We start from the raw sequence: 72,089 nt of genomic DNA, 5'->3' as shown, positions 1-72,089 counted from the left end.
ATGGCAGCCCCACTCAAGGTCTATCTACAGAAGGTTGTCTGGTAACGTTCAGCCAATAGGAGAGCAGGCGGGAAAACGTCACCGAGTATGCTGCGTGGGTTTCCGTCTTCTGCTATCACCGCATGCAATAGGATCGAACTTAAAACATTTTCGCTGTTTATTCTTGATACATTACGCCTTGGTTAATAGAGTAATTAAGAATCTAACGCAGTAAGTGTATTTTTCAAGCACTTAACTATGCAGCCTCCGTAAAGCAAGTACAATTATTAGTATTATTATTATTAGAAAGGAAAGTACATTCGTCATTGCATTCGTGCGTGCATTTAAGGAAAAAAAAACATAATCAGCAAACAACTCTGGGGCCTAAATTAAAAATCTTGCTGGGATTTTTGCTGGACGAGCAAGAAATTTTAACCAGGTGACACTGACAAAATATTATTAAACATGTGTTTAGTAACACTTACCTATATGTTGCTTCCCTTTCCGAAGTATTCTATCTAGAACAATTCCAGATGAGTCGATCGATGACGATGTAAGAAGCACTAACCACAAAATCTAGCTTGTATTACAGTCAGTTTCTTTTGCAACAGTTACTATTTCACAAAACCACCAACACTACACACTAAATGAACGTAAAATATCGTGCAACCAGTTTACCGCAAAAGTGTTTTAATCACAAAATATTTATTAAATTTTAATTCGCAACAGTTACGTTTGGATCTTTCCCGAAAAATATAACTATTTCGTAAAGAAAGAAAAAAAAAACGCTATACACTGAATATATACAACATAAAATATTGTGCAGTCTGCTCACCACAATTTTCCAGTTTATACAACAAGCATCTTGATCTTTTTAACATTTTTTCTGTCACAGTCACTGCCAAACTTTCTCTTCAATGACGGACCTACTATTTCTTTTCTGTGCAATTGATTAAGAAATCTTACGCGAATGAAAGTGCGTTGCCTACAAAAGCTTCTAATCAGCACACGTGGAATTTCTCGCAGCCCGTTGGAAATAAAGTTTGATGTTGAAAATGCAACTTGCTTTCTCAATTTGAACGTATTTCCATGATATTGCTGGAAGAGTTTGTCCATTTTTTTTACATTTTCCATCCAAACAGAAGAAGGTTCAACCAAACCACCAAAAGACAAACTTCTCACCCACGATGGTATACTGTAGGAATGAAAGCTATTGTCTTGAGTTTTGTATGTGTAATCGCCCAGCTCTGGGAATTCTTTCAAGTGTTTTTTGGCTAGATATCATACAAGATATTCTAACCCATCTTCTTCCAACATTGTTGCTACAGTTGGAGACGAATTGTTTGAAGATAGAGAGGAGCTGCTTTGGACACTTTCTTCATCCTCTTTGCCTTGCATCTGAGGGTTACAAATTATTTTCCGTCGTTTAATCTTCGCTTGCCTGAGAACACTGACAAACAGGTATTCGCTTTGGTCTCCACTCCCTTGTGTGTTGGTATGCTTCTGGACAGATCCAGGATTTTTTTCCAATAAAATCATTCTTATTCTGTAAAGGGCATTAAGTGGTGACGGGTGATCATGAAGCCCACCTCTTGTCCTTATTTGAGAGAAAAGATTCTCCAAGCAATCTTGATTTAATCTGTGTGTGAGGAGATATGATATGCCGTACTTCTGTTTCATATCTTCATAGAGGTTACAGAGAGATTTTGATGACACTAGAACTCCTTTCTGAAATATTTGGAGAGATGCTTTCCCTGTACATCTCATTCCTCTAATCATATAAGTCATATTTTGTATTAATTCATTTTGAGTTTCGAAATTTTTTCCATATGGCTGACCTGCAGGCAGTTGACAGACTGGATTGTTTGAATTCATCAAATCAAACCAGTGGCTTACTAATTCAATAAACGCTGCGACATTTCGTGCTAACTCAGGATTGTTTCCAGATTGATATCGCTTTAACGCAGTTGCAACTGTGTGAGATAGAAGTTGAGCCACTAGCAAAACATTCTGTCTTTGATTTCTTTCACAGTTCAAATGTAATGGCGTAAGTTTGTGGCAAGAACTTATTTCACTAGTAGCATTGTTGATTAGGTGTTCTATAGGTTCTTTCGTGATCACGGTGCCATCTTGAAGAACGAAGCCAGTATCCAAGAACCAGTTGCGAATTAATTTCAGAAGATGAGGAGCATCTGCAAAGAAGTATATTTTTTCGCCTGTTACCGGATGGAAACAGTGTATGTTTTGTGGAGTGATTCCAAGTTCTTTCCACAGCCCCATATTTCCCCCCGCGCAGTCCGACACACAGGCAACTACGTTATATTTTATGTTGTGTAAAGCAGTAGCAACTTCGTTGAGTATTTTTGAGGTCATTTTTTCGTCAAAGCTTATGTACACTGGTTGTTTCCAATTACTGAAAAGTCCTCTTGCCATTATAACTTGCATATAATTGTGTGGACCAATAACTTCATCATCTTTACTGTCGTACTCGTAAATAGATGAAACTTTGACTTCATCGAAGCTCAGAACTACAATTCTATCTAAGTCACTTTTGGTTTGACCACTAATATTCATTATATCAATTACATCCTTCAACAAACCATTTTTTAAGCTAACATTCGTAGCCCATCCTTGCAGAGTAGAAATACCCGGAAGAGGATATTTTAATATGTCTTTAACATACAAGTACGTTCTAATACTAAAATATCTAAGAGTAAATGCCTTAGCTATCTCCTCATTTGACCATCGCGCTTTCGTTTTTTTCTTTCTGAGAATTTCTATTTGATTTTTTGTTAAATACTCTCCTAAAATTTCATCTGTTCTCTGGTCGATTTGTTTTTCGTACTGTAAAATTTTAGATTCCAATTCCAAATTCTTAGCTGCCAAAATCTTCACTTGCATCTCCTAATCTTTTAAACTTTCTTTCAGCAATTTGGCCTCTTCAAGTAATTGGTTGCGTTCAACGATTCGACATTATTTGAAGAACAGCTACTTTCGTCTGGCACGGGTGAAACAAGAAGTTCCTCTACAATTTCCTTATTTTGCTTCTTCTGAAATCGTTCCCTTCTTTCGCTTAAGAATTCTAACCCCGCATTATTCTGGCTGGGCAATAAATTTAACGATGGAACCGCGTCCTTCTTTAAACGTTTGGGTAACGTGTTCGTCAATTTAGCCATCAGTGCGTCCTCTCAAAATCATCATGTGTAAAGTGTTTACTACAAACTTGCTTGTTAGTGGGATCGAAGAAGTCTTTTCGATGGCATTTTTGAACCCATATTTTTCTTATGCTCTTATCACTAGGAAAACAATAAAAAGATATCTTTTCGCCAGTCTTTTTTGCCTGTACCGCATTGCTTTTACAAATTGCGACACTACAGATTGTTCCGGTCATTATTTATGGCATATACTACATGCATAAATACAAATAAATTGAGTCTCTCACCTAAAATAATATCACTCACTCAGCCACTCAAATAAAACAGTCACTCACTCACCACTCACGTAAATCTATTGAAATTCGACCTACTTTCTAAACACAAAGTTCAGTCACAGGGTGTTTCTTCCTCTTAAAATAAATTTTGGTTCACTGATAAGTAAAGCAAAAAATAAAATTAAAACAAACTACGAAACGACACTTCAGATGTTTCTCACTAAAGGAAAGTTTGCCCGTGATCGTCTGCTAGGAAAAGGCGGGAAAGTTTGGCATACTTGATGACGCGAGAGTACTTGCCTGCCATCTGGTGGACAAAAGTTACCAGATAACCTTCTGTAGATAGACCTTGAGCCCCACTAGCCACATGCACCAGCGAGGAGCAGCGTTCTGTGATTCGTTTTTTGCGAAGTGAAGGTGTGAAACCGATTGACATTTTTAGGCGAATGAAGGTTCAGTATGGAGATGCGTATTTGTCACAGCCACAAATCTATGAATGGTGCCGGAAATTTGCAAATGGTGTTACGTCTGTGGCCGATGCTCCACGCCCCGGCCAGGCTCAGCGCGTAGTGACTCCAGAGATCATTGCAGCCGTTGAAGTAATCGTTTTGGAAAACCGCCGTGTGACAATAGGCGAAATTGCAGCATGTGTACACATGAGTCATGGATCGGCACATCATAACGCGGTGCACGAGTAGTTGCGCCGTCGCCCAAAAGACTTTTTTTTCTGCAGGTATTCGGGCTCTTCCGAAGCGCTTGCGGACTTGCATTGAACGAGGAGGGGACTATGTTGAAATGTGATTTACTTCTGTACCCTGTGTGACCAATAAATAATATTTAAAAAAAATAATTATCCTTTTCATTTGACTCCCCCTTGTAATATAGATGATGGTATTTAAAAAATATATATAAAAAGCCTTAACATACGTAATAACTTGGTCTATAAAAGCGGTCTGGCCATTAACTAAAAAAAAAAAATAAAATAAATCCGTAATTAATTAAAGGAAAAAAATATTCCTGAGATACTTCTTCAAGATGGCAATGGAAAAAATATTTAATGAGAAACATATAAGATATTTTAGCTTAAATATGGATAGTAAATTACATTTGAAATCTCATTTAAATTGTTTAAATAGTTAAGTCATGAAATATAATAATTTACCTTATAGTTTAGCTAGAAAAAAAGGATTGAATCCTATAAAACTGATGCAATTATATTATCAATGTTATATCGAAAATTATGTATGGAAAAATATTCTGTACATCTAACAAAATACCTTTATTAAAAGGCGGGGAAAATCCAAACCAAATCAAAAGTCCTTTTTTCTCAGCCGAATTTTTGTTCTAAGATGTTATTTTGGCAGAAACGTATTTTTTCTGTTGTAATCATAATGAAGAAAATTACAATTAATAACTATCAAAAAGGAGTAGAAGTCTTCTATAACTATTCCAAAATTAAAATACTTAGTTATGCTCCTTAACAAAAAAACAACTTCTTAAAACTCTAGTATGGCTTGGATATTAAACGTATTATTTAACATTCAAAATTTAAAACCTTTTATACACAAACTTCTAGTGCCACCGTGTTTTGTTCGGTGTTATGAAACAACTTTAACAGCTGATATAACTAATTATGTAAAGATGGAGAACAAATTATTAAGAATTCAAATATATAATGGGATATAGTATACGTAAAGCCGCGTCAGTTCCCGAAGGAGCTGGACGCTCATACTTTCAGGGATTATTCATTGAGTATCTACGAACTTACCAAGGGGGTAACAAAGCGACTTTGATTTACTTATCGACTGATACGAAAATAAAACAGAACGTACCTGTACTTCATATCTGCATGTGTAGTGCCCTTGTACTTTATCTATGACTATGTGTGTGTAAGGGGGAGGGGGAATTTAACGCATATCGCATGTCTTGTGCACATGGATACTTCTTACTATTGTACTACGTAGAAAATTTATGGTATTTCATGTAGAAGTGGTAATAGAACACAGAAGAAACGCAGATCACGACGTTCTCATCTATACTATTACCATATAATGTTCTATGGAAATCGTATATTAAAAAATTAGAGGTCAATATAAAATTAATATATAGGAATGCATTTAAATATGAAAACAGGAATGTAGGAGTAAGTATTTACATTCGGAAAAACAAAACAATATTGAAATTCAAATTATCAACATGCGACTCTATCTATGAAGCAGGGGCGGATCCAGGGGGGGGGCGATCGGGGCAATCGCCTCCCCCAGAACAGGAAACTTTCTTATTTTATATATATATAACCCATCCCAAAGTTTGGAGCCCTTAAAAGTAGCAGTATGACAACCCACCGGCCCCCCAGAAGTCGGTCCTGGATCCGCCCCTGCTATGAAGCCTTTGTTATTTGTCAAGTATTAACTTATAGAGTACAAAAAAGAACATCATCATTACAGTTTGTATGTGTTTTGATTCGTTAACTGTATTGACTTCACTAAGGCAATCCAATGGACTTCTAAACCTACTCCTAATCTTTTAAATATTAAAGACTTATACAATGAATTATATAATAGTACTAGCTGAAATACCGGTTCTTGGCAATGGTAGACTATTTTATCGGAAATATCTGAATCTCCTTCGCTTTAGAATACTTATTTCAATGAAAGTTGAGTAATAAAAATACAGAAGATACTTTACTTTTAGCGTAAATATTGAAAACTCTATTCCTACAGAATATGCCTTTAATCAAATTGGTATGATTAAATGATCCAGGTTGAAATGGGTAGCTACTATCTTCCAAAAGTCTATTAAGGTCGTCTGAAAGTATTGAGTCTTTTGCGCATGAGATGGCGTTAGTTTAACAAACTTCAGATAAAATAAGTCGCAGTTGATCAGTACATCAGTTGACAGCTGACCGTTGAATCTAGTAGATATGTTAAAAGCGTTGGAATTTTTATAATATATATGATGTAGTCGCAACTGTATTTAATACTTTATGTAAGGAGAAATATTCATATCTATCAAATCATAATAATGTAATATAGTAAATGCACTTTATTTATTGGAAAATAACGTACAAATTCTGTGAAAAAGAAAATAAAGAAAGAAAGAAAAGAAAAGTACAAAAATACTAGAAACATTTTTTTAAAAGCTTTTGTTCCAAAATTCCATTTTATTGGTAACTTCTTCTTCTTTTTTCCTGCATCACATCTCCATGCGTCGCTAATGCTTCTTTACTCCTAGAAATGAATAATATCACAAATGAGAGTATGAACAGTAATCAAAGAGGGAGTTGATCTGAACAGGACTTACATAGATAAAGGAGAAGTATACATAGTAAATATTAGAACACGAAACAAAACAAACTTTCAGGAATCACAAACAGAAAAATAGTGTACACTGACAAAAAGAAAACGTGTCTGGCGTACGTAAAAACGTAGATTACATGTGTAAATCCTGCAGTTTTTGGACTTAACGTACAACCCTATGTAGCATCCTGCTCCAAACGTATAATTGAAATCGTAGACCTATATATTGTAGTATATTTTCCGTATAAGTGTTCCTAACAAACGTACTTTCCGTACGAAACAAAGAACAGGATGTAGGCGGTCAGGATCTCACATACAGATGAACGTATATAACATATAGCTGACGTATGTAATATACGAAAAACTGTTAGATGCAGAAATCCTGCAGGGGCATGATGTAACATCTAAGCGGGAAAAGGGCATACGGATTTCCGTAGTAAACATAAGGATTCTGTATATTTGTACAATATACCGCTGTCCGCATAATGGATTTTTCTCAGTGTAGCCCAAAACATAAAAAAACAGTGATTGTAATAGTAATAGTAATATTGGATATCAGTGACCCACAACTCATGAAAAAAAATATTTAGTCAATTGTAATTGAAGAGAAATCTAGGAGGGAAAATAGTACTAGTACTAAACACAAGCACAGAATAGGAACAAACGTGAAACCCCCAGAATAAAGAAACAAACACGGAGAAACAATAATGCATCTGGATTAGTCGTATCACTTTTTCAGATAAGAAGTGAAGAAAAAAATAATATTGCTATGTATCGCTGCAGTGCATACAGGATTGTTATAAAATAAGTTGTACACTAAATCTTTCCAACGTTTCTCACTCCTTCTTACTCTTATTATTGTTTTAATTTAAAGTTATAAATAATCATAAATTTAATCAATTAATTATAATTATAATACATTTCAAATTAAAATGTTGTAATGCGTATTGTAGAAGGAGTGAAACTCTGTTATAGATGATTGATAAATACATAAATAGAGAGTGCTACGGAAATATTCTTTCTTTGTACAGGAAGAACGGGTTTAATGAAAATGTTTGAAATGTGTGGTATATTTAAACCATCTCGCCCCTTAGGATGTTTATTTGATTCGAAAATAAAATTATAAAATTCCATGTCTCTGAAGAGATCTCAGCTCCAGAACCATTTTTAAAACGTTTCAGCCATTTCCTTACTTTCGTCACTTTTAGCTTCTGACGTAAGATACGAAAGTTTATAGGTTAACTTCAAGGTTTGTGTGCGTGGGTGTGGTAGTTTATTTCTCGGTAGCTACTAGCCAGGCCAAGCGAAATTTAGTGTGCAAGTAGCCCATCGTTTAAAGAATAAAAATATATTTAAAAAAATCGAAAATCAAGTGAGTATCCCATAGAAACGTACCCTTACGGGTTAGAGCCGAATAAAGAAATACTGAAGAATTCCATAATTTCAAGTATCTGGGAAGTATTTTGACGACAGACGCTTATTGCACCAAAGAGATCAGGTCAAGAATTGCCATAGTCAAAGAAGCATTCAACAAGAAAAAATCGCTCTTAACTAGCAGGCTCAATATTGGACTTAGGAAGAAGTTGGTCAAGTGCTATAGATGGAGCATTGGAGTGTATGGTTCAGAGACTTGGACATTATGGAAGTTACAGAAGAAATATTTAAAAAGTTTCGAAATGTGGTGTTGGAGGAAGTTGAAAAATATAAAATGGAGGAGACAAAGAGATACTAACAAACCAAAAATTCTTTTAGAAACGAATAGGAGAGGAGGACACTTTTAGCCAGCATCTTTCGTAAGAAGGCCACTTGGGTTGGACATATCTTACGAAGAAATTGTCTTGAACACATCTTGCGAAGAAATTGTCTTCTTCATACCACCATAGAAGGAAAGATGAAAGGAAAGCGAGAAATAGGAAGAACAGTACTGATTGATGATTTGACAAATAGAAGAAAATATTGGGAGTTAAAGGAGGAAGGGGAAGATCAAGAAACGTGGAAGAAACATTTCCACACCAAAACCTAAAATCATAATAATAAAGGAAACATCATTAGTCCCAGGACCTGCCAAAAGGCAGAATACTTAATAATTTTAATATTTAATGGCCGAGCTCGGCGAGGGATAGGTTCAGTTTGTATGTGGTACTTTATTTCTTGGTAATTACTAACCGATTCTGAACAAAATTTGGCGGGCAAATAGCCCATCTTCTCAATAAGTCTTCCGTGACAGTGTGTCTGCGGACCCCTAGGGGTCCATGAAACATATTTAGAGGATTCATGTGACTATTTACATCTCATAGTGTATAAAAATATATAAATAAGGAAATGAACAACTGCATGTATATGTTAAATGTATATTGTATGTTATAATAACACAATATACAGTACATAACATACATAAAGGTTTGTAATTTAATTTTTGTTAATATGGCTGGCTTCCTACCTCCCAACTACTACTATTACACAGATACGAAAATATAAACTTATGTGTTCCTTATCTTACCTGAAAAGTATAAAGAGAGTCCGCAACTCTGAAGTAATTGGCAACCACTAATTTAAGGAATACATTGTATATTTGGTGTTGTGCTCGACTGTCTCGGTGATACTTTATTTCTCGGTAACTACTGGATTTATTTGAATGAAATTGAATGAAGTACTCCATTGTCTAAGGACTAAAGACCGCTATACCTAATGGCCGAGTTTGGCCAGATACAGGCTTTGCTCAGCTTGTGTATGGTACTTTATTCCTCGGTAAGTACTGGCCGGATCTAAACCAAATGTAGTGCACGAGTAGACGATAGTCTAAGTAATAAACATCGTTATATTTGGTGGCCAGGGATAAGCTCGCCTGAGCAACAAATGCCTGTATCACAACTTCACACGCCGAGACCTTCCCAATTCGGGGCACCGACTCTGTTTCCCATAAATGAATAGGAAATTAAAATATTACCGAATTTTCTTAGAAGCGGATTTTTTAGATTACTTGAAGTGACAGTGGTAATTCACACTCGCCCAATATATGTGTGCTATTCTTGTGAAGGAAGCTACACGCCATGATAACCCAAAGTTGCTTAAATTCTGTGGAGCAGTAACTATAATAAAAAAATACCTTCTATCGAATGTGATAAACTATATTACAATCTCGAGAATTTTCAATATTTACTTCGGTACATCTTATAGTAGTAAGTGAATGTAACCACAATTGAAGACTTTGGGGCAAAAACCATTCAAATCCAAAAAGTGAAGTGTAAAAGAGGTAGCTTCACAAAGGTTTCTTGTCATCCGATTTCTTTCAAACTTCGCATATATATACTAGACCGAAAATAAATCGACATGTATTTTTGTTTAAGGGGACAAAGGGACCCTTTTCAGAAAAGGGCCCCTTGATTAATAAAGAAGTGAAACTCTGCCTATCCAAAGATGACTTGAGTAGACCTGTCTAGATTTCTATACAACAATACATTTATTGTTTTCTTAATTGCTTTATGACTGTACTTTTCATGTCTGTAGGGCCGTGCCGGCCTTGGGGAGGTTTCTGGGGAGGTGGTTTTATTACCCTGTTTGTTAGGTGGTTAGACAGGTTCCTGGAAAAGGTTGAGTGTTAGGAGGGAAGGAGTAGTTTCTAGAAAAGAGGTTGAATGACTTCTATCATGTGATTTTGATAGGGATTGTTTTTAACAGCTATGACATCATCAAATTAATTACTTTTTATTCTTTCATTTTTATAGGAAACTTATTCTTATTTGTATTTTCCTAATAAATTACTCGGAGCAAATTGTATTGGATCGTTTGCTGTGCAACTTATATTTTGATGGATCGTATGTTAAAGCATACTCCATAGAACAATCTTTGATTGTAATCATATTAATTCTGTCGTATTATTTAATTTGATCATTTGCATAGCAACTTGTATTTTGATGGATCGTATCTTTTTTAATTCTTTCGCTTCATTAGAAGCTCATTCTTATTTGTATTCTCCTAATAAATTAATCGGAGCAAATTGTATTTGCGATTCTATGAAGAATGTGAGCATACTAGAAAGCTCGTTGTTAAATTTGATTGCGATCATATTATTTTTCCCAAATCGTATGCTAAAGCACACTCCATAGAACAATCTTTGATTGTGATCATATTAATTATTTGTTCTTTCGTATTATTTATAATAATACTCCTTGTTATAAATTGGAGGGAATAAACTTTATTCATACGGGACTTTTTTTCTTTTACTTCGATCATTTGCTTAGTATACTCGGTGAACTTGGTAAAGTTCGTATACGGAGTACATATACAGAGCGTGGTTTTCGTACGTCTTTCGCTGGTGAACTCAAGACATGAACCGAAATTTTCGCGCGCTTTTTGGAAACTGGATGGTCGAGAGTGAAAGATGGCGTTGTTGGGTAACAGGTGCATGTTAAAACATGAAGACAAATACAAAGGAAAACCGACGCCATGTCGAGTATACATAACATAATGCCGACAGAGTAATAAAAACAAGTTTGGGGCCGCGGTAGGTGAACACAAGACATTGTCGGCGAAGAATATAAAGAAGATTGAGGTTGTGGCAGGTAAACATGTTGAATCATGCCCGTAAGCTATTTGGTAATAGAATAGAAGTTTGACGCCGCAAATGATGAACACGTGATTACCTTGTGGCTATGAAAATACTTTAAATACGGGCTATAGCAGAAAATATATATAGAGACATCATGCATCTCTTTGAGAAAGAAGAACCCCAGGAGGTTAACATTGAAGCAATATCCGATGCTGAAACAGAAATATACGAATCATCGTCAGATGAAGAATATGATTTTGATGCAATAGAATCACCAGTGCTAACAACAGTTTCACCAATACCACCAACATCTCCAGCAGTATTATCAAGAACATCACGATTTTGGGGTTTAGATTGTTGTTGTAATAGTCAAAAGGTGGACCGTGAATGTATAAAGAAGGCTATTGAAAAATGGGATTTCAACGATACATTAATATGCGACGGATGTAGAGAAGGATCCGCTCATGATTTTGCGCATGATTGTATGAATGTACACCCAAAGTCATTGGAAACCCGTGCTTGGAGTCAGTGTTGAAGTCCTAGTGTTGAAGAAGATGTGTTTTACTTGTATGCAAACACGCACATTATTGGAATATTAACAAGAGAAATATTCTATGAAAAGTATGTGGAATTATTAAGTGATACAGACTATCTTCCGGAATTACTGGACATTTTCATAAGAAAAGACAGACGGAAACCCGACATTCCAGATTGAAAAATGTATTCGAATAGAGTTAGTGTTTCATGTGTGTTATGTAGTGAAAAAAACATTAATGTGAATTGTGTATTAAAAATTATAAAAGTATACTTACGTAACAGCAATCCAATTGAATGTATGGAATGCAAGTTAAATCTTCCTCATGATTGTACTCATCTTCATAATACTGGAACATTTGCAACGAAGTACTTATCTCTTGATAAAACTCTTAGTAAACTTTTTGAAGTTTCTGAACAAGAACATAGTGAAATCTCATTTATATGGTTTATGCGTAAAATTTGTGATCTTTTAAAAATACAGAATTTGTTGGACAGATTATTCCGTTTTTCAATCATCACACAAATGTGTAAATCAGTATATTATCGATATTCAAGGTTTTAAAATGTCTGATAATGAATTTATCATTCGTGAGTTTTGTTTAACTGCATGCGATGATACAGTAAATTTCCATTGCTTGGTAAAATCACCAATAGATTATAACTTATTATCATTAGGGTGTCAAAAGCAAATTGATTGGTTAACTTTAAATTTACACGGTTTGAAATGGAATAGCAAAACTGGATATACTGTATCATGCATACGAAACCTTGTATATCAATTATGTTCAAAGAATTCAATCTTTTATTGTAAAGGTTTAGAGAAATCTCTTTGGATTAAAAGAATATTTGCATTAGATAATGTCATTGATTTAGAAACAAAACATTGTCCTTCATTAAATGAATTATGTGGAAATACATTTAATGAATATTGTTCTTTTCACACAACTATTGTAAAGAAATCAGGATATGCATATCGTAATGCACAACAGTTGAATTATTGGTGGAAATATGAAAGATCAACAGCATTAACTAATGCATTATTAAGATTGTAATTATATAGGATGTAGAAATAAAATGCATGGATGTAAGTTTAAAAAAATATTGAAAATTAAAAAAAGTTGCTAAGAAATTGTATATATGATAAAAAAATAAAAATTGTAAATATATAATAAGAAAAAAATTTTAAAAAATTAAAAATTATTTCTGTTTTCTTCTTTAAAAAAATTGTTCACATGTTTATAAACGATATCATCATTCTTTTTCAAATTTTTCTTGTTAAACATTTTTAAACACTATTGAAATGATTGAGTGCGGATAATATGATGCAAAAAGAATGAGACAAAATACCCGCACAACACAGAATTATCATGTTGATATTGATGATTATTCGTAAAGTACATTTTAGTATTTTTCGACAAAAAGTTTTTTATTTTTTTTGGGAATGTCTATAGCAAGACTGTCAAAGTAGAAACCATGTTTTTCTTATTGATGTACACTGCAACCCAGTGGGAATCAGCAGAATCAGATGTATCAAGATTAATCACAAGTGCAGCAGGAGGTTCTACCGTTACAGGAAGTCTGTCAATAGGGTAAATTCCAGTAACATTTGCACCAGTCACTTTATCACTTAGTAACACTTTTAACAATTCGTCACTATACATGATGAAGATTATTATTTCTTAATTGTAGTAGGTATGTAACTATCACTGTTATTCACATGTAACACATAGTCATACACTTTCACATATTCACTATACAGTAATGCTTCATGAACACTGCACCTATACTGTCCGAAATGATGCTTATTATGTGCACACCGATGAACGTGAAAACTTAATCCAGTGTACTCTGGACAGTTTATTTCTTCTAAATTTGTAACTTCTCTTTGAAGAATTTCTTGAAGAAAACACTTTCTATTTATTCCGTATATTGTTGTAGTATTTGAACAATATGTTTGAAGTATTTCCTTAAGATGGTAATATTCTACATCGCCTTCGTGCCAGGTAATGCCATACACATTCTCACCTAGATATTTGTTTGTACTTACGATCGGCTGAGCTAACTTATTTAAAGGAAATGGTGGTTTAGAAATCCAATTTTGGAGAAAGGGAACGTCAGGATTTACAATGACTAGCTCTTTTACAATAAATTCATCTTCTTTATCATGATACGCCGAGAAGTGTACAACAACCCTCATCGTACTCAACTGAATAAATTAGGTGTTATCAGTATAAACATTTCTATCTTTGTCTACTTGTGCTAAAGAATCGAATTGCGCGTACACAATGCATGTAACAGGTTCAGTTAAAGTTTCTGAAAATTATACTTTTAAATTTACAGGGGAATCGCGTACTACATCCCACGTGTTATCATCTAAAGTTCCTGTTGGAGATAGAATAAAAGCATACAGAACATATCCGTTTGGATACTCAAGAGTAACAGTATGTGAATAATTTTGATAATATATAGCAGTATCTGAAATCAAAGTATAGTAACTTAGAAGGTATAAATTGTTATTAAAATCAGGAGTGAGGGGGTTGGGAGGAAATGATTTTGAGCCGACTTTTAATTGCAGTTTGTTAACGTTGAAGTTTCGAAATTCAAAGGGATTCAGATGTGATTTCCCATTGAAGGCTGTGTTGGAGATGAAACCAATAACCAGGTCTTTAGGAACATTACCCAGGAAAAGGTTATCAATGTTGTAAGACTTTACTTGTGCAGGTATAGTATAAGATCTTGTCTCCACTCTCGTCAGAGGTAACTTGGCTGTTTCCGAACCCATTCGTGTATTTAATTACATAGCTAAATCTGCAGCTACATCAATACGTCGTACATGAAGAATAACTTCCTCAAGTGCAACTTTATAACTTGTATTTTCAGGAGACATTAAGCAAAAATTATCTTTACTACGATGTAGTTTTACACGTAAACTTACTTTGTTAGGGCGCATACGATCTAAACTTACAATATCAGTATGAAGACGTCCATACATTTCAAAAGATTTACTATTTTTCACCTTATTAGCACGTTTTTGAAAACCAGCATTTGTATTATCTAATTTATTAAAACATTTTGCAGTATCTTTATGCTACATGGCACATGCTAAATGTGTTTGAGAAGCATCATAATAATAATTTAATAATGTTTCAATGTATGCACGATAAGGATAAGATCCTGATGAAGAACTAATTAATTTATCATTTAACGAATTATCAATTTGACTAAATAAAGAATGTGAGAAATTATTTACTGGTGCAACAATATCATCATTAGCTAAATTTGTACCATCAGCTTTAGTAATTTTACAGTGTACATAAAGATATAGATATGCAGGATGAATAAAGTCCCCTGTTTCTCCCGGAATAACAAATTCAATAGGCCCTTCTGAGGTTAATGTGGAAACATTACGATATTCAGCATTTGTAGTTGCTTCAATAGCTGTTTGTGTCACTGGTATAGAAAAGAAATCAAATTCATTGGTACAACATTCAAAACTATTTGAATTTAGGAACGCCATTATGAAAAGATGTCGTGTATATGTTTAGGTTTTGTTGGTGGTCCAAACTTTAAAATTGCAGGAGCTTTCCTCTTGCGTGACCGTCTCTTCCCGTTACCAGTTAGCAACTGCCCAACTTTATTAATTGCTTTTATCTTTAAACTATTACCAGCTTCTTTTACACGCGCACGAACCGATTCTGTAAATGGTCGATTTTCTAATACATCACCCGCAACTTGCATACCGGTTTGTAATGCTTGACGTCGTACAGTTTTTGCACCTTATTTAAGAAATGATAAAGCAAAACGAAATAATCCTTTAAAGAAACTACCTATACCATGTCCCCTTTGATATACAGGTCCTGAAAAATATGGTATTCCGCGCCCACGATGATAAGTAACACTTCTTGCTCTCATTTTTACTATTATAATTATTATTATTATTTAGAAGATGCAGGAGAGCGTTTAAAATGTAGTGTTACGTTCAGTGTCCCAGAACGAAATGGCAAATTTCGCCCTGCATGAACTTTTAATAGTATTTCAATTGTGTTGAAACAAAATTTTGCAAGTGGCATATAATGAATATCTTCAAAGGTAATAGTTTGAACTTTTCCGTACTTAATATTAGAGATTGTTGCTATACGTAATAATGGTGCTTTTATATCAGCTAAAAACTGATATTGTATAATATCTGTATAAATAAAAATTTGATGTGGATATCCGATATCTACGTATGGTTGTTTGAATCCACGAGATTCTTTAACAAGATCTGATTTTTCTGAAAAACCTAATTGTAAAGCTAATGTAGGCGACAATGTAACTGATTCTACACGTTCATCACATTCAACATGCACAACATTTGAAAAACTAAAACTTATAAAACTTGATATTGCGTTTAATTCCTCTACTAAATGATGAATAAATGGATATCCAACAAGAAATTTACTTTTCATAGGTTCTGCATTTTTAAATTTGTACCATATAACATTTTCTCCTTCGGTAAAATTATAACATGTTAATGGAATATGTACTTCACTTAATCCTACGTGCCAATCGGATTCTGATAAAGAATATTATTTTTAATTGATTAATAAAATGTGTTGGACTATTTGTAGGATATACATCTGCACTAGCATTTGAAACTAATGTAATGTAAAAACTAATCATCAATACTTTCAGATATCATTTTCGTTTAAAGTGAAGTGTTAGGGAAACGAAATGGTAATTTTAACCCGTGTTCATCTTTTAAGTTTACTTCTATCGTATCAAAATATTTCTTTTCAACTTTAACATAATGCGGTGTGTGAAACACAAAAGATTGTACATGATCGTGTTGTACATTATATACACTAAGTTTTCAAACTAATGGTCCTATATTTTGATGTTGTTTTACAATATCAATGCAAACATTAATTGTATTGGGAATATTATAATCTAAATCACATGGAAATTTTCCACGTGCTAATTTTAAATCAAAATTTCTAACTTTTGTGTATATAACATTTTTAAAATCAAGCGTATTTTCATTAATAAATCCAAAAATCTGTTGTAATCCTGGTGTAACACCTATCATACATTGATCTTCTAATTTCAAAGAATGCTTAATAACAATTTGATTTTTATTTTGTAAATAGTGTGACATACGAACATTTTCAGGAATTAATTGTAGAATAGATTCAATTAATGAATAATATCCAGGTGTTATTGGAACATGGTGGCGTTCAACTTTATCATCGATAACACTAGTAATTATAATTTCTTCGTTTTCACCAACATTGTAAAAACTCCACGAAATATTAATTTGTGTTAATGCAACATACCCCCTTCCCCATCACTTAAATCAATAGGTTTGCCAATTTAACTCGAAATGATGATGTTTTATTATTATCAAAAAGATTGCTACTTGCATTTGAAGGAAGAGTAACGTAAAAGTCGTGTGTAAAGTTCGAATTCATTTTGCAGACTGAATAGCATCTGATCTAATCCACGAATTCATACTTGATGAATATCCTAACCATTTTACATACATCCACGCATTTTTACGTTTCAATACTTTTTCAATGAGATATGTTTTTTTGCATTTATAATTACTTTTTGTAATTCTTGTGCATAAAATATTCCTTTAATTTCTTCACCGTTCCAATCTTTTAATTTGTAAGTGACAGGATCTGACTTAATACATTTTCCACAATAAATATTTCTTGTGACCATTTAGGTAAATATCCTTTTTCTAATTTATGTTTATACTTACTAACACGGACATAATCACCCGAACTAAATTTACAAGTTATATTTTTCTTATTCTTTTTATTTCCGTATAATGTTTCCCACACTTGATTCACATTGGAATCATTTACTTGTGCAGGTGCCATTTTAATACTTGAATGGAATGAATGATTATAATTTTTTACAATTTGATCTAATACATTAATATAACGATAAGTATTCTTTGCAGTAAAATAACGATACAATCTTTCTTTTAATGTACGTATAAAACGTTGTGCTAACGTACATTTAATTTCGGAATGAACACTATAATGATTAATTTCATATTCTTTAAACAATTGTTTGGCATGACGATTATAAAATTCACCACCTAAATCTGTTTGTACGTTAAACACAGGTAACTTGAAAGTTTTTAAAATTTTTGTTATTGCTTTTACCATTTCAGGACCTTTCTTTGTTTTTAACGGAACACAATATGCATAACGTGAACAAATATCAATACAACATAATATTTATTTATAATTATTATTATACTTTGCAATATTTTGCATATCTGCTAAATCCATTTGTAATGTTTCATTTGGTGCACTAACATAATACTTTTTACGTTCAAAAACTTTACGAGCTGGTGCATGTAATGCATAAGCATCTTGAGAAGCTAACCATTTTTTAATTTTCTTTTTAGATAACTGTTTTGCGTTGTAATGTTTGTATACTTGATAAAGAATCAGAATTTGAATAATCATAATATATTTTTGATAATTTTGTCATTTTACATACTATATTTTTCCAGTGTTTAAATAAATTAGCTACTACTGCAGGACTAGGAGATTTTCTTACTTTACGAATACGTTGCCTTCTACGACTACTACTACTACTACTATTCACTTTTGATGCTGGTGTGCTAATAGGTGTACCAATAAATTTTTTAGGAACGTTAAGATCTTCTAATAAATTTTTAAATTCATGAATACCTATAGGGTTTCTTGAATATTTTCTTGTACGAACAACATCATTTCTAAATCTATAATATTTGAACCTGGTATTGTTTTTTCATGAATACGTACAGTACCAGACTTAACCCAGTGAATTTTATCAGAACTTGTCAACTGTTTTAATAATAGATCTGTTTTCCTACGAAGTGTTTTCGGTACTGATTGTAAAATGTCCGATACAAATGGTAAAATAGAAGTATTGCTATCTTGTTTGGAACTTGATGATGATGATTTTTCTTCTTCTTCTTGAATGATAGGTAAAGTAATAGGTTTATGTGAAGAAGATGTATACTGTAAATAAAGATGCAAAGTTTGTTGATATAATTTCCACTTTTGTTGTACACTAAGATACGACGTTTTAAGATGTTATTCATTTCTTCATCTAAACTTGACTGATGTGAATCTATGGATTTAAGATTCGATTGAATTTCATGTACAGGATTTTCAGGAACTAAAATCATTTTACGTAATTCTGACATACTTAACGACTAAAAACACTGCTTCCTACTGCTGCAAGAAGTGGTCCCAAGATTAACGGTAGAAGCGCACCACTTTTTTGTAGTAACAACTTCTTCTTTTTATTCAATGCAGTAAGCTGCTAAGATAGAGCACGTAAGATCTTTTAATGTCTACGTAAACGTTGCTTCTGACGAGAATTTAAAGGGATGTTTCCTTTTATTGTGTTTTTAGCTACTTGAGATATTGTTCTTATTAAATCCCCTGAAGCATTTTGTAAAATTTGTTTTCGTTTGGTATTCTTTGGCATTTGCACAGAGCACAAAGCGTGCTGTAGTGTTGTTTCACCTTCAACATCTTGATGCAGATTAAACAAAATTTTCTGTATGCATGTCTTTTACGTTAGCGTGCACATACATGATTTCATTCGGAAAAATATTTGTACGTATTCGCAATGCATCGTTTGTTTTTTGTGTCAAGTCAAATAATAAATAAGTGTGAGGCTCCCGTGTTACTTCTTCGAACACACTCACGACTTCTTTACTATACCGAGGCATAATCTGCCTTGCCAAATATTGTATTTGTAATTTATCACGTGGATTTTTAAATACTATGATATAATGTGCATTTAAACTAATATCACGTGCATGTTTTCCTTTTGGAAATAAATTTTGAATAATAAATATTACAGTTAACTTTTTATGGTGTGCATACTTTGTAAATAAATTAGCAACATCGCCATTAGTTTCTGACATTAACTCGTCAAGTATTAATAATGATTTTTCTTTAATTTCAAAATTATTCATGTCAGGTATTCCCTCTACAAAACGTATTTTTGCAATTGCATCTAATTTTGGTATTACTGCACCATAACATCAAACAATATCATTAAACTTTATACAAAATATTTGATCACATTCATTATGTAAACGATTTACAAAACAAGTTTTACCAGCCCGTGAAGGACCAGCGATTAAAATAGTAGAGGGATGTTGAAACTTTAACATCTTGTAACATAATGCATGCATACAATAGAGACTCTGCTTTATATACACACTCACACTCATACATTGAATATCGAGCTTCCATGGAAATTTTAGCAAGTAGTTTCCAAGAAAACGAAAGAATACAAAAGCAGTTTACACAGTAAACGAAATGGTTAAAAATCACTGGGATATATGAGTAAAGCTTAAAATGACAAGTTTATATATTGTCTACACAGCAAAAGAAATAATGAAAGAATAAAATAAATTAAAAATAAATTAGAAATAAATTAAAAATAAATATTTTTACCATCGATGATTGTTCGGGGGTCAGTTCATCGTCAGTTATGTCAGGGTCGTCAATTCGTTTTCGTTTTTTGTTGACCTCACGGTGTGTCTTTGTCTCTCTACAGCTAAAGATACGGAAGCCCGGTCTACGAACGATGCTATTCGGGTTTTCTATTACTGTGGATTCTAATTGTCCAGACACTAATTTATAGACTCTCAAAGTTAATTTTCTGAGAGGTCCTATCATTTACGTGTTATCTCCCTAATTTTGAACATATGCCGAACATCCCCTTGGGCAATTGTTAGCGTCATTGCATAATTTTTGCAGCCTAAACCTATAAAGGTTGTAAACTCCCAACCTTCAGGAATTTCATTTGTCAGATCACCCAAATAGTTTCCGAGCGGTAACAAGAGTTCCTCATTTTTTTCTGTAGGTACATGATGCTGTCAGTGTCACAGTAGATTACTCTGTCAGGTCCTATAGTCGTCAGTAGTTCGTAAAGTCTAAGTCTAGCCCACGAAGTAATAAATGCGGCTAGTATCATATTGGAAAACTCTAACGGAACGTTTTCATTTTCAATGTCTCTGTACGTGAGAATAAGATGGTTATCATCAATTGGTAATACACTTTGAATCTCATACCTTGCCGTAATTAAATACCTAAGAAACGTGACCTCATCACTAACGATTATACTCTGTGACATGTCTGTGCGTTGCCCCCACTTTCCATACAATGAATTGAGGTATAGTTTCGCACATTGCCTCAATCCCGGGTTCATCCTAATATTGTCATAATTTAATCGTATGCCTTCATGGGCATAATATTCATCGATATATTTCTGTTTGTCTTCTTCAGTGGTACAGTATGCAGGAAAACCAGAGGCTTCCTGCTTCATCTGAAGGAAGGGATTCACATAGGTCCCGAACAGCCCACCTGAATTCCCCTCTTCAGGATCTAAGAGTTCAAATTCCCATATCTCATGTATATCGATTATCTTGTAACCTTTTTAAGAGCAAGGTGTAACTCTGGAGTGCAAAATGTTCCTGTGAGATCACACTCAGCGCCACTACGGGTACATTCGTTAGTGTTTTCTTCTTCCACGCATGTGGGGCACAGACCAAATAGTAATCGATCTCCCGCAACGTATTGGAGCACCGGAAAATAGAGGTCCTTCGCAGGCAAGATTGTGCATTTTACTACACCTTGAATACTTTCCACATCTGGAAAGTTCGGCCCCGTGTGAATCTTAGGTGATTTAACCGGCATATGTTTACGTGCCATCACCCATGGATAAAGACTAGTTACATCGGCGTAGGAAATTCGCTCATCACTCGCACAATTGATGTAGGAACGAAAGACCTCCGTGCGACCACCGTTGTAACAGTTCTTAGGAATAAGAAAATCAGGCAGATTAGTACATCGTTCTTGAACAAACTTTTGCACTTTCTTGTCCGTCTTTACCTTATTGTCCCAAGAACATTCCTATATTTCGTATAGGTTTACACCTACACTTTTCAGGTACCTAGGGCGCCGCATGGTTTGCTCATATCGTTTCTCCATCGCATTGTATGAGTCTTGAGCATCGTGCAAAACCGCGTCACGTTTAAAGGGAAAACAAAGCCTACAGGCATGGAAATAACATCCGTAAAAGTCGAAGGCAGCGTTGAGTCCTTCGTGCCATCCATCGACCTTGTACCTACCAATATACTTTTCCCACCTCTCCCAGCATGCTGGATTTCTATCCCTAATTGGTCTTCCATATACATAAGCCATTGCATAACTTTCGTACTATACTTGGTCTTATGAGGAAATCCCAACGCGGGAATGATAAAGTATTTTCCGGTAAGTGCAAGGTACGATATGTCCGCATCGCAAGACCTGCAATGGTGGATGATGTTATGAAACATTGCAAACCCTCCGTTTTCTCTTCGATGATATCACTAAATTTGATGACCGCTTCTGTTAGAATTCTAACGTCATTCTCACAATAAGCCAGCATATCCTTCTGCAGGTTAAACTCCTCGCCACTTTCCGCACGTTCTTGGTGCCAGGCTTCCAGTTGTTTTCTTTCTTCGCGCCTCAGGGTCATAGTACTCAGGCGGAAGGTAGGGACCGACATAATTTTGATTCTCTTCAGTATTGAACAAATATGGGAAATCTCCCTTCTTTAAATTTTGACTAAGGCCTAACATTTTCGGTAATTTGGATAATTTCACGCCGATGAAAAAGAAAGAATCACGGAAGAAGAGACGGTTACCTATGTTGATATTAAAATCTTTTGACCTTGGATAAGAACACTAGGTACAATATGCTGGTTTTCTATTAGAGTTTTAAGACAGAAGAGACCATCGTAGCGGCTACCATTATGGGCGATTGCCACAATCTTCTGAAAGACAGGACGCTCTACTAACGCATGGTTAATAAAATCCGTCATTGTCTTAAAAGAAAACGAACGATTTCCAATATTGTCACCGCACGTTTTACAAGGCTCGTCGATACCTTTCCTTATACAAGCATGACAAACATGATGACAACACACCGGTACAACTTTATGCTTCTTTTACCCGCGCTCATTTGGTGCCTTCAACATCGTCTCTACATCATAGGTGATGTACATAAACCTTTTCGTATGAACAGGTCGCTGTCTCTGAACAAAACATATATGATTTGTATCAACATACGCACGGCACGTTGAATAAAAATGTTCACAACACATGTGATCAGATTTTCTCCCTCTCTTATCAAAGATGACACCGCAATCGATGGAGAGCTTTACATTAGCACATACAGATCTAGCCGCTTTATTACGTGTCACATGGTTTTCAAAACATATACCCTCAGCAAACTCTCTATTGCATGCATTGCATTTAATTCTGTTTGCAGTATAATCACGTTCGTGAGTATGTTCGCAAAAAGTACAACGAGTTTTACACTTGTGTGCACGTGACCTTTCATGATATGCTTCCAAACAATAATAACAATACTTACGTGCCTTGAGGAAAGTTCTAATGTTACGAATGGGATCGAAATGACCAATAGTGTTACCTCTTCGATAAGGGATAAAAATCTTATTTTCTGCAGGTTCTCCCGGGTAACGCACTATATATTCCCGGTTATTCTTTTCATGCTCCTCATAAACCACGATTTGATACTCTCCTTTTAAATATGCTTGAAATGCGTCCAAATCGGAAAAGTCACATCCTTGCTTACTTTGAACGTTAACCCCTGCCATCTCGCAGAGAACTTCTGCTTTAAGAAGCCATGTATCTTGGTCTCTTGTTCTTAAAATATACAAACTTTGAGCACTTCTTGTATGCTTGGTTATCCAGTATACTATGGCCATAGGAAGACAGTAAATATTTCAATTTACAATGTGGATTAATCGCTTTTCTAAGTAATCTTGGTGTTTTGCATATTTGTCAACGGCACTCGTTGCATTTCTTCCCTGGCCATGCATACTCTCGGCTATATGAAATCGAAACAATTGTTCTTCGTCAACAGTTAAACCATTAGTTTTTCTTCGGCAAATACAAATTCCGTAATTTTTTTCACGCACCAATTCCCATATGTTATAAATTCACAATATTCTTTGCGGACTTACAACTTGTCAAAATAATAAGCGGATCATAGCCAATAATGCAGTAGTGACTTAACATAAGTATCATTAGTTACTCGCACCCCTAATACGTAACATAGCTTCAGCACCTCCCAAGTGAAATATACTTCTCCCGCATCGTCGTATTCACGCTTTTCCAACATGTTAACAATTACAAAATACAAGTCTGTTTTTGTCTTCATTTTTGCATAAAACAAATTGAGGAATATTTTTAAAATATATAATAGTCCTGGGTTCGTTCTAATATTTTTCTCATTTAATTATAGACCATCATGAGCAAAATACTCGTGAATATATTTTTCTTTGTCTCCTTTAACATGTTGTAGGAAAGCTTAAAGATTCTTACTTCATTTGGAAGACTATGCATATCTTGAACAAGCTATATGTGTTACAATCCTCCGAGTTTAAATTACCAAATTTCCTTTATTGTGACCATTCACACTGTATACCATTATACAGTGCAAAACGTACTTGTAATGATATAATCATTAATATTTTATTTTTCTAAATGTATAAACATATTCCTTGGAGCTTTTAATAAGGTGATCTAACAAAATTCCCTTGCAAGTTGTATCTTGACGAAACTAAACTTAATAACAATATATGGTTTCCATTCTTTAATGTATTAAAAGTACAATATTTATGTTACTAAAATAGTAAAATCTTTTCTAAAAACAGTATTATGTAATGTATTACACAATGTCTATTTTCACACATAAAAAATCTTCAAAATGATTATTGATAATAAAAAAGTGATGTACTTGAAAAATTAAATATGGTAATGCACAGTCTTCTCCGCAGGTTTTTGAGTATAAATTAGGTCATGGGTGATACGAATATAAAGCGGATTTTACCGCGATAAGATGTACAGTCAAAGGCAGTCTGTTTCCACAAGTGCAAAGCGAAAAATAAATAAAAACTTGTACAAAGTTAAACAATTAAGAACATATTCTGGTTCATTTCATAATAAGAAAAGAAAAAGTGAAATTCAAACCAAAACCAAAAGTGAAATTCTTTCATAACCAAAAGCAATAGTGTAGACTCTAAGTATATTTCACCACGTGAAAAACGTTTTGAACTTGAAAAACAAAAGAAAATTATTGTTGTGCATCCACATGATTTGATATTCCTGAAGAAAATGATACATGTAAAATTACTTTTCCTAAGCAAGAGCCAATGAAAGACATAGTTTACAAGCGAAATTTCGTATATCCAAATGAAATATTTTTTGAAGAGGAAGTAGCAGATCAAAATACAATTTCTAAAGACAATTCAATATTCATCGAACTAAAGTGTGATTGTACTTCTAATGAAGTAAGTGAAGTTTGTGTAAAACAACTACTAGAAAATTATAAACTTTCTGAAGCATTACTTTGCAAAAGTTGTGCAATTCGAAGTGAAAATGAAACTGCACAAATGTGTAAGTGAGACTGACGAAGAATTAAATACTACTGTGTGGAATTTCCTAATTAAAAATCAACACGTGACTAAATATTAAAACAATATCTAAAAATTCATATAAAATATACAGATACCAACATTATTCCATATCTTATAAACAAATTTAACTATACATATCAGGAAATTACATTTAATGATTATCATATTTCTGATTTAAGAGAGGCGTATCTTGAACAGGATAAATATGTGTTTCGGAAATCATCAGTGTATCAGTGTATTTCCCTAAATAGATACGATCAATGCGAATATCAATGCAGTTCTTTTTCTCTAAATGAAGTTTGTGTGTTACTGTGTATTGCCCGATGGAAACCACATCAAAAACTCTCGTTATGGATGTTTTACAAATCGTAGTAATTTAAATGAACATGAGTATTACTTTAGACTATGATATGCTATGTTATAATACATGGCGTGCAATTGTAAATGTGCAAACTTTTGATACGTTATATCAAGAATTTACAACAGTGCATAGTGACATCGAAACTGATGACTTGGAATTTACATATACATTATATAACATGTTAAATAAAGACAACATTCAGTTAATTACAGAGTTATTTTTACAAAAAGATTTACAATATGCATTTTTAAAAAGTTCTAATGGAAAATAAAAAATCTTGTGTTAATCAATCACAAAATAAAAACAAACTGTGTAAATTAACAAAAACAGGTGATAGAAAACTTTCAGCGTTAAATTGGCCAACATGTAATTGTAAATATAATATTATAAATATTGAATGTATTAAACAATATTTCAAGGAATATTAACATTTTAAAAATTATAATTGTTTTTGTAACTAAAATAAATATCTCAATGAAATATGTAAATAAAATTATTATTATCTCTTTATATTACGTGTTTTATTATTATAAAAATTTTTTGCAGAAGCACTGATGAACTATGTTCCGAACTTGTAAATTAAGCGCTTCCTATGAAAACTTGGAGCAGTTGTGCTGCGATCTTATTAAAATTTTTGAAGAAGCACTGAGGAACTGTTCCGAACTTGTAAATTAAGCGTTTCCTATGAAAACTCGGAGCAGCTGTGCTGCAATCTTATTAAAATTTTTGCATAAGCACTGAGGAACTACGTCCCGATATTAGATACATTTTTTGTTATTTGTATTTTCCTTTTCAAATCCAAGGCTCATGTTTACTTCATACAATTTATGTTAAAATCTCTGAACACTTAATGAGTGTGATAATTTTATTTGTTCGCTTCATATGGAAGCTCCTTGTTAAATAATTTGTATTATTTGCAATAAGACTCTTAAGCCAACATACTTGCAATTATTTTATTCCTTTGTTTTACTACGTAAACTCTGCTTATTTATTTATTTATGAAATCGATTGCTTTTCAATTATTTTCACGTTCACAATTAAAGATTTTTTACGATTTTTTCATGAAAATATAAGTGTTTTATTTAGGAAATGTTTCTTATTAAATAAAATCAAAAATAAATTATATATATATATTTATTTCGATAACACATATAATCATAGACATAATATATATACAAGACATAATAATACATACAAATAACAATATAATCATAAAAATAATATATACAAAACAATAATAATAATACATACAAATAATATATACACAGACAAAAAGGAAAGTATATAGAAAATTACATGACTGAAGTTAAACTTCGATCTTTATAAAGTAATATATTAACTAAGTCCTCAATATATTTCTCTGATTTTAATAATTGTTCACATTCAAAATGAAACAATTGTATGTTTAATTTACTATTAAAATTTTCTTTCATATAAATATCAAGCACTTCATCTCTTACAGTATTATTATTCATCACGCACAATGCTTCCGCTTCCAATGGTAATTTGTTTGCAAAAAGGCATCTGTGCTCAAATTGATTAAAATGATTAAAGGTACAGCCTTCACAAAGTAGTGCTTTCTTTGGTTTCCACTTTACGATACTTTTTTCAATACACTTTTTGTCCACATTTACACTTACAATTTTCCAATTTCGAACGTAATGATAAATACAATGGTTCCTCCTGTTCTACTAATGGACAATTCAGTGGTGAAACACTCGGTAATGGGGTAGCTGGTTTGCAAATGTCTAATTCATCGAATAAACGATGAATTTCTTCTTCTTCATTATCGGGAAATAAATTTGGTGATCCATCCAATTCAGAAAATACATCTTGTGATGCTGCTACCTCCTCCACGTCTGGTAATCCATCCAATTCTGAAAATAAATCGGGAGATACTGCTACCTCCTCCACGTCTGGTAATCCATCCAATTCTGAAAATAAATCGCGAGATGCTGCTACCTCCTCCACGCCTGGTAATCCATCCAATTTAGGAAATACCTCGGGTAATGATAATGGTCCCTCCATTAACCACCATTTTAATGTTGGAACTTTTACTGCTCTACTACGTAAGGAAGCTGGTAATCCCACTGGAGATGTGGGAATTAAAACAAGATCGTCACGTAAATCAATATCTGGTGATTCCGGAGTATCCTTTGAAAACTTTAACTTCTTTTTTGGAGAATTAATACTCTCAATGTCTTCTTGAACTTGACTACAAAACGAAGTCATTATGATACTATACCAATCTTCTCTTCAAATTTAATATATAAAGAAAACTTTACTAACAACGTCATATCACATGGTACTTTAAAACATACCTACTACAATAGTTAAAATATTTTCGCATCCACTTTCCCAATTCTGTATACAATTTTCATACTAATAAGGACAGAGAAAACATGTACTTAAATTTCATTTGTGTTCTCACATAATTCTTTTCAAAAAATAAAATCATTAACGGTGTTTAGATTCTGCTACGGTATTCATATCGTGTGCCAATCAACCAATGTAATCTATGTACATAGAAAATATTTTACATAAACCGTATGCAAATAAACGGTTTATATGATTTTAAATCTTATTTACATGGTTATTTACATCTTCCAATAGTATTGTTATTCAGGTAAACAAAACATGTACCAACAATTTATAAGCTCAAATACTAGGGAAAGTTCCTTTGTATTTCACATTCAGTGTCACATCAATGTGACAATCTTCTATTGTATTCATGTTCCATGTTATCTCAAGTTCTGCTATTCGTAACAGTAATTTTTTTGTATTCTCCGCTGTCAATATCTAAAGTTCGTCTACCAAACCATTAAGTTGTTTTTATTACCTAACGGTATTCTGTAATAATTATCTACCACGTCCCCCAATTTTCTTTATATTGTACGCCAACAACATAATATGTGTACCCACAGCTAAACCAGACTATTGTCAATTAACGCGTCCTCAATTTTCAGCATAGAAGAAAGTTTCAATATGTTTACCTAGTGCGTCCTCAATTTTCTTTATATTCTTCTCCGACAATGTCTTATGTGTAATCATAACGACGCCAAACTTATTTTTATTACTCTGTCGGCATTCTATGATGTCTACCCGGCACGGTATCGCTTTTCTTTTGTGTTTATTTTAATTTTAATATGTTCCTGCAACACCAACTTTCACTTCTACCCAATTGGTTCCCAAAAACTTCAGTTCGTGTCTTGAGTTCGCCAGAAAAGGACGTCCAACAACCATACTCTGTATATTCAACAGTATATGTACTCCGTACACAACGTCTTTCACATTATTACCATCTAATAAAGCGAAAGAATTAAAAAGTCCTGCACGAATAAAGGTTATTCCCTCCCATCTTTAATATGATCACAATCAAATTTAACGAGTATGCTATGCATACGATCCATCAAAATACAAGTTGCTATGCAAATGATCCAGTAAAATAAAATAATACGAAAGAACAAATAATTAATATGATCACAGCATAGCTGTTCTATGGAGTATGCTTTAGCATGCGAATTGGGAAAAATAATAAGATCACAACATTTTAACGATGAGTATGCTATGCATACGATCCAATAAATAATTAACAACGAGCTTTTCTTTAGTGCACTCACATTCTTCATGGGATCGCAAACACAATTTGTTCCGACTAATTTATTAGAAGAATACAATAAGAATGAGCTTTTAATTAAGCGAAAGAATGAAAAATGACACGATCCGTAAAAATATGAGCTTCTAATGAAGCAAAAGAATGAAAAAAAAGATACCATCCTTCAAAATACAAGTTGCTATGCAAATGATCCAGTAAAATAATTAATATGCTCACATATTGTTCGAGTAATTATTACGATGTATTAAAAATACAAAAGAACAAATAATTAATATGCACACACAATGTTCAAGTAAACTACGCAAAAGTTAAATTATTTTAGTAGGCTCACACGTAGTGTTCAAATAATTGATTAGAATATTCAGGATTTGAGTATTACCACTTCAAGAGCTTCTACATGAAGCGTACCAACTAAAATTGCATAGCAATTTAAAATTAATTCGTTCACAGTATTTAATTGTACATCAAGTAAATTATAAAAATAAAAAATATGTCATTCAACCTTTTTCTATAAACTAGGCCATCCCTCGTAACAATCTATCCTTTCCAGGAACTAGTCTAACCATTTAATGGTCAAACAATAACTCTTACTTGACCTACTAACCTGTTGGGGTGGCGGGGTGGCCCACAAACAAGATAATAATATCATTCCCTTTCACATCCGTTTTATAACCTCGAAATAAATTTAGAATATGCCACGTGTGACAACATTAAGCGACAGGTCTACTCAACTGGACATGATTCTATCCAATCGGCTCCACAGAAACCATCGTTTATTCCAACTTCGACTAATTACTCTTCCTCAGAAGAACGTGCATTAATAGGTTCTCCAGGATCCTCTCCGGTTAGACGGACTCGCACGTTCAGAGGAGATAACTTGTACACCGGCTCTTCGAAGCCAGTCTGGAACTAAGAATTTGTTACTAGTCATGTCAAGAAACAGGAACTACTACAGGAATTGCATCAGTTAACTCCCAAACTTCAGTCCGACACCCAGCCACTTACCACACTAGATTTACAGGCGCTACTACTACGAATTATTCGCTTTCTGGAACATATACAAGAATGAGTCAGTTGCAGCAGTTAAGAATACTCCAATGGAATCTCCAACAATTTCGTGGCAAGGAGGTGTTTTTATCGCAATTATGCCGCTTCTTTACTCCGGCTATCATACTGTTACAAGAAACCTGGACTCGCCTTGAAGACAACTTAAGAATTCCTGGATACCGAGTGTATCACCGTCCTCGGGATGACTGCTACGGTGGGATCGCGTTGGGTATCCGCACCTCTTTACTGGCTCGTGTTATCTCCACACTTCCACCAACCGGCTCATCAAAAATACAAGTTCTCGGAGTGCTGTGTGCTGGACTCACTTTTATCAACATCTACGCCCCACCAGACAGCCCTCCTACAACTAATTACTGGCAAAAATTATTTACTTCAATCCAAGGTCCTTGTGTTATTGGGGGTGATCCGAACTGTAAAAGTGTAAAATCGGGCAATAGTTACACCAACGTAGCTGCCCGGAACCTTCTCGCTGCAATGGACTATACAACTCACCTCATTGCAAATGATGGGACTGCTACTCGCCTCCCGAACCTCAATGGTTATCCCAGTGCGCCTGACATCACCATCGTCAGTTCCCCCAAGGCTCACCTCTCGTCATCTGCCCCAACCGCTTTTCGCATTCCTCAATCATACAATCGTACAACATACCAGAGTGCAACCGACGAACTTTTCCGGTATTTCCCTGTACAAGTCACTCCTATCAATACCTCTTTTTTCATACATATTATAGAAGCAGCATCCTCAGAAGCCTCCACATCTACTTCTCAAATTCCTGGCCAGACTTGAATTCAAGCATCCCGTTCCCATTTTCCTTGGTGGAACAGGCGTTGCCAACAACTCCTAAATGATAGTAAACAGAAGCAAAAGGAATTTTTTAAAGAGAAGAGTCAACAAACATATGTACTCTATCACCAGTCCCAAGCGATGTACAAACGATACATTCAGCAATGTCGCAAATAACGCTGGCAACAATTTTGTGTCACGCTCCACCCACAGGCCACTTCGTCTTCTATCTGGAAATTTATACGGAACCAAATTACAGGGTCTCCTCCGCGAGCAGTTCCCACTGAAAGTCTCCCGCCTTGGATTGACGAATTTTATCGCCTTCACACGCCTCCAGAACTACTGAACGACAGACGAACTATACAACCTCCCCTCGATCCGGAGTGTGTTTTACCAATCTACAAGAATATCACCATCCAAGAACTGAACCTGGTGTTAACTGCTCGGCGATCCACAGCTCCTGGGAGAGATCAGATTAGATATCAACACCTGTACGACCTATCTCCATATGGTCGATCCGTACTTCTTCAAATCTACTCTCAGATATGGAGGACAGGACACATTCCATCTTCATGGAATGACTTAGTGGTAGCCCCTATACTTAAACCACACAAACCTATCGGGTTGGCTCAGAGTTATCGTTCGATTACTCTTATTTCATGCGTCGTGAAAGTTTTTGAGATCATCCTCTCTAAATTGAACTGGCACTTGGAATATTTTTCAATCTTCCCACCCACATTAACTGGTTACCGAAAAAGCATGTCATCTTTGGACTAGGTTGCTGCTCTTCTTCTCGATATCTGGAACACAATTCAATATCGACAGTATTTGATTGCTGTTAAACTGGATCTGGAATATGCATATGACTCCATCATTCTCGATCGCATCACTCATATGGCACAACTCCAACTTCCTACACCTCTTCTCCGCTATACTCATAATTAGAGATGCAAAAAAGCCGGCTTTTTTGAATCAATGGTTTTTTTCACATAAAAAGCTGGCTTTTTTGGAAAAAAAACGAGAATTTTGGAAATTTTGGCTTTTTTCAACTTCTTGATTTTTCTATCTAAATAGCTTTCTTATAGTATATTCTATAGTTAGATAAGAATTCCATGACCTGAATGTGATATTTCGCTCTGAAATTCACCATCAAGATGGATGGAGCATATGTTTTACGAATTAAAGCTAACATGAAGAATGTAGTATTTGAGGGTAATTTTAGAGGCTATTTAACTTTATTTTAACTTTTGAGTTATCGACATCTTTTTTCTTCTCTAGTTTGTCATCCGTGTTTCATTTCTAAGAGCTTTTAGTACTCTAGCTTCTAGCGCAAAAGTTAAACTTGCCCGTTTTTCTATTTATCCGTCAAAGTGTACGTTTTTCAATATATCTGTCAAACCGTACTTCCACATTTCTGTTATACTGTAGCTGTGAAGTGATTTAGCACTAATTTTCCGGACACAACCTTGAATACCAATTTATACAAATAATCAGTAGCGGATTTAGAAAAGTACTTTAGGAGGGGTTTTTCTGATTGTTTCGTTTCCTAAAAAGTCCTAATTTTATTTGGGAAGTGCTTGAAGTTTATGAGTACAGGCATAACTAATATTTCGTTTCGTTTATATGTTTAGCAATAATCTTCCGGATAAAACTTTAAAAATCATTTTATACTGAGAATCAGTGGCGGATTTAGAAAAGTAGTTTGGGAAGGGTTTCTTACTAATGTTTAGTTTTTTTAACATTCGTAATTTTTGTTTGACGGGAGCTTAAAGTTTATGAGTAAAGGCATAAATAATAGATATTTTGTTTGTTGCAGACATTCCGTAACTTTGGGGAACGGGCTTCAGTCCAAAAGACCGCCCCCTAACCTTCGCAAAACCGTCACTGCTGGTAATTAGTAATAATAACGATTTAAAAACAATAAAAAAGGAAGTCGCCCAACTCACAGTACACGCACTATTTCTACATTCACAGATGGAATGAAGAAAAGCGTTGTCAGAATGGTCGAATGCTGGTTGAATCCCGTACTTCCCGATAGAAGCTCAAAAGCTAATCACTCAGTCATGTTTGTTGTGCAGTGGTATTTAGCTTAACTTAAATATATTCCGTAGTCTTTTTTTCGGGGGGGGGGGAGTTCCGTAATGATATGTTCAATCACGGGATTTTCCCAATGACTAGGGTGGGAGATTCTCAACTTAAGAAATTTACTGACCGCACTTCTTTAAGCTTATGGGAGTTCTTCCGGCATAACCCCCCTGTTGCATAATAACATCAAGGCGAAACAAACTTATTTCTGTGAATATGTAATATAAATACATAAAGCAAAAAATCTAAGTCAAAAAAACCTGGTTTAAACCAAAAAAGCCTGGTTTAAACATCCCCCCAAAAACGGGTTTTTGGCATTTTCTAAAACAACCACGGTTCTTGCCAACTCTGCTTACTTTTGTATATAGGAAATTAAAAAATTCTTATTATATACATTGGTTAATCCTGTGGAATTCATAATGTAAATATGTTGAAGAAAAATTGTTTGAAATATTTTTTCGAAATTCATAGTTTATTTTCGATGTTTTATATTATTATCAGCATCAACCACTAATTAAATTATTTTTTGTGTTATAGAGAAGCGATACAAAGTCTGTTTTATCAATTTAAAGCAGTATTTTGAAAAGAGCCCAAAATTTCCCAAGCAAAAAAGCAAAGCAGAAAAAACCGAGTTTTTTTTTCAAAAAAGCCGGTTTTTTTTCCGAGCCCTTGCATCTCTACTCATAATTGGTTGGTACAGCGTCGCATCTGCATCAAATACCATAACAGATATTCTTCTTACCATTCAACATCCTTGGGTATTCCTCAAGGCTCTAGTCTCTGTCCAACTCTATTTAACATATACACACTCTCTCTCCATCAACGACTTAGAAAACTGGTTCGTATTCAACAATACTGTGATGACATGTTGTTATATGTCAAAACTTCTAACATAGTGGACGGGCTACGCATTTTGCACGACGCTCTCCTAGAGCTTCATCCCTGGACCTCTGTAAACGGCATGTCAGTCAACTGGGTGAAATCTTCTTGCACTCTCTTCACCGGAAAACGTTTTTAACCTCCAATCCGTCTCACGATAAATAACACTCCTTTACATGTTACACCTACTATACAATATCTTGGTTTTCATCACGATTCTAAACTAAATTGAAAGCATCATCTCAAAACAATAGCACTTAAAGTCCAACCTTATTTTAAGTTGCTGTCCTGCATCAGCCACAAGGGGTGGTGAACAGATATATCCTCCCTGCAACAAATCAGTACTAAATGTGTGGATGCAAAACTTCACTATGGCGGAATATTACTCTCTCTACTACTTAAACGGATCAGCGAACATCACATCCGTCTTCAAGCCACAACACAGCGAATTATATTCCGACAACCAAAGTCGGCACCTTCCTCAGCACTTTTAGAAGAAGCTGGAATAATTCCTTTCCTAGTGAAAACATATTTTGTGGCTAAAAAATTCCTCCTTCAACGCATATGCTGCACCTCTTCCCTATTATTACCGAAATTACAATTCCTATACAATAGCAACCTCCATACCCGACTTCCATATTATAAACAGCTACCTTGGATTTATCGAGCATTCGTTAGTATTCATAACTGGCTAAATCAATTCCATCGAGGACCAGAACTACTATGTTATACTGCACAATATATTACTCTTTTACATTATCCCACACTTGAGCAACCGGTGGTCTCTTTCAAACGTCTTCGCTCCAATCAGTCTCAGATAATGCGCCATCTCTGGGAACACTACATTCAATTTCATCACTCAAATACCATTTCAATTTACACGGATGCTTCCAAACAGCATACATGGATCTATGGTTGGAGCAAGAATTTATATACCAGCGCTTAATTACGCAGAAACTCACAGACTTCCACCGAATACATTAATCTATTTAGCAGAAAGCCGGACAATTTGCACGGCATTGAAAGTCGCCTTACAACGAAAACTACCTATCGTGGGCATTTGTAGTGATAGCCTTAGTGCGTTACAAGGAATATGTAGAACCTCTGGGACATCTGCCATTCATGGTTACACGTCGATATTCGTCAACAGCTTCGAGTGTTACATAACAATCATCAAGTGGTTACGTTAATTCATACGCCATCCCACTCCGAAATCCCCGAAAACGAAGTCTGTGTTATCCTGAGCAGATATGCAACCCAACATGGCACACCGATTGATCTCCGGCTTCCAGCATCGTTCGCCGAGATACTGCTTCAGAAACGGCAAACCGAATAGCGAACCTACCAACGACAACAACGATCAGGTCCAGGGATTTATTATTGACAACTAGAACCGATTCCCACCACGAGAAAATGGGAGGCCCGTCATAATTGGACAAGAAAACATAATTGTTTATATTCTCACCTTCGTCTTCATACTGCTCAAAGTCCCACCCAGCAATATAAACAGCAGCAACGCCCCTCACGTTTGTGTTATTGTGGAGAAAATGAAGGTTCTATTGACCACCTGACCTTTCAGTGCTCTCTAACGCCTGGTTACAGTCCGATACTCAACACAGTCATTCATTCTGTCTAATTCACTAGCCGCGTAACACTGTCTTTCTTACTAGCTAACAAAAACCACCTCGTTCTTTATCATCTGTTACAATATTACATAATGAACAACTACGACTTGTAATGGTGTCAAAGTGATAAACAGTGCAGTGCTCTTGTTATTCATAGCAGCTTGTAATATATAGTATATTCGACCTAGTTAGTGTTCCACATGAAGTGATTGTTTCGATTGTGTTTACTTATTTTGTTCCCGAATTCATCCTGGGCCATTCATCTCTAAAAGTGTAGATCCCCATTTTACCGTATGAATTGCTCAGCAGACGAGTTCCTGGAGCATCAAAACATTGAGAGAGAGAGAGAGAGAGAGAGAGAACAACTTATTACTTTAAGTTGTTACTTATTACTATACCTACCACATCAGTTCGGTGAACATCCTTAATTGCGTCATTCTTCTCACCATATTTAGCTGAGGTGCCTAGAAAGTTAGAAGCCGGGGCAAGAAAGCAAGAACACAGCAGAACTGCTCACAGCGTAGCGCAAATTTGGAGCAAATGATGTATCGTAGAAACAAATAGAAGAGAAGAAGACGCATTGGCGCAGAATTTTTGTAAATAATGTGCCTTGCACATTGTATAGAAAATCATACTGGTATGATATATGTTGATCTATGATTATTATCGAGAAGTATTTTGGGGTAGGCCAGTCATTGCGTTGGAAACGATAGTTAAATTACGTGCAAGTCAAGGTTAGACACACCAGTCAAAATAATGGTTGAAAAGTTACAATTCTTTTACTAATATTGTACTCAAAAAGAGATTTTCGCTTTGCTGCGTGGCAATATCTCACTTACCCGAGGTGAAGTTCATCGGGACCAGTAGAAATAATTAATAAAAAATTACAATTTTTTCACGATTTGCGTATACATAAGCAACCAATGTCTGCATATGATATTAAAATCACAGTACAGAACAAAAACCAAGCTGTGCTAGGTGACCACTAAATGTTACGCATGCTGCCTAACCGAGTCAGAGCAGGGCGAAGTTGCTGGGGAGGGGAGGTGCCTATGAATGGAGCGGGCGCGTCAGCCACGGTGGCTGAGCGTGTAAGTGAAGGTAGTGACGAGAATTAGGATTTACGCAGTGATAAGAGTTGCTATAGCAGTGGTAATGGTTTCATACTAGAAACGCAACATTTGTAAAGATAATACACAGCTCTTCACCATTGCATAAATTCTCGGAGTATATTTAGTACAAGGGGTCCAGAAGCACGTAAAAAACAAAATTTACAGGACAAATGAATGATGCAAATACTTAGACGTAACAACGTAACCAAATCTAACCTAAGCTAACCTGGACTAACCTAACATTAGTAGAAATAAGCGAAATTCTACCATTTTTTGGTAAATTATTCGGGACCCCTACACTAATATAATATAAACTAAAGTAACCTAACCTACCGTAAACTAACGGAATGTAAACAGAAATTGTAAAATTGTAACTTTTTTTTTTTTTTTTTTTTTTTTTTTTTTTTTTTTTTTTTAAGAAAAGAGCTGGACCTCTTCTGCTGAACATAAGCCAAATTCTCCACGGTGGAAGATAGGGTCAATGTTTAGCAGAAGGGATACAAAATTTATAGGAGAAATGCAAGATGCAAGTACTTAGACCTAATATAAACTAAACTAACTTGTACTAAAGTGAAGTTACCTGATATTAATAGAAATAAGCGAAATTCTATCATTTTTTCTAAAATTATGCTGGACCTCTGCACTAACATAAACTAACGTAACCAAGCCTAAACGCACCTAATCTGAACAGAAACTACCAAAATTGTAACTTTTTCTAAAAAAGAAAAAATATCTTTACTCCTGCTAAACATTGTCTCAGAATACTATGTGATACAGTCATATTTTATATGCACTTACTTATTTTAAGCGTTGTGAAACACTTATAATTATTTTACACTAATATCCCTACGCTTGTAACCATAAAATAGCCACACCTCTATTACTTATTATTTAATTTTGCAGCATGGAGATGTTTGTTCCTTACAATCATGTGTTTACATGCAGAGTATTTAATTTTAGCTGCAAGTTTTGCAAAATCCAGCGTGCTTGAACTTATCCAGTACCTTAAGTTATTGAGGATGAACTATCAAAAAATGAGTTTATGTAATTACAGATATCTCCGTGAAAATTATGTGGAGTATTTAAGGTTGTATGTATATACGCATTTATGATATTATTCGTGAAGTAAGGAACTTAATATTATTGATCGTTACAGGGATACATAGCTCCATTACCCCCAACTCATTCAATCAATGTTAAAAAATTATAATCAACCTGTAATAAACTCTATAGGTCTTGGAGAGTTGTTTTGTACCAGCTATACAAAGGTAATGGAAGGTAGTAGATTGGAAGAAGTTTAAGATCACACATTTGAAAAGAAAATATACAGGGAAAACTGAATGTGCAGGCGAAGTTTAGACACACCACTCTAACAAATTGCTGAAAAAATTGTATTTTTTTTTCACTAATTTTCTCATTGTTCTCCAGAAGATTTACACTGTGCGGCATACATATCCCCTCTTTGCCTCCATACGTAAATGTTTAAAACTTGCAGTTCTTTTATCATTTGTGTATAAATACAGCATTCAGATGTATGCAATAAAAAACTAGTTCAGAAAACGTAAACGAGCCTGTGCTAGGAAGAAACAAAAAACATTCTGTCTAAGTGAGTGGGGCAGGGCAAATAGAGTTGGCCCACACTATAGCGTGGGGATGCGTTCGAAGGGTGCAGGCATGTCAGCGACAATGAGTTTACGCGTAAGCGAGATTAGTGAAAACTGGTTTGTTTTCGTATTAATACGTGTTCAAATAGCACTTGTAATGGTTTCATTCTTGTAACGCCATACTTGTTAACATAAAATACGTTTTTGTACACTGTTCAAATTAATTCTGCCTGTGGAAAATTGTATCTAATACAGTTAACTTTCGTATGCACTCACATACTTCAACAGTCGTAAATCACTAATAATGCTTTTACACTAGTAACTCTACACACCTAAACCTGAAACACAGCTGTAATACTTAGCATTTGATTCTCCCGCCGGCAAAAATTTGTTGCTTTTAAACGAGTCTTTCCATGCAGAGCATTAAGTTTTACCTGCAAATTTGGAAAATGTGGTGTTAGTGAACTTGACCAGCACCAAATTGAACACTGCATATAAAGACATGTTTCAAGGAAACAAAGGGTAAATTTCACAGTACAAGCACCACATGTGCATCAATAAATAGAACCGCTTTTTAAGTTACGTAGATAAGGATTATGAATTTGAATTGTTGTGTTTCGGTATCTGAGGCCATGTTAATCCTGTACGTATGAAGGATGACGTTCCTCGCCAATCACACTTCCCAGGAAACTGGGGAGGAAGAAAGCCCTGGGGGGACCATCATGTGAGGAATCATTTTGGCATTTGATTGGTGTGAATAAGAAAAACTTCCCTCAGGATGGCTGACCTGGAAAAGCTTTTGCACTTTTCTCAGCGAGTATCCACATCGGAAAACGAACCCGGGACTGCGCTACCTAGGGTCACGGGGTAGGGTAGAGAAGGATAGGGATAGATTAGCTTTGGCTTGACGGAAATTTGAATCCATTTTATTAAAATTAATCAAGTATGATTTCTTGTTTTTTTGTAAGGATACCAACTGCATAGGGCAGTGGAAAGTTGGCCTGAACCAATTTTCTACAGGCGACTGGTGTAAATATTAAGTAATACTACTATGTTTTATCTCTACAAATGTAGATTCATTAGTGTACAACCAATGCAAGTGCTATACGTCGTCTAAAATGAGTAAGTTCATGTGAAAAAAGACTGTATTAGGTAGTATTATCTTACGCCGGTATACTATTTCCATACAGTGTACAAAGTGTTTCATTTTACATATGTAGAGGTACTAGTGTGAAGCCATTACAACTGCCATAGGAACTTGTATTACTGCGAAAATCCACATTAAGATACTTCAAAATGCAAGATACAAGCACTAACCTAACGTTCCGTGGTAACCTAGGATTTTACTAGCGTACCATATCTGACTCTGCGATCCGTAATAATTAATCCGACACGTAAGGAGTTTAGTAGCATGACGAACACAGTATATTTCCAGTGTCTGGCTTTGCATTATGTCCATGGGCATACTTATCATCTCTGATGCGTCTACTCCCCCCAGTGGCTTTATCAGCTTTTTAGCGACCTGACTTTGTTAGATAGCATTTGTGCATCTTCGTGATCAGCTAGCGCAGGTTGGTTTGAGCTTTTTGCACTGTAGTTTTATGGCATATGTTCGAACGCTGTATTTATAAGCAAATCGTGGAGAAATTCTAATATTTCAACTGTTATTTCTGTTGGCCTCCTTGAGATTCATCTGTGCTCAGTGGAGTTATGTCTCCCAGCGCAAATGTTTTAGGAAGCAATAAGAAGGAAATTCTTGGAAGAATTATAAGTTTTCAACAATTACTTCGAATGGTGTATCAAAATATGACTTTCTTTTCTAAATTTCTGTTAATTTAAGTTCTATTTAAGAGCACATTGGTTAGATATAACTTTATACATCTCTTTCTTACTAAACAAACTCCATGGTTCTGGGTAATCGCAATAACAATTAAAACACAGCTCTTTCATACTGGTTAAAAATACACGATAGGCGTCTTCGAATTTGTTTTATGCGTGAGTGGGTCCGTTTTGGAAAGCAAATTGTATTATCACACATGGTGCTATACATCTTTACGTAGGCTACTTTTCAATCAAAGCAAAGTAAGCTGATCTCACATAGTTATCAGGAACATGATTTTTAAATTGTTTTAGCAGATATATTACTCTTGAGAGTCTTCCAGAAATTAATTAATATGCTGTTCCCACGATAACTTGTTGTCAATATATATACCTAGAAACTTCACACATGTTGAGTTATTCTCGACAGGCACTTCTTTTAGACTAAAAGTCATATGTTGAGTTTTATTCTCGTTAAGTAAAAAACCATTAGCCTTAAACCAAATCACAACCTGATCCCATGTATTTTCAGTTATAGAATTAAGTCTACTAAGATCAGGACTAGTATTTAGGAAGGTTGTATCGTCAACATATAGTATAGAGTAAGCAGATAAAAAGTAAGGTACATCATTTATCATTAGTAAAAATAAAAGTGGCCCAAATACTGAACCTTGGGGTACTCCGTATTTAACTGATGCAATACCAGATTTATTGTTATTTACAAAAACAATTTGTTTACGGTTTTCTAAGTAAGACGTGAATAATCTAAAACTTAAACCCTTGATACCTATTTTTTTTTTAAGGAGAATTGTGTGTTCAACACAATAAAAGGCTTTGCTTAAATCACAAAATGTTGCCTGAACAAAATCCTTGTTTTCAAAGCCTCTAATAACCTTCTTTACTAACGAATCGATTTCTGAATACAAAACTGTCGTGTATAGGATTTACAGATTGTTCCATTAGATTGACTGCTGTTACACTATTATTGTGTTTGTCACTATTATTGTGTACTTCATCTACAGAGTTCACTAAATAATTACTAAAATCTTCTGGATTGGGGTAAAGACAATCCCGATTACTCTTAACTATAGAATTAATTACATTCCAAGCTTGTTTGCACTTATTAACAGACGATTCGATTTTTGCTGAAGTATACTGCTTTCTCGCTTCATTAACAGCTTGCTTATATGTTTTCCTAGCTTTCAGATAGACTGACCTAGTTACTTCATTTTTCTCTCTCTTATATATGTTTAAATGTAACATCACCTCACACTTCATAGTAATATTGTACTTTGTATAGTAATAACATCATCACCCAAAACACACTGAATGTAGACTACAATATTACTACACATTTTATAAAATAGATATTTACTTGTTGACTAATAAAAGTCAGTTAAGCTCTCAGTGCAATCTGGTTAAAATAAAATGCTACACTGTCCACATTCGTCATCATTAAAATCGATAACATCGTCTAGACAGAAGAATTATCGTAGGAAAATCTATTACAGTTTTCATACATGTAGGAACAATTTAAATCTACATTTCTACATATAGTGGCGCAAGGTTATTCACAGCTGTGAGAAACGAGATGAAGATCAGCAAGTGCAAAAGGCTTAGAACTTGGTGCTTGTATTAAAGCTTCCCTTTAACATGTTCCATCTTCACGATAACTGTCAAAAACGACAGTGACATTTCTTCCATATGTACTTACAATGTACACTGAGTGCTTACTGAATTGCGACCATCTCTCCACACAAGAAAGTGTGGCCAGCTGCCGAGCTGACTATATGACCAACCCGACTGGTAGTACTGCAGAGAAAGAACACACTCGAAGTTACATATTGGTTTGACAGCACACTGTTATAATGGGAGGTGGGCAGTTTTTCTGATTGGTAAGGCAACCTTGGAAGTTCGAACCAGCAGCTTTGGTTTACTGTTTTCCGAAGATATCCGAAGTTGGACTTAGAAAATTTTTGTCTTATAACAGCAATAAAGAATGGGGTCATCCTTTATGGAACGGTATGTACACTTCTGGTCACAAAAATTGGGATTACTTTCCAGAGACCGAAAAAAGAACCTTAGATCTTTGCTAATTCCCTTTAGGTCTGGCTCCCTTTCCCTTCATTTTTGTCACAATCAGGAATGTAAATTGAACGACTGTATTGCGGTATGCATTTGACAACTTGGTTGTAGACACGATATATCTGCAATACAGAAAACGATAATTGTAAGTTGCGAATGTAAGTACATTATTTATATTTTTAATCTCCGTTAGTCTAAAAGGCATAATCGTAGGACGTTAAACTGAGAAATTTCATTTCATTTCAACGATTAACAATCTGTTTAACGCAATTTACTAATTATTTATATTTTTAATCTCCGTTAGTCTAAAAGGCATAATCGTAGGACGTTAAACTGAGAAATTTCATTTCATTTCAACGATTAACAATCTGTTTAACGCAATTTACTAATTGTTTTACTGCCAGTTTGAGTGTCACCGAAACATACTTTTGTCCCGTTACTTTCCTTAGAGCGACGACTAAGGAGTAATTTATGAAAAACCCATTGAAGTCTGCATGGCAAAAGCTAGAATATTGGAAAATAGTCTACTGCTTTCCGGTATAACATCTGATTCATCCGACCCGTCTTTTGAATAGGAGGTTGAGAGGAAACTGACTTTTGTTTCTAATAGGGCTGGAAATTTCTGAAAAGAATAAAATCACATTTACTTGCAGTGTCACTATTGCAACCTATCAGAAAATAAACCAAACTAACTAACTCTATAACGTATGAAACCCGGATGTTCAATGCCGTTTTCCAAAAGCTATAGATTTGACTTCTGTCCTTAGCTAACTGGATCCAGTTTCTACTTTGTATTCCTATTTCTGCGAGATCCATCTTAATATTGTTCTTCCATCTGCAACAAGGTCTTCCTAATGGTCGTTTTCGGGTTAAAATTTTGAAAACTTACCTACTTTCATTAATTCTGGCTACCTGACCAGCCAATCTTAGCCTCCTACACTTGATCACCTTTATAATGTTTGGTAAACGGTATAAATTATGCAGTTCTTCGGTATGAAATTTTCGCCATTCCTCATTGTCGTTCCTCTTGGGTCCGAATATTTGCCTCAGGATTTTATTCTCGAATACTTTCAGTCTACGTTTTTCCTTCAAAGTAAGCGACCATATTTCGCAACCATACAGCACAACAGGCATGATTATCGTTTTATATTTTAAAAATAAACCAAAACCTGAATAAATCTTGCTGCACATAAGAGAAGTTACTTTTCGTTGTTTTAAAATTATATTTTTTTATTTCAGGAAAACAAATAAAGAATTTCTGTCATTTACAGTATTTTCTGTAAAGATCTTCAGTAAGTAACTGTAATTACAAACGATGAGAAGATTCTTTATATGTGATGAATTTTTGTAATAGATACAAGGGTTGGATTTTTAGTAATTGCAATAATGGTATATCTTGAGAAGTATAGTACTTGCAAGGTTCGAAGTTTTACAGACCCTAATGTTATCACCAGTATTGTGAATCACGCGTTCCCAGCGATGTGGAAGCCGCTGGATGATGTTGGCAGCACCTAATCTCTGGATAGTGCGGATGAAGCATTCGGTCGCCCAGAGATCATCAACTGTACGAAAGCTTGTCCCACGAAGTGGTTCCTTCATCTTCGGAAAGAGATCGTAGTCGCAGGGACTTGAATCTGGAGAATACAGGGGTGATACAGCACTTCCCACCCCTATGATGCAACAAATCAGTGACAGCACCTGCTGACTGTGCCCTTGCATTGTCATGCAGAATAATGGGTGGGTTCGTCAGGAAGTGGCGTCTTTTTCGTGTTACAGCTGCTCGCAGATTGTTCTGCAAAAAATTACAGTAGTACTCTGCACTAACGGTGTGTCCTTGGGGGATGATATGGTTTATTATACCATCCCAGTCGTATGCAATGATGAGCATAGCTTTCACATTGATTGGGGTATTCCGAACTTTTGTTTTTCTCGGTGATTCAGGATGGCGCCACTCGTTTAATTGCCGTTTCAGCTATGGTTCATACACTCTGGCCTATGTTTTTTATATATATTTCTGATTCGCTCCTGCAACAAACTTTGAATTCTGATCCGTGCCTTTTATGAAACGTCGTTTGGTAAACAATTTACTGTGACCCTTCGCTGGTTTGTCTCTGATCGGTGTCGAGGGTGGATCTGATGGTTGATCATGAGTTGACGTTAAGGGTTGGCTTGATAGTTTGTCTTTGGCATTGTGGTGCAGGTTGCTGGCTTCTTTTGGGTCGAAGTTGCAAGCTAGTCGGACATTATATGCTGCTTAGTAGTTTTAGTCGTTTTGGGTGTCTTTGTTTCTCCTTGTAACAGCGAAGGCACACGAATTCTTTTATTAAACATCCCGTAGTATATGTTCGGGTAACATGTCTGATTAGTGTCGCGTTATTCAAATGCTTACTGCATTGTACACATTTCACGGTCTTCGATTTTGGGGGCATTGTGCCTAACAGTATTATATCTACACACTTTGAATGACAACGTTAAGTGCTACTTCCACTATCCACACTTTTACACTCCAACACACATTGTCTTCAAAGGGGCCCTTTGTTGACTAGTAATTAGTCTATATAAAAGAGAAGTGAATAACGTAATTGCTATTTGCACTTTCCATACTATATAACAAACTCTAGCACACACTAGGCTATATTCTTATAGAGTACACTGACACTATCTGCTATTATTCCCATCTTCCTTTTCACTCCTGGTTTGGACTAAGACTAACCGACCACAACGGTACCTGTATTCAACACACTCTTATCTACCTCAAGGGTGGGGGCGCGGTGGCTCAGTGGTAGAGCGTTCACCTCCGGTGCTTGGGGTCCCTGGTTCGATCCCAGCTCGCGCCGTGTGAACTTTGTGGCGGACAAACACCGTGCTCGTGGGTTTCTCGGGGTTCTCCTGTTTCCTCCCACTTTCTTCATTCCACCATTTCACTCATTTCTCATTATCACCGTCTCCTTTAGCCTAACCGGCATAACCGTGGGACGTTAAACTTAAAAATTTCATTTCATTTCTACCTCAAGGGCACACGTGAAGTAACATTTTCAGACCAAAATATTCTTAACAACAGCAACTACCCATTGATCGAAGTGCTCTGTTTTCGATATTTATAATACTACGTTGTGAGCTTATCAGAAAGAACGTCTCCCTCCTCCCAAACAGCACGAGCAGAAGAAAATATCAAAGCGGTGTTATGGATGGATGGAGTTAAGTCGAAGATGCCCAGAGTAAGGTGAATGATGACTGGGCTGACAATGCAGAAGACGATTAAGCATTCTTCAGGATGATATTTAACCTTGATGTCTTCGTATATTTTCCTAGTTTATTTTTTGCAAAATTGACTATTTTTGCTTCTCTTGGATTAATATCATACATGCGACTTAAAGTGCAAAGGTTTTTTTTTTTTTTTTTTTAATATATATATATATAGCGGATTTCCAGTACAACGTGAGTTTGTAGTATGTTCAAGTAGATATATCAAACTACAGTTTGATATAATATTGGTGTTGTTCTGAGTGTCCGCTCTATTGTCAATACAACTCCGAAAACGAATATTGATGGCAAATTACAGGTTCGCCGAACACGCTTTTTATTAAACAAATTGTTCTCATACTCTTGCTATTTGGTTATTTTATGTGTTATTATTAGTGGAACAAAATACTATTACGAATTTTCCCATCATACTGCCGCTTTCCACGCAAATCTGTTTATTACGCACCCACCTCGACTTTTCGAAGTTTGGAGTCAGAGGTAAATTCCGAACGTTCTACAGGAACAACCGGAAATGACCTACACATAATCTAAACTACCTTTTACGCGGAATATGGTGTACATTACAGGTATCAACTTTCATAATAATTCATTGATAGGCAGAAAATGGCCCTTATCATGACCCATCCTTACTGCTTATGGTTGAGTAGAGTAGAAGTAGATTAAGTAGTGGTAGATTTTCATCTCACGCTTCACCCAATGGGTAACTGAAATTGGATAAATTGTATTCATAAAATTAAAAACAATATATTGCCGTCTGGTTTAAACAAGTAATAATAATAATAATAATAATAATAATAATAATAAAATAAAATCAAATGAAAATAAAATCTATAAACTAAATTTTTCAACTTTCCCATTTCTTGTTGATTAGAATTAGTGATGCCTGAAGAATAAAGTTAAACTAGAATTTATTATACCTTATTCCTTATAGAGCAGTCTGTATTGCATCTCAAGGCGTTGTTATATTTAAAGGTCTTTAAGAATAAATTGGCTTTAATTCAGAGTTAAGACATTTTACAAATTTTGATAATTAGTGCATTACTTTAAATTATTAAATTCAATATATATTTAGTGAATTTTGAATGAATTTTATTTGGACGTTTTGTATATAGCAGTCAAAATAATTATTAAAAGTCTTAAAGTGGAAAATAAATTTTATTTCTACCTGAATAATTCGGTAAGATTTTGAACGAAGTTAGTAATGTTAATTGGAATAGGTGGAAAAGTTTATTTTTGTAGGGGTTACAGGTGCAGCTGAGAGGTACTGCTTCGGCTGAAGTCACTCGTACTTTATATAATCCTATCAAAGATTTTTTTTTTTTTTTTTTTTTGGCTTGATTGCAAATTATGGTTGTAGTAAAATGTGATATCGATTCTTGTGACACTATGTATGTCTGTCTGTTTGTTTGTTACTTGCGAAAGTTTCAATTTTGAGCCTTCCGTTCGATAGAACATTAAATTGTATCTGAAAGAAGTTGTTGACTTTTTCGCGTCACTCTTACCGTTCCCGAGATAGTTGGCCAAAAAAGTTCCGATTTTCGGAGAGTTAAGGAATCTTATCTCGAGAACCTTAAGCTATAGGGAAATCATATTGGTGTTGATCAATACCTAAGAGGATGGTAAACATTTTAGTACCATTCGATTCCCGGCGGAGCTCATGTGGTTCGGATTCCACGTTAATCAGTAGGTCCACGTCTAATATAGCCTCGCTGCTGAACGGGACATGAAACTCAAAATCAACTCAACATTTTAGTACCAAATAGTAACCGGTGACCACTGGCCAACTGATGACCGTTCCCTAGATATTGTCCAAAAAAGTTCGGATTTCGGGAGATTTAAGGAGACATCTCGGGAACCGTAAGTCATAGAGAAATGATATATTGCTAAGTTTTCCAATTTTGAGCCCTCCATTATGAACACGTGTCTTCGTAAAACAACATATCATAGAACGTTTTAACAGAACTCTTAAGCAAAATATGTGGAAAAAATTTAGTACTCAAGGAAATTATAAATTGATAGATATATTGCAAGAATTGTTTAATGAATGTAATAATAAACCACATAGAACAATTGGTATAACACCTCTAAAAGTTAATAACAAAAATTAATTGTTAATAAGTTCGTTCTGGCAATGCTCTTAAAGCATTTTCAACTAGTTTAATTTTACTGTTTATTAATTGTCAAGTGCTTGTTCAAAGGTGTTAAATTACAGAATTCTATATTTAAATATCACTGGCAAGAAAAAAAATCTCTACTACAAGTGTATATAGTTGCTAAGTTGAGTGCTGTAGTGTTAAAATTTTCACGCTGTTTTGTAAACATCTGTGATGGGCATAAAAGATATATATGACAAGAGAATAGGCATTATAAAAGAATTAATAATTTCATTAAAAGACAAATGTTGCGATACTGTTTTGTAACCTGAAAGTATTCTATGTTGTGTTCTTGATGACATCCCTGAGATAAATTACTATTAATAATATACATGGCTCTAGGTACACAGAAGGAACCATCTGGTGCGAAAAGGAAAAGGAAAACTCGGTCCGACGTACCAGAAAGAATTAACAAAATTGTGGTGAGGAGTAGGATGCTCATACGAAAGCTTTCGTACTGATTAATACAACATGAACTTAGACGGACCTCACGTAACTTTTTTCATTTTCCTTTCTGTCTTCCTCTCTCTCTTTGTGATCCTCCCTCGTGCTTACGTGATCAGCGTATGCATTTTCGGCGCGGGAGAACCAAGTTTCATTCCCCTTGGGAACTTATGGGGTTCGGATTCTGTGTTAAACTAATGGTAAAATAAACACTAAACTCTAATCCTATGTACCTATTCTTCGTAGAGTAATGAGGAAAAAGGGGATTTTTTTCTCATAATCGATATACTTGAACAGCGGCTAAGAATGAATAGAAAAGAAAGTAATATAGTCACTTTATCACTTGAGTCGTGATCCGTTTAAATAAATAAGTAAACAAATATAAACGTAACAAAAGTACTGTGCAACTTGAAAGAGAAGGTATATTCTACTGACTTAAGATTAAGTAAAGGATGTGCGGTCTATACCGCCGTATATCCTCGACTACGATAATTTGACTAAGTGAAATTCAAATTCACTGGAGTCAAGTTATGAACGTGTATATTCTGAAATGTCTCAAGAAATCATCAATATGCTTAAACTTACAATTGAAATTTCTTAAACACTTTTTTTTTTTCTTTTTTAAACGTAATACTCTGCACAAGAATTATCAATTTTATTTCAGTTTGTACCTTTCTACAATAATGAAGTAATTTTTCCATGCTCGTAACTTTATCTATTATTTTTTACGTTGTTTATCACAGCTCAAGAAAATTCTCATTGCATAGTGGTGAATACTTTCATTTTTAATTTCAATAAATCAATTTTTACGTAATTTTAATGTTTTGTTACTTTTTCTGACATCAATTTTTAATTTAATCACATTTTCATATGTTTATTTTTTAATTTTAGTCCGTTAAAATGGTTATCAATTCTTGCAGATGTATGTGTGGAAATAGTTTGATTTTTGTTCTATGCTTTTCTTTCTTTCTTTCTTTTTTTTTCTGGTTATATTTTCAGGAAGTATAATGGTTTAATTAAGCCAAAATGATAATGGAAAACTCGGATAGAGATCATGATGGTATCCCTCAGTTGGAGGTTATTACTCTCACATATTCATCTACTGGCACGAAGGTTGATGATGATGATGATTCTTCAACATCTGATTACACATCAACATCATTTTTGGTGGAAGATGTTGAAGTCATTTCCATTGAGAATCAAATATCTAACCCAAGTATTAATGAATCTCTTGGAGTGATTAATAGTAGATATTCAGACGACAAAATAGTAACTGCTGGTGATGGAGTATTTGGTGAGGTTGGGAAGAGTTCTGCGATTGAAGTGGTTGAGTCTGTAGACGTAAATGTAGACAGTGATTTGGTACGTGTATCATCAGAATATGAAGAGATTGAGCAGATAGACAGCGAACAAGATCATATGCAACCATCAAATGAAGTGGTTGAGTCTGAAAGGTTAGTTTCCAAGATAATGCATTCTTTAAAGTTAGTATGGAAATTTATGAATGTCGTAAATATTTTTCACCATGTAATTCGATATTCTTATATATCAAATCTAGGTAATTCGAAGTTACTTCTGAAACTCAAAATGTTTCGAGTAATAGAAAGTACACAATCTAGAAAATTTAAAAAAAAAAAATATTGCAGCTAATTGTAGCATTTTGAACGAAAAGAAAAGAAAAAAAATAACGACGTTTCTTCAAAAAATCGTACATTTGTGAGTAAGGACTTCGCTGATTGTTCAAAATGATACAATATCCTTAGGTGCAACATATATTTTTCTCAGAGAACATTTGAAAGTGATGACAAGATTGCCAAATAATATTAATATTATTATTATTAATAATAATAATAATAAATAAAACTGCAAAAACTTTTTTTTTTTTTTTTTTAGTTTTTTGACCATTTCAGGTTCTTCAATGTCAAAACTTTAAATCCAACTTAATATTTAAAAGGAGTACTTTGAAAGGCTACTTGAAGGATATTTTTGGATACCGAAGCACGTTTTGCAATTTTCTTTCAACTTTGCCTGTTATTTACTATAACGCTTCTTTACAAAAGAGAATTTGAAGTTTATTTTATACATAATTGCAGTTTTTTTTTTTTTTCAATCTGCAATTTAGGATGCAATTGAATCTTATAACTTTAATAATCATGAAATTAAAGATTTAATATAGAAAAATGCTTTAACATGCAAAACTAAAGTTTAAGAGTTGGAAGAAAATTAAAAACACATTTAATTTAAGAGAAAAGACAAAACGATATTTGGATTATAATTATATCAATGTGTTTTCAGTTTACATTTATATGTTTGAGTAAACTTATTTACTATACATATTCATTTATTTTAACATACAAAGCAATAAGGTACACATAAATATTCTCTGATAATGGAAACAAATCAAAAACCAAACACCATATAATTTGCAATAATTCATATAATCTTCGTCGCTGTCTTCGTTGATTGGAATATTTTCAACTTTAGAGCCTGATTTAAATAAATAAGTGACGAAAGAGAAAGGAAAATCCTCAACTCTGGCAAAGAAATGTTCGACGTTTTGACCTTGAGGATCCTAAAATGACCAAAAAAAAACTGAAAAAAAACAACGTATTTTTTAGTTTTAATTGTTTGGACAATGTTGCCATCACTTTCAGACCCTAAAAAAAATATAGGTTGTACCTAAGGGTATTACAACATTTTGAACTAAAAATTAGTCATGGTCCCCCACAATATTTTTCTATGATTTTTTTTTTTGAATTTTTCAACACGCAATAATAATAATTATTATAATAATAAAAAAATTTTTTAAAAAAAGATAAAGGCATCGACTTTTTGAAAAAAAAAATCACATTTACACCTACATTCTATCTACAATCTTAAACATTCAAATTATTAGAACCACGACCACCAGAATTTTAAAATACTAAATTTTCAGCATGTATGATACGATAATTCGGTATGGGCTGGGGGTAGGGGTCGAAACTTTTCTGGGGGTAGTTTTAGGTCAAAACTAACATTTTGAGTCAATAATGACCTAATTTGAATCAAGGGTCGATTTCACTATTTTACTAGGAAATACCCTTTGTTCACCATCACTAAAGAAAACAAAACAGAACAATAAATAAATAAATAAATAAAAAGAACGCCATGTCTTCTGAAGAACTGTTCTGCGATAATTGTTTATGTATAAACCTGAAGCCAAATGCGTGTATTGGTTCAAAAAATTATTCAAATTTGTTAAGCAGTTTTCATGATGCTTTGAGTTTTACGTTTCTCTTGTCGCGTGTCCTTTTTATCCACTACACAAAAGTCAATATATGAAAACCTTCCCAGGGTGAAGGCCTAAGCTTATGTGAAAAATGGATTCAATCAGTCAAACTAATGAGCGGACAAAGAAACGCCAATTCGACTTTATGTATATAATCAGAATATGTTGTAAATAGATAGATACCAATACACAGTAAAAGAGAATCAAACTTGATCGAAACATGATCTAAAGAGAAAGCAAATCCCGTATAACAGGCATCCTTATAACAAAAACATTTGTAAGTAAATAAGATTGTCTAATTTCTGATAACAATCAATCTTTCATCTTCCAACTCTATCTCACTCTTCTCATGACTATGCTAAGCTGCCGTAACTTCTGAAGGCAGCTGTTTACTTTATTAGATGTATGATACCTTGTTCTGCAATTTGATTTTACTCCCCAGCTAATTTGCGGGGATGAGTCAAGGACAATAGGTTTTATGTTAAAATAGTTTGTACCTCCACCCTGGATGACCACAAAAGTTGCACATTCGCCATACTACATCTGTATGTATAGTTCCGTTCTCTCCAGGGCTGTCATGTTTCTCAAAATAATATTGATGAATTGTGAAGGCTAGTTTAAAAATAAAAAAGCGAACATGCAGTATTGAGACTGCATTCGCCACCACTGCATCTGTGTGAATAGGTACGTTCTCTCCAGCGCAGTCATATTTCTTTATCAAAATAATATTAATGAACTATGAAAGCTAATATATCTATCTATCTATATATATATATATAGTAGCATTACTCTACGAATACAACAAGCAGTTGAATCGATATCTGCACTAATAAGTGATGCTAGTATCAATCAAATAGTACAGTCAAATTACATAAAAAACGGGCCAAACCTAGACATTTAGAATAAAATGATGGGACCGTCTGGAATTTGTTCGTAATCTCTTCCTCATAAACCTGCAGAAAATCCCAAAAAATCCAGTTTCCGGTTTTCCGTCATTTTGAATAAATTTCCTGCCATCTTGGATTTCTGACATGCGCTTCGTTTATGCCACATAATTTCTAAACTAATTAACGTAGAAGGATCATTCTTTCTTTATTATACTTCTAATATTATAGGCAATGTAACAAGTCATTATCACTTGTCTCCGCATAACCATTTTTGCGTAACTTTAAGATAAAGTGTAAAATTGGGATCTGTATTAGGGGACATATCCTTTTCGTTGCTTCATACAACTTAACGGACTAGAAATATGAAAAAAGTGCTCGAATAAAAGTTGTTGGATATTTCATAAGCTTTAAAACGATGTATATATTGTCACTATATACAATGTCAGAGATGCGCAATGAAGCTTCAAACGTCATTGGACTGCGCACAATTTCTGTTGAAACATATGAGCGAATCATTTAACTTGAAGAAAAAAGAGACTTTTTAGTGATTTGAGACGGCTTTTCATTGCAATTTCCGGTAAGTATCAACAGTTTTGGAAGTACGGCTAGTTTAGTAAATAGTTCGTAAGCAATGGCGTCGGCAGAGGGTTGCACAAGTACTCTAAAATTAGACTTTCGCATTATCTTTCTGCATGTAAGCCTATGTGTTCATTGAAATTAGTGTTTGAAATAAAACCTTTTAAAAAGATGAAATCTATTGAAATATGTTTTACTGATGTTATCCTGCAAAAAAAAAAAAAAAAAAAAAAAAAAAAAAAAAAAAAAAAAAAAAATCCAGTTGCGGGTTTCCGGCCTCTTTGAATAAATAGCCCTAGTCCAGTGCAATTACGTCAAAAATCGATCAAACTTTTTTTTTCCTTTTTTCTTTCTATCTTTTTTAAAGATTATACCTGTTACAATATGTTATATGTATTGATATTATACTAAAAGAGTCCCAAAACTCTAGTTATTGGTTTTCCATCATTCATGAGCAATATGTGAAGTTTATCACAAAACATTATGGTAAATAAATTATTGTATTTGATGGTTATGTTGGTCGGCTTAGCGTAAAGGATAAAAAACAGTGGATATGAACAAAGAAACCATCAATACGCGTAATCGCTGAGAATAACATCCACGTTGTTCGTTTATCTCAACAGGGATTTCTTTCTAACACAAAGAACAAATCCGAATCGATATCACTTCTGACGAAATATCTGGAGAAATCTGGTTGTACCATATATCAATCACTTGGAGATGCAAACACATTAGTTGTGTTAATCGCAACACATCTTCCAAATCTGGCTCGTCAATAATAGCGGGAGAAGATTCAGATATTTTGGTTCTGATGGTAACACTCGCAACAGCTGAGACTTACGTGTTTATTTGTGGCTCGAAACCGCGCATAAGATATACAGCAGTGCCAAACTTCAGAGAGCATTGGCGATATGGTAAACTGCATTTTATTTCTGCATGCCTTCACTGGTTGTGATACAACTTCTGCTCCACACAGTAGAGGGAAGAAAGTTGCGTACAAAATACTGGGAAAAAATGAAGAACTGCGTCGACAAATGGATGTTTTTAACAACTCTCTATCATCTGCTGATGATGTGGCAGCTGCTGGAGAAAAAAATGTTCTTAGCGTTGTATAGATGTGCAGAGAAAGAAAATCTGGATTGTACAAGATTCTGCATGTACAGAAAGATTGTATCCACACAACATATCAGTGACACTTTCAACTTAACAGTACTGTCTCCAACAACAGCTGCTGCAAATCACCATAGTCTCCATGTGTTCTATCAAGTTCAACAGTGGAAAAATCAAGAGATGACTCCAGTTGAATGGGGCTGGAGAATTTGTGGCGATTTCCTTCTTTCTGTAACAACATTTGAGCAACCTGTTCCAGAAGACTTGTTAAAGTTTATGGCATGCAACTGCCAGGCGAACTGTGGAAACAATTGTGGGTGCAAAAGAAGAGAGCTAGATTGTACATTATTTTATGGGCAGAGTAGTGGACACGGATGTGGTAATAGCACTACTTTAATTGAAGATGCAGATGAAGGAAGTGATGATGAAGCTGTCACCGAAACCAACTTCTTTGAGAAGGAAGTTAACGAAAACTGTGAATATTCAACTTCAAAACGCCATCGAGAAAAGTAAGTCTCAAAATACACTGGTATATTTAGAACTTTTGTTTAAGTTTATTTATCGTCGCAAAGCTTTTTACTTTGCCATATACACTGATCAGCAGTTGAATTAGAGACAGTAGGAAAGTTGCAGAAACCGACCTGCAGATGCTGCACCAGTGCATGTGAATGAAATGCATCGCGAGGGTACTGCTGCCATGTACTTCCTCTCTCGGTATCCGTGTCAGTGCAGTGTGTGATGGGCAAGACGAAGGGCCTGAGTGCACTTGACCGTGGTCAAATCGTAGGGGTCAGACGACTGGGTGGCTCGATTTTGGAAGTGGTTGCTGCACTCGGATATTCAAAGGTAACTGTATCATGGGTGTATCATGAGTACCTGGCTTCCGGTAAAAGCTCACTGACGCCGCGGTCAGGGGCGTGTCGACGACAGGGGTAGACGCTGAGTGGCCCGCATCGTAACAGCCGATAGACGGAACACAGTGCATCAAATCGCTGAGAGGTTCAATGCAAGACAAGAATGCCGTGTCAGCAGCCACACGATTAGCAACCAACTGCTCGCCATGGGGTACAGAAGCCAACGACCCACGCAAGTATCCCTTCTAACAGCACAACACAGGAAACAGCGCCTAGCATGGGCAAAGGAACCCTACCTCTGGACTGTGGAAATGTGGGAAAAGGTTTCCTAGACAGTTTCACATTGGTACATACCGATGAACCGGTAAGGGTGCGGAAATGGATCCATCGTGACAGCAAGGAACTGTGCAGGCCGGTGGTGCTGGTATTCTCATCTGGGGCATGTTTACGTGGAGTGAAATGGGTCCTCTAACGTGTAATACAGTCCCTCATAGGTAAACGTTACCGCGATATTCTGGACGACCATGTCATATCATTTGCTCGGGTGCTACATCCAGGTAGTGCCCTCATCTTGCAGCAGGACAATGCTCCGGCCCACCGCTCGAGGAGTGCAGCAAACTGGATTGATGAGCACTCATCTGATCTGGCAACACAGTCGTCGGAACTCAATCCGATCTACCACATCTGAGACGCCATGGAACGACGCCTTCGGCTGTGGACTCTCTTCCAATTAACCTCCAAGCTCTGTGGGAGACTTTGCAGCAGATATGGTTTGAGATTCCACAGCAACACTTCAGGTGCCTCGTAGAGTCCATGCCGCTGCGGGTAGCCTCCGTTATTAAAGCGAAACGTGGTGTTACACACTATTAGTTAGGTGTCTATAATTGAACTGATGATCAGTGTATATTGTCTTCCTTTTTATACCTACAATACTTCTAAGTTTAGCAGTTTAATACATGCGCAGAAGAATCTAAGCACAATTATAAAAACTAGTACGTGTAGTAAATAGTGAAAATCATGAAATAGGATATGATGGTATTTGCTGTAAATAGGATACAAAACGCACCGCAAATAATTCCGGTAAGTATATTTTCCTTCATTTTTAATAATGTATCCCTTGTTTAAATCACCATTTTTATTTTTTCCTAAACTTATATTTTCAAACACTAATAGATAAAACTTTAAGGTACACTGAACTTTTGGTAACGCCAACTCGGAGAAAGTGATCACTTATTATATAACCTATAATATTAGAAGTATAATAAAGAAAGAATAATACATTTACGTTTATTAACTTAGGAGCCATAAGGCAAAAACTAAGTGCTGGGGAAAATTTCAAGATGGCGTACTGCTTATTTAAAATGGCGGGAAAACAGCAACTAGAGTTTTGGGATTGTTTTAGTATAATATCAGTACATATAACATATTGTAACAGGTTTAATCTTTTAAAAAAATCTTTAAGTTTGATCGATTTTTGACGTAATTGCACTGGACTAGGGCTATTTATTCAAAAAGGCCGGAAATCCGCAACTGGATTTTTTGCAGAATAACATCAGTAAAACATACTTCAATAGATTTCTTCTTCTTTTTGAAACGTTTATCTCAAACACTAATTTCAGTGAACACACAGACTTACATACAGAAATATTATGCGATAGTCTAATTTTAGAGTACTTGCGCACCCCTCTGCCGACGCCACTGCTTACGAACTATTTATTAAACTAGCCGTACTTCCAAAACTGTTGATACTTACCGGAAATTGCAATGAAAAGCCGTTTCAAATCACTAAAAAGTCTCTTTTTTTCTTCATGTTAAATGATTCATTCATATATTTCAACAGAAATTGTGCGCAGTCCAATGACGTTTGAAGCTTCATTGCGCATCTCTGACATTGTATATAGTGACAATGTATACATCGTTTTAAAGCTTATGAAATATCCAACAACTTTTATTCGAGCACGTTCTTCATATTTCTAGTCCGTTAAGTTGTGTGAGGCAACGAAAAGGATATGTCCCCTAATACAGATCCCAATTTTACACTTTATCTTAAAGTTACGCAAAAATGGTTACTCGGAGACAAGTGATAATAACTTGTTACATTGCCTATAACATTATAAGTATAATAAAGAAAGAATGATCCTTCTACGTTAATTATTTTAGAAGTTACGTGGCATAAACTAAGTGCATGCGAGAAATCCAAGATGACAGACAATTTATTCAAAATGGCGGAAAACCGGAAACTGGATTTTTTGGAATTTTCTGCAGGTTAATGAGGAAGAGATCACGAACAAATTCCAGACAGTCCCATCTTTTTATTCTAAATGTCTACCTCAAACTTTATTTTGACTGCACTACAAAATCGACTTTGGCTGTCATCTGGGAAGAATCGATATAACCATTTGATAGATTGCTAGAGCTAATCCATGGTCCTTTATTTGCGACGTTGCCACATAGTACAATTTGTCTCTCCAGGCGAGGACTCGAACGGTATTAATATATGCTCTGTGGTCTGTGGGCGGCAATTTTAGAACATAAGGTGTCCATAAAGTCCTTTGTCACCCCCTAAAACTCGGAAACGGTGAATTATATGTCAAAACGGGAAAACATGTATTTCATCTTTCAAAAGTACTACGCATTGAACTAAACAAAGTTGTCCCATGGTCCGTCGGAGAGTCCCAGACGGGACCAATTCTAAATTTTCAAATAGGAATGGGGGTCAAGTAGTATATCGTTTGATAGCTATTTTCAAAAGAAAAACGATGAAATAAGTTTCGACGCTCTACATTAAACCTGTACAAAATGGCGGCAGGTCAAAATGTTAATACAGTTGGCATTGAAGTCTTTAGCTATACAGTTGGCATTGAAGTCTTTGGCCACCCATAGAAATCTGAAATTACTCAACAGATATCAAAACTGAAAAATACGTATGATATCATTTCAAAAGTACCACGTATTGAGGTAAACAGATTTGCCCAGATGGGATCCAACACCAACATTTCGAATGGCAAGGGGAGTCAGGTAATATAATGTTTGAAAGCTATAGTTATGTATGCAAGAAAATTTATGGCTACTGTGTTTTGGGATAGGGAACGTGTAGTACTGGTCGACTTTTTGGGTCTGGTGCAACAATTATCGCTGAACAATATTGTGAAACATTACAGAAGTTGCAAAGAGCAATTAAAAACAAACACCGATGTAAACTGGATGCAAAACTTTTGCTGTTTCATGACAACGCCCGTTCGCACTCCACCAAGCGGACTCAGGAATTTTTACAGACCTTTCATTGGGAGGTTTTCAACCATCGGTCATAATAGCCTGGATCTTGCGCCAATGGACTACCACCTATTTCGTCACATGAAAACCTGGTTAGCAACTTAGCAACGATGAAGACTTCAAGATGGTGTGCAGAAATGGTTCAAGTTACAGGCGGCAACTTTTTATGACAATGGACTTCGTAAGCTTGTTCATTGCTATTGTAAGTGACTAAACTTGCATAGCGAGTATTTCCGAAGGTAGTGTACAAGTGTCGCTTCAAAATGTATAACAATCTATTTTCACTTGTTTTCTTTTTAATCCGAAATGTAAGTTACCTCCTGGATAGTCCTCTTACAATTTACAATAACACCGTCCCAATCCCTATCAAGATTTCCTTTTTCGAAGTTGAGCATTGACTTTGTTTTTTTCTTTTGCCTTATGAAATGTATTTCAAATATGTTTTTGTCGATTTTTGAGATGGTACGGTGTAAAATTTTTTAAGTCATGTACCAAGTTTTGAAAGTTTTTACATCGTGTTACCACGGAAATTATTAATCTCATATCATATAAAACTTACATTACTGTTCAAAAGTATTTGATTTGTCACTAAGCGTCTGGCCAATTGCTGTAAGTTACTATTAAATAAATGAGTAATCTGTTGCAAAATGCATTTTCCACATTAGAAAAGAAAAGGAACTCGAAACATCATGAAAATATCAATGTGAGATCTCATAAAATTGTTTTTTTTTTGTTTTGTTTTGTTTTGTTTTTAATGGACTTAATTTGTTTAAAACTGTAAAATCAGCGATTAAAAGTTTACTATATATATACTTAATTAATAGGTTGTATAACACACGATTTAGGTTACAAATTCAAACTCCACGTACTAAAATTATTTTAGTGCACAAACATTGTTATTTTTTTAATGTGTACGGTTCCTATATATGAATTTACTGATTGAATATTTTACCGTACCTATTAGGAAGTGTTTTTTTCTGAATGTTTTCCATTTTAGCTTTGGAAGTACGTATAATCTAAATCTTTATTTAAGATAAAATCTGATCAAAGGAAACTCTTACTACTATTAATCTGTGTTACCGTTTCGACAGCATATCATTGTCTTCATTAAACATACCTAAAACGCAACTTTTAATTAAGCAAACGCCTCGTCCTCATATCTTCTGCTACACTGCATACTGTGTATTTTTGTCTTGTTTCTTTACTATCTTACATTTAATTTGTTATCCACAAATCATGTATTCGTAGTCCACTAGTCTATTCATTAATCTCTTGCTTTCTCTTTTTAACCAATGTGCTTCTTTCCACTTTTTTATATGTCTTATAGTAGTTGTAGTACAACTTCCCAGTCTATTTCATGTGCTGTTTCTCTCATGTGTTTATAAACCACCTTATTTTCTTTTTTAATCTAAAATTGTCTGTACGTTGTTTAATCCTTCTTTCAAACTCTTTCCTGCACTTCCTATATTTTCACAACACATTTTTGACACTTATTCTTATAAATTAATCCGTATTTCACTTTCCTTTTTCTTCTTTCCTTTCACTAAATTCAATATTTTCCCACCTCTTCCTCTGTATGTTTTTCCCCATTTTTCAAATTTCTCTCCAATGCTTTCTGTTTCAAACCATCTTTTTTTGTCTTTTCCTTTTTCCTTTTTCTTCTTTTCTGTTATCCTTCTATCCTTTACTGTAACCTTTTCACCTAGCACTCTATGAAACTTCTCTATATCTTGTTTTCTCTTATCATTTTTGCTATGTACCAGTTCCATCCGTTTCATCTTCCTAACAAAACTATTTTTAGTCCCTTCATCTGCGTCACTGATGATATGTGTGTTAAAAGTATTCGTATATTGCCTAACAAATGTTTGCTTTGTTCAGGTTTTATCTTTAAGTATTTCGTTTTAATTTAATTTACAAATTTAAGAACAGAAAGGAAATATTTTCTTTAATTAAAATATAGCTACAACTGAAGATTATTAAATGGATTGTGAGAAAAATACTTCTTACAAATCTAGCAACAGAGATTCCCACTTCATCTTAGCACACTACCGATAAGGGGTCACATAGGTCCCTGAATATTCTATTTATTAAGATATATGAGCAATTACATATATGAAGTTCCCGAGGGAAGATGCTTTTATAAATCTGAACAATATGATTACATTTTTCATTAAGGATAGAAATGTTACGAAACAATATTTGCTAAATATCTTGATCCTCAGTATAACATGTACACAATATCCACTTCCTTGGCAGAAAAAAAGAACCTAACTTTGCTAAATTGCTAAAACCTCTTAACGACGATTATTGTATAAATAGATTCTTTTATCTGGCTTTTTACGGAGTATTTATTTTTGTTGTACACTAGATATGTATTTAATTCCGATTAATAAATTATACAACTATTTCTGTTAATTTGATAGATTTTCACTATCGTGGCAAAAAAAGATTAGAGTACAGCACTCTAGTTAATATTCTTCTGTTATCGATTGACATAATTAAGCGGTGTAAGGCATTAAGCATGCGATCGCAAGATGAGTCCGTCAAGGGTTAATCCTTCTCAAAACAAACCCTTATGTTTGCCCTTTCATTGTTATTTTTCATTTCTCATCTCAATTGGCCTCCTAGAGCAGAACTGTGGAGCGTAAATCTTACAAATGAAATAAACTCGTACTTGTGTCCATAGAAGACAACATGTTTAATAAAATCAACTTTTCCATATTTTCATAACCAATTAACAGGAAGAGCATCTAAAATAATTGATATTTTACCGCAATAGAAATTAAATACAAGAATTTGTTTTGATTCGGCGGAGGGCCCGAAAGGCTCTGTTGCCGTACTCTATGCCTAAGAGAAAAGTATGAACATTACTTTATTTATGAAAATAAGTCTAAAATTCTAAGAAAAGTTATCTCAGTACATATTTGCTTAATTTTTTGTGTATACTTTTCAGTACTGCATCAAATACTTAACTTAACAGTGACTATACTGTTAAGTTCGTTTACTGACTATATATACAACTTAAAGTTTTAAATTTCAGAATTCGTATGAGAACTTTGGAATGCTTGCTTCTGAAATATATGTTTTGTTGTCTTCTTTCAGGTCTTCGCCTTTTCTGAATCAGATGCAACTAACCGCAGAATTTAGTTCTGGAAGGAATGTGAGAAGTGTGAGAGAGCCTAACTTTAAAAATCGACGCAAAATGTATTCCAATAGCGAAAAGAATAACGAAATAATTTCTGGAATAGTAAATGAAAATAAAACAGAGTTTATGTGTAATGTTTGTAACAAATTTCTCAAGACTGCTAACACTTTAAAAGAGCATGAAAGGATTTTGCATAGAAGAGAACGAATATTTAAATGTGATTATTGTTACAAAGAATTCTGCTTTAAAAGTATGTTAGAAGCTCACATTCGTAGTCACACTGGTGAGAAAATAAAATGTTCACATTGCGATAGGACGTATTACGAGTATTCACATCTGAGGGCTCACTTAAAACGTGTTTTTGTAGGTAAAAGACACAAGTGTCCTCATTGCGATAAATCGTTTGTCAACAGATATGAATTGGTCATGCATTTGGAATCAAAATCAGGATTTTTATGCGATTATTGTGGAAAATATTTTACTACTAAACTATCTCTAAAATATCATATTAATGGACATATTGGTGATACACGGTTCAAATGCAATACTTGCCAGAAAAGGTATTCAAATCCATGGAGTCTAGGTAAACACATGAAACGATCTCACAAGAGATATGAATGTGAACAATGTGGTCAGATAATGATGAATAACATTGAATATAAGAAACATATAGGGTCTCATATGACTAATCCATGGTTTGTTTGTGAATATTGTGGCATGACTTTCACCCATAGTGATAAATATGAGGCACATGTGTCCGGACACCCGAGGACACGATTTATGTGTAAACCTTGCTCGAAAACATTTATGCAGGAAAAAAGCTTCAAGAACCATTGGAGATTAAAACATCCCGGTGAGGTGATGCCAGAGTTTGATGTAGAAATTTGTGAACGCTGTGGAAAAACTTTCACAGATTCGGTTTGCTTCCAAAAACATGTTTTTTCTCATGTAGAAGATGAAAAAAGGAAATCCTACGATTGTTCTCTGTGTGGACGTTCGTATCGGCATATATCTAGCCGATATAAACATATAAGTAAATTGCACAACACAAACAAGGATGCGAATTCTGTTCTTGTGTCATGTAAATATTGCGGAGAAAAATTCACAAATAAAACTGAATTACGGCAACATTTTCATACTCATGAAGAAAGACATAGTTAGGTTTGTCATATGCGTAAATATTGAAAACAAGTGTTTATAAAAACACATGAAGAAAGGTCACGACAGGGGATAATCTAAAGTAGAGTAAACAACAACGAGCGAAAGTGAAACGAAAATATCGGAATGAATCTATATCACAAGAACTAAAAGCATTTTTTAAAAAATCAGACAGTTTTCCTGGTAATTGTGGAAGTTTCTATAATGATAAAATTGAGTTGGCTTCGTATACAAAAGAACACGAAACGTCTGCTGCTTCAGTTCTAAACAAATTGCCAAAAGTTCAGTTACAATTGAATAAGGTAAAGAAAATGTACATTTTCGGTGACCACAGTACTTTTCTTTCTATACATGTGAATAATTTATTCAATATTTATTGAATTTATTTAATCGATTTTAGCGCAGATCCTTTTATAACAATGATTTCCTTTTTCATTACTTAGTAACTTTATTCATTCGAGATATTTTTGTTACTCATTACAATACTTTCATTTCCTCTACGTTTATGGGATGAACGACGATAGCCCTTTTATGCTGCAACATATGTTACATTCATTTGATTCATCTTTACTAATGTTTGAAGCAACCATTACTTCATTTTGTCTATTCAGAGGTAATGTGAATTATATCAAACAACGGTTCTCGTTCATTTTGAAGGTAGATTCCTATAGAGAAAAGTAGTTTACGAGGGGTGTTGGGAAAGTCATGTCTATGGCGGGCTAAGAAGGAAACCAATGAGCTGAGAAAAAAAAAAGTTATTTTCAATGTAATCACCTTCCAGTTCTACACATCGTCTTCATTTTGTTCCAAGTGTCTCAGTGCCTTCAATATAAAAAGATTTCTCCTTAGAGTCAAAGAACTGAATCACAGTATCCATTTCCTGCTTGTCGCTTGAAAATTGCTGGTTCCTGGTGTACTTTTTCAAATGACAAAACAGATAATAATCACTTTGTGCGAGGTCAGGACTATAGGGTGGGTGGAAACGTTGAGTCATTCCCTGTCCTGTGAACCTTTGCTTGCTAGTTCCGATTGTTGAAGTCTGATGTAGCTGTTGTGTTCTTTGCATTGTTGTTCTATGGTGCGTCCAGTTTGTTCTATGTGTGATTTTCCACATTCACAAGGAATGCAGTATATTCCTGGAGTGCACAGATACAGGTTGTCCTTCTCTGGTTTGAGTTATGATTTGATGTTGGCTGGTTGTTGTTTATGATCAGCTTTCATACTACATCTGACAAATATTCTGGTGAGCTTACCAGAGGCATGACTAATGTAAAATTTAAGGAAATTTTGAACCGGTTGGTAAAAAGCCGGTTAGTAAAAAAACTGGGAAAATAAAAATCTTTGTTTTAGGTTAACTTTACTAATAATGGATTTTTTTTTTCAAACGCGTGAAAAATGTAAGTTGAGAAATTGCAATATTGCAAATAATTAAAAAAAGGAAGCATTCGAAAATAAAATTGTTGTAATTATTTATTCTTGAAAATTAATAGTCTTCACTAATTTCCTTTATGTGCTTTTCAGTCATGTATTCGTTGTTGTGCTTTAATTACAGAACTTTTACAGTTGCATACACATTTATCATCATGAAGCGTTTCTGTTGCAATAAATGGAACTCTTGAATGAAACTGATTTCTTAATGTGCTCTTTGATCTGGTGGAATTTTGTTAATTTTACACCAAATTACTTCTTAAAAGAGAGCAATAGGCAAATTTCACTAATACTCATGCACTAAAATATATAATTACTATTATTTAATATTCTAATATAGACTTTTATGTAAATTTTATGAACAACATTTTGTATGTAAACTGTGTTTTCTAGTGCGATAAGTATAAAAAAAAAAAAAAAATTAAAGTGACTAATTTGTAACTTAACAACTCTTGATTCACCACACCGATGTCGATAAAATTTCCAACATAGGTGAGGTTCCGGTCTGGAATGTTTTTATTGTTTCACTTTAGAGGTGCAACTTGGAGGAAGGAAGGAGGAGATATATCGAAAATGACTAATATTAGTGTCGAATCCGTAGTCTTCGGGGTCGCTGAGATGAACAGTGACACTTCCGATACAGGTTAAATGAAAATTCTGGCCCGGAACTTAATGGAGGGGAAGGGTATATATATAAAAATGATTGTAAATAACCGCTACTAGTGTCAAGTCCATAGTTTTCGGGGTCGCTGAGGTGAACAGTGAACTTTTCATGCCGTTTAAATCCAAATTCAGGTCCGCAACTTAGAGAGGAAGATATATATATATATAAATCATTGAAAATATCCGTATTAGTGTCGAATCCCTAGTTTTTGGGGTCGCTAAGATAAACAGTGACATTTCCGATGCCGTTTAAATCCAAATTTGTCCCCGTAACTTGGGGGCGGGAAATAAGGGGAGATATAAAAAAATGACCGATATTAGTGTCGAATTTATAGTTTTTGGGGTCGATGAGATGAATAGTAACACTTTCGATACCGGTTAATATATATATATATATATATATATATATATATATATATATATATATATATATATGTATATGTATGTATGTATATATGTATATGTATGTATGTATATATGTATATGTATGTATGTATGTATGTATATGTATGTATGTATGTATGTATGTATGTATAGTGTTGTAAATAGAAAAAAAACCGTTCGTATTTTTTTCAGAAATGTACGTTTTTTTTAGAAAAAAAACATTGCCTCGTTTTTTTTCTAAATTTCGTTTTTTTTCAAATAGTCATTTGTAACGCATCTTACGTCTATTTAAGTATGAAATATTTTTAGGTAGGTGTAAGCACCGTAAAATGCAACATAAATTAAACGCTAGATACTAATACGCTACAAATATTTTACAATTTACATGAATACCATACCTCTTAACAATTCGGGTTTCAGCAGTTTTCATCAATATCAACTAAGAAATAAAAGTAGAAATGAAATTTTGTTTTTTCGTGAAAGCAGGTCTTTAATATGTACGAAAATATTGTCACAAACAGTATAAAATTCAAATAACTTGTCTAAAGGTAAAACCTAATACTAATTTGCCTAATAGTATTTTTCTAATATCATATATAAATAATTTGTCGACTAGTTATATATGATGTGCAGAGCCGGCTCTACCATACCTGTAACACGTGCATTTGCATGGAGCGGCAAGTTTGGAGGGTCCGGCAAAATCTGTTATAAGTAGAGACCGGATGTTTAGGCATTAAAAACTTGAGAAATAGGCACTTAAAATTTTTAAAAAATAAACAGTAAAATAGGCACTAAAATGTAACTCAAAATATTGAAGATAAATACTCAATACAATTTCAAAAATAGATTCGTCATAAATAGTGTTCAAAGAATATAGGAATATACTTGTTTGTTAATGTCTTTGATTCTATATGTAAAGAACGAAACTTGATATGTATTATATATATATATATATATATATATATATATATGGAGAGAGAGAGAGAGAGAGAGATTGTAATATATCATGTGCTTGTGTTATTTACACTATATAAATTATGTATATTTCCCAATTAAATCTTATTTCAAGGAAAATGCATAGAATACTCAACCTTAGGCACTAAAGCAATTATTTAGGCAGTGAGGGGCGAACTCTATATTTAAATTACTATTGTTCTCTGTGTTCAATGTGATGTGCACAAATGATGCTGATATGAGTCTGAATTCACGGATACTTTTGTGTCGCACGACAAATTGTAATGCATAAAACGCCCTAAATCGTATTACGTAGCTGCCTAATACTTGTTTAAGTATAGTATTTCAATGGCAATAAATCAGATATAAGAATCTGAACGAAAAACTTTATACAGAACTTTTATATACACTTCTTTTAAGCTATTGTATAAATTACTAAATAGTGCACTATTTAATTCATATAAACTTGCCTTCGGCTAGCTGGGAACTTCGCCTCCAGACTTCTTATTTGCTCAGTCGACGGCCTTGCACTTCGGAAATCCTTAACATATTTCTAATCGTAATGGATTTTGAGATATGATCATCTTATTATAACAATAATAGGTCAACTTTTTTCTTTCCCGCCTTCCTTTTTCCTTTTAAGGGGAACTGCGAAAAACATTAAGACGTCTTTTTTCCTTTCAAGGGAAACATATAAAACGCTAAAGACGTCTTTAATCTACAGGGTGTCTAATATACAATGCAACCCGGAGTTTGGGATAGTAGAACTTTTGAACCTGAAGCGATACATAAATAATAGTTATACCAAAGTGAAGCCTTGTTCATGCATATATTTTTAAACTAGGAAGCAACGATTGAAATACACTAGGTACCACACAGTGTTGCCAGATGTAACGAAAGGTGTAAATAATTCTTTTTGCAAAACATGTAAATGGACACATAACTCATACGTATGGATGTTCTGTCATTAATTTTCAGTTTGTTTAGTTCGAGTAGCTTGGTAACTATGGAGAAAAAAAAATAAATAAATTTCCACCGATAACTAATCGGATGGGGCCTCTGTAAGGGGTAACTAGGGAAATCTTAGTTTTCATGAATTAACACTCTGAATTGGCAATTTTGCTGACGTTTCAGTGCATCGAAAGGTGTGTTGAGGATCTGTCTACATTATGCAATTCCTGAAAAGAACGAAAAAGAAACTCTGAAATTATTATGATAAAACTGTTACTTACATGCACCCGGCAACACTGCTACTACCACGCAATGAGTTATCTGCTCTATAACAGATGCTGGAAGTACCTCCTGTTTTAATTCAAACACAAGTTCACACGTTTCACCATGTTCGCAGCAACTTTACGAAGAGTAGAAGTGTTAATGTTCTCAATGGTATTGCGAATGTTCGTTTCCAGGTCTTGTATAGTTCGAGGATTGTTCCTGTATACCTCTCGCTTTAAGTAGCCCCATAGAAACGAATAGCAGCGTTGCCGGGTGTATATAAATAAAAGTTAATTTCAAAGTTTCTTTTTCATTGTTTTCAGGAATTTCATAATGTAGACAGATCCTTAACACACCTTTTGATGCACTGAAACATCAGCAAAGTTGCCAATTCAGAGTGTTAATTCATGAAAAGTAAGATTTTCCTAGTTCCCCATTACAGAAGCCCCATCCGATTAGTTATCGATGGAAATGAAAAATTATTTTTTCTGCTCCATAATTTCCAACCTACTCCAACTAAACAAACTGAAAATTAGTGACAATATCCATACGTATGAGTTATGAGTCAATTTACATGTTTTGCAAAAAAAATATTTACACCTTTGGTTACATATGGCAACACTGTGTGGTTCCTAGTGTACTTCAATCGTTTCTTCCTAGTTTAAAAATATATGCATGAACAAGGCTTTATTTTGCTATAACCATTATTTGTGTATCGCTTCAGATTCAAAAGTTCTACCATCCCAAACTCCGGGTTGCATTGCATATTGGACACCCTGTATATGTCTCTACTCATAAGGGATTTCGTGATATCAGTGTTATTCTAACAATTACAACCTCCATCATGGGCGCCCGAAGGTGGGGCAGGGCTCCCCTCTGGCCCACGAAAATGTATAAGTAATATAGCAAACTACGTATATTATTTATTTATTTATTTACTTATTTATTTATTTATTTTGCCTGTTTTGACTTACAATATGGAGAGTATCTCCTATAACTTCTACAGTTGTCATGTATATAAATGCAAATTGTAATTACAGCATATTACACCATTTGAAGTACAAAATTATAACAAACATCACATGTTAAATTTGTTACATCACTACATCATATTCATACATCGTTATCATTTGCAAATTCCTGAACTGAATAATATGCTTTAGAAAGTAACAGAGTACGAATTTTGTTTTGAGCATTAAAATTTACCTCTTTATAATGTGACGGTAACATATTATAAAGTCTCGAACAATTTAAATAAACATTTTTTTGGTAATTGGAGTAATTTTGTTGTACTACGTAAATGTCGTTTAATTGCCGCGTGTTGTATATATGAATACTCTTGTTTGTATAAACATCTGTTCGTTTTGTTTCACGAAGTGTATAGATTTATATATGTATAGGCTTGGAAGGGTTAAAATTTTTTGTGATCTAAATATTTGTTTACATAATGTTCTTTTATTTAGTCTGAATATTATTCGTAGTATTTTCTTTTGTATCCGAAGTGTTTCCTGATTGCTGCATAGTATATCGATAATAAGCTATTTCGTGAAACTGTATCACGTAACCTAAAGAACGCAAAACATAAAGTAGTCAATTTTTTATTTAATGTTTTAACATGGGTTTGCCAAGACAAATCATCATCGATGTAAACACCAAGTAATTTTGTTGCATTAGAATACTCAATTTGTTTTCCATTAGTGTTTAGCGAAGGGAAGGATGGATTATTTCCTGGAAAACGAAACTTTATTGCGACTGTTGTATCTGTATCTAGGAGAAGGTTATTTGCATTCAACCAAGTAACTATTTTGCTTATAACCTTTTCTGTCTTTACCAATACTAAATTTGGGTCATGTTCAGTAATAACTATATTTATATCATCAGCATATAACATGCATTTTGTGGGGTGTAAAGTTTTTATCAGATCATTTATGTAAATTATGAATTGAGTAGGGCCTAAAATAGATCCCTGAGGGACACCTCTGGTAATTTTTGTTTGTTTTGAGAAGAAAGTGCAGGGTCGATTTGATTCAACTTTTGTAATTTGAACAGTTTGGCATCTATTTGTTAGGTAGGATGAAAACCACTGGTTTGCTACGCCACGTATGCCATGAGACAATTTATTTAGCATAATGTGATCAATTTTGTTAAATGCCTTTGACAGATCGATGAACAAACCTATAACATAATTCTTATTATCAAGTGATTTCAGGACATCTGTAAGAAAATCAAATAAAGCGGTATTAATACTTTTCTTCTTCTGAAAAGTCGAGATAATATTATGATTTATTAAAAATTTGCTAAGACATTTTGCCATGACTGACTCAAATATTTTTGAAAATATCGATAACACTGAAATAGGTCGATAATTTGTCATGACATTTTCATCACCCTTTTTAAAAGTTGGAAGAACCTTAGCATTTTTAAGTAGTGTGGGAAATATACCGTTTTCTAACGAGAAATTTATAAGGTAACAAAGTTGATGTGTGATATGTTTCGCACATTTTTTAATTACAATGGAAGGGACTTCATCCATACCTGAAGAACTACCAGATTAAGTATTAAGTACCAGATATACCAGATGTAATGTAGCAACCATGGAGTTGAGCCTCCCACTTCCCCCTAGAAAATTTTCTTCGGGCGTCCGTGACCTCCATCCTTTTTCTGTCCTAAGGGAGATATAAAAACAAACCCGCTACAACACGACTTTAGCTATTTTAAATTAAAGTCCTAAATACCAACTATCATACCTCTAATTTATTAAGGCCCAAACGCCCAATGCTGGTACAAGTTTAATAATGTGAGGATCCACTTTGAACTCTCTAACTTGCCCTTACATTTATAAATTAAAAACAAAATAATGCATACACTAATACTAATAAACAATATATCATTACAAGTATAAAATACAATCGTTCTCTGTAATACAAGTGTGTCTAAAACGATCTGGATGAAATGACCCCAGAACTAACATTGCATACAAAAATAAATAGGTAAAAGAATAAAATAATATAAAAGATAAACTACGGAAATAGCATTGAATCTTAAAAGATGAATAGCATTAAATCAAAGCGAATCTTAAAAAAATCCAACAACAAAGTAAGTTTTATATATTTCTACCGAAATACATTAACAGGATAATTAAAAAGATATAACATGTTCTACTTCACAGCAACTAAACTACGATAGAAAATAAAATCTAATTAGAATTACAATGCTTGGGTTATCAAATACTAAAATAAACGACATACATTAAAATACTATAATAAATTAATTAAAAGTGTTAAAACAAATTAAAATAATTCACTTTTATTTACACTCTCATAATACCAGATAGTATGATAAGATTATATTTAAAAGTTCAATATTTGATTTTATCGCTGTTACAGCAATACGTTTTACAATAAACTTAGACACATTAAGTTTCTTAAGGAATTTTTTGGCGCTCTCTTTAATCGCTCCCCTGGAACCAATAATAATTGGTAATATTTCCCATTTCTTATTATCGTTAAATTCATCTTTTAAAACTTCATACTTTGCTTTTGCTTTTTTTTTCTGAAGCAATTTCCTCCCTTCAAATCTAATTGTAGCATCTAAGATGTATCTGTGATTGAGATCTTCGATAACTAGATCTAGTTTAAGTTTACCATTTACTGTGTTAAATTCCAATTCTTTTCCAGTCTTGAACCCCTTAATCTAACAATGTGTCTCCAAGATATTAACAACTTGATTATGTCTAAAAGTTCTGCGATTATCATCCTAAATACATTTACCCACTACGTGGGCAATTGTTTCGCATGGCTCCTTACAGATTCCACATTCAACATTTAAATTTGACTGGACTCTGCAAAAAGCTACCCTCACACCGCAAGTATTCGTACGCATCTGTAGAGGGTCAATAAACCTGTTATTTGGGAGAACATTGTCATCGAAAAGAAAACAATTAGAAATGGGATTATTCTGAAAGTACTGAATACCTTTGCCCTTACTTATTTTATCCTTTCACATATCAAAACACTTATCCTTTAACTAAGACTTCATTTGGTTATGCACCACTAAATTATAAGTTCTTTCAATATTTAGTTTATTTACTATCTAGTTTTCTATTTTATTGAGCTTATATACCATCACCATTTCTTTGAAAAACTGATCATTTTTAACGACCGCAATGTATAGATTAAGGGATTTTAAGACATGCCTATGTTATTTTAACAATTGCAACTCCAATTCAATTTTTTTCCCGCTTTTTTATTTTCGTCGGGTAAACAAAACAAAGCAAACAAACAAACAAAAAAAAACTTAAGCACGCCTTTAATTATTTTAAATGAAGAGGTATAAATACTAAATTCCACACCCCTAACCTTAACGAATTTCCAGATGAGTAGCAATATAGACAAATGTACGTTATTTTTGCTTAATTAAGCCGAATGTCTCCTCTTTTAATGCTGTTACATCCTTATACGACTTATTTTTATTGATTTTTCTTCTGTTGAACTTGATATTTTAGTTTGAGTAATTTTTAATTTGAGCTTGATTATGATCTTGTATACGCAACGTTAGTGTACTTGTAATTGGTTATCACATAATGATAGTGAAAATGCGCTCTCTCATTGCATGATTTCAATGTCAGTCAGAAATTTTGTAATGAAATTTCTATTTTATTATCTATGTTTTTTATAACTTTTATCATTTATTTTACGTATTTTACATCGTCTAAAGTAATGCATTATGAAAATTGTTTATGTTCTATTACCTAGACCTCTAGCGTTATACTCGCGTACGTTATCCGCTAGAGCAGCGGGACGCTTTCTAGAGATAAATTTTAAGTGGTTTTTACGCTGCACTGTGGAACACTAGGGACACATGTCTCGAATGAAAATCTGTTACAGAAACAAGTGAAAGTGTTGCTGCCTAGTAGCGAATTTCATAATACGTGACTCAATACTCGAAATGTGAAAGCTGCTCGTCGTAGCTATTAGATAGGAA

General features: G+C 34.3%; 1 protein-coding gene across 2 annotated transcripts; it reads left to right on the top strand.

Moving 5' to 3' along the window:
- Positions 1-36,127: 36,127 nt before the first annotated feature.
- LOC145690640 (uncharacterized) lies at positions 36,128-63,264 on the top strand. 2 transcript variants are annotated; one of them, XM_081765727.1, is made up of 3 exons: positions 36,128-36,348; positions 49,191-49,645; positions 61,262-63,264. In XM_081765727.1, the coding sequence occupies exons 2-3, from the start codon at positions 49,218-49,220 to the stop codon at positions 62,463-62,465; spliced, it is 1,632 nt and encodes a 543-aa protein (XP_081621853.1). In that variant the 5' UTR covers positions 36,128-36,348; positions 49,191-49,217; the 3' UTR covers positions 62,466-63,264. The 2 variants fall into 2 exon arrangements, with proteins under 2 accessions (XP_081621853.1, XP_081621852.1); XM_081765726.1 differs by having other exon boundaries at positions 36,129-36,445.
- The last annotated feature ends 8,825 nt before the right edge of the window (positions 63,265-72,089 follow it).

Source organism: Thermobia domestica, chromosome 7, assembly GCF_964235325.1.
Source record: "Thermobia domestica chromosome 7, izTheDome1.hap1.1, whole genome shotgun sequence".
NCBI lineage: Eukaryota > Metazoa > Arthropoda > Insecta > Zygentoma > Lepismatidae > Thermobia > Thermobia domestica.
The sequence above is the reverse complement of the archived record's forward strand: the minus strand, read 5'-3'. Positions and strand labels throughout refer to the sequence as shown.

Coding starts and splice junctions, on each gene's coding strand:
- LOC145690640 (XM_081765727.1), top strand. CDS start 49,218: ATGATAATGGAAAACTCGGATAGAGATCATGATGGTATCCCTCAGTTG. Junction 49,646..61,261: donor GAAGTGGTTGAGTCTGAAAG/GTTAGTTTCCAA, acceptor GTCTTCTTTCAG/GTCTTCGCCTTTTCTGAATC.